The sequence below is a fragment of the Phocoena phocoena genome, chromosome 18 (assembly GCF_963924675.1).
Source record: "Phocoena phocoena chromosome 18, mPhoPho1.1, whole genome shotgun sequence".
Lineage (NCBI taxonomy): Eukaryota > Metazoa > Chordata > Mammalia > Artiodactyla > Phocoenidae > Phocoena > Phocoena phocoena.
Genome location: NC_089236.1, coordinates 22,726,273 through 22,798,361, shown reverse-complemented (window position 1 = coordinate 22,798,361; position 72,089 = coordinate 22,726,273). Strand labels below are relative to the sequence as shown.

General features: G+C 36.7%; 2 protein-coding genes across 3 annotated transcripts; one reads left to right on the top strand and one right to left on the bottom strand.

Moving 5' to 3' along the window:
* Positions 1–18,548: 18,548 nt before the first annotated feature.
* CCDC122 (coiled-coil domain containing 122) lies at positions 18,549–43,308 on the bottom strand. The gene is made up of 5 exons (XM_065896248.1): positions 43,263–43,308; positions 42,634–42,749; positions 33,554–33,952; positions 32,685–32,801; positions 18,549–18,698 (listed from the first exon to the last, which is right to left on the bottom strand). Exons 1-5 carry the CDS (start codon positions 43,306–43,308, stop codon positions 18,549–18,551), a joined length of 828 nt encoding a protein of 275 aa, XP_065752320.1.
* Positions 43,309–54,493: 11,185 nt separating this feature from the next.
* LACC1 (laccase domain containing 1) lies at positions 54,494–62,570 on the top strand. 2 transcript variants are annotated; one of them, XM_065896217.1, is made up of 5 exons: positions 54,494–55,043; positions 55,662–55,840; positions 56,953–57,118; positions 59,911–60,136; positions 62,468–62,570. In XM_065896217.1, exons 1-5 carry the CDS (start codon positions 54,494–54,496, stop codon positions 62,568–62,570), a joined length of 1,224 nt encoding a protein of 407 aa, XP_065752289.1. The 2 variants fall into 2 exon arrangements, with proteins under 2 accessions (XP_065752289.1, XP_065752288.1); XM_065896216.1 differs by lacking the exon at positions 62,468–62,570 and adding an exon at positions 61,289–61,448.
* The last annotated feature ends 9,519 nt before the right edge of the window (positions 62,571–72,089 follow it).

The following is a 72,089-nucleotide window of genomic DNA, read 5'->3' as shown; positions in this document are numbered from 1 at the left end:
TCCAAGGATTCAGTAGTTTTAAAAATCTCTCAGGTGATTTTAATATGAGAATTGAGAACACTTTGCTTTTCTTGTGCTCATGCTAAGAAGTTCCAATTTTGCCTTTCTCCTCAAATTTAAGTCAAAATTCCTGACTTAAGATGTAACTATTAAAAGTTAATATATGCAAATATTGACATTTACAAAAAGTAGGCAGATAGTGATATAGACTTATGAATCCAATTATAATTATATAAATACAATGTATTTGTATTTGGAGTGTTATACTCTACCTTACTTCCATCACCTTATGGAGGTAATGAAAATCCTCAGATATTTTAAAGGTTTTAAGGCTAGGGATTCCCCGAATGTGTTTAAGAACCACCTAATTAATATATGAATTATAATTTGGTGTGAAATGGAAAGCTCTCGTAAAACAAGACCTTGGGAATCTTCACCAATGTTCTCTCTTCCCAAGCATTTCTCCCAACCTTTAATGCTGGAGAAATTAAGGAGTTGAGAGATGTAATTTGCTTTCAGGAGAGGATGGCCTTGAATGGGATTTAGAAGCAATGTGCTGCCCAGTAGATGATGTTGCCAGGTGTCATATCTAAACCGGTTTACTGCCCACTCAGTGCACCGTTTCCAGGATTTAGGTGTTAATTACCTTTGGATACAATAGCACGGGATACTTCTCAGCCCATCACTGTGTTTTGCATGGCTCATCAGTGCCTTGGAGATGTGTGAATGGCTAATAAATATACGCGTGTAATAGGTTTCACTAAAATAGAATGATTCACATTAGGACAAAATGCCCTCCTCCATCCATTTGAAATTGTTTCATTTAATTGTATTCCACACTATTGGACCCCTACTAATTCTGTCAGTAATCAATGGAGATGATGATGGGATAAAATCTGCACGTCTAACATGTATTTTATCAGCAAAAATTAGCTGGTCTGAAATACATAATTAGTTTATAAAATGTGTTTTTGAACACATTTAAAGAATGAGAGTTTTTAATCTGCCAATTTTGCTGAATAGGCATTTATGGGTATACAGGGAACTCTGAGGACAATTATAAAACAACTCATAACCAATTAAAGGATGAGCCTTAGAAGAGTAATATGAACTATTGACCTGAAATTGTTACGAAACCACGTCATCCTTCCAAAAACATATTCTGTTTTGTGAGCTGAAAACAGCCATTTCTGTTTCTGTTCCATCTTCTTTGCTTTTTGTTTCTTTTTAAAGAATTTTAACAGATTTTCTAGGCTTAGGTATTGTTACCTTTCTAAGGATTCAGAGATGTGTAATTAAAAAATCAAAAGATTTGACAAGTCAGAAAGCCAGAGTGAGAAGCAGCATACATAGGTGTGATTCTTGAGAGACCCCCCCCCCCAACCATGCTGCCTCCTTTTTTTAACTGCAGACCCATTATGTACGTTTATTTTCTTTGTTCTCTTTTTCGCATTAGCTAAGCATGTCAAAGTTGACCCAGCAGCACCTGGGTCTTCAGAGATAAAGTGGAATCCAGTGACACAGTAACATCACACATTTTTAAGTATGGAATTTTGTCCTTTTAGAATGGTTATTAATATTGGATAAATGCCCAGGTAATGGATATTTTTGCTAACTATTTTGTAAATTAACAGAGAAGATCAATAGAATAGCAAATTATCAAGACATGATGGTCCCCTGCTGCCACAAGGACAAGCTACAATCTAGAAAGTAGATGGTGAACAGGAGCCAACTTCGTGACAATTAGCAATTAGCAGTGACTTGTGGAAGTTGAGCTACTATTGATCAACTGACAAAAGAAGAAAGAGGGAGGGTGAAGGGGAGGAGACGAGGGGAAGGAAGCTCTTTCTTCACATTGTTCTATTAAAGAAGACTGTTGTTAAATCTTGAATGAGAAACCAGAAGGCACTCCTCATTGGATACCATGACTTACATGGTTACAAACTGATTAGAGAGTAACTCATTCCTCCGCCTCCTATAAGATAACGGCAATTGACAACTCCTTCTCTTCAACCATTCCTAGAAAGTCCAAGAAAATTTACTGCAATGCACAAAAACTTGGCCTACGTTAATAGATGATTAGGGCCATGTGTTACACAATTCCAGGGACAACATTCTAGAGGAGACTTACTGTTTTAGCAGGTATGACTCTCAAACCACAAACATAACTGTGCAAAAAAAAATATCCATTTACTTTCTAAAACTCACCTTAATTTCTGACTCCGGAGTTCCCATTACGCCTGCTTGGAGGAAATTTTAACTTCTGCTTCTTTTGGAAACTTCCTCCATGCTCAAAATGTGCCATTTTTCCGGGATTTTGCACATCACAACGAGTGGACACCGAGAGGAGCCAGGTTTGAGCCAGCTCAAGAGGCTGCCGGTTGAAGTGAAAGGACCCCAGCAGAAGGAGACTGTGGGTGCACCCTAGAGGGCGGGCACTGCAGGGGACAGCAAGAGGTCATTTGGAAGGTATCCCACTAGAGAACAGTGCAGACTAGAGTGCCCTGACTAGGAGATATTTAAATCATCTGCACATACATCTTGGGAGAGAAAGAGAACTAGGAACAGCAAAGCTAAGTAAATAGGCCTTTGCTCTTTGCTCTTTGCTCTCGGCCCTCCTCCTTCACCTTGGGGGTGGGGAGAGGAGGTCATGGTATTGGGAGTTGGAGTTTAGAAGAAGACAGCAGTAGAAGCAGCCTGCACTTCCTAATCCTGGTACCCAAACAAAGGCAGGAGTCAGAATTCAGCTGAGAGAAGAGAAGTCTTATTGTAAGCAGGAAATTAGAGTTACACTTATGCTTACCTAAGATGAGACTGTAGACATGGTTTGAAAATGACCAGAAATGCTATGGGATTTCTTGGAGAGGTTGCCAAGTTGTAGAAAGGATACACCGACCAGGACATGGATGAAGACAGTGGTTTCCTGATGGTGTCCCACTGAATTCACACTCATTGTCTCTTTCCACGTCCTTTGTCCCTCCAGGCTGGCGGCACTCTGATACTTCCACATTGTCCTTCCTCCACAGTCATAGCCAGTGTTGGAAGCCGTTCTGCACTGGGTTCTTCTGCCTCCCCAGATATTTCCTGAAAGCTGCATCTGACTCCTGCCCCAGGACTTCCCTCCTTGCCGAAAGCCTTTTTCTTCCTCCTACTTTTTTCAAACTTGGTTTGCTCCTGCAAACATGTTCTCCTTTATGCATCCTCCATAAGGAGTGTAAGTTCTACTATGGGCTTAGTTTTATTTTTAGAAAGAAAAGCCAGAAAGGATAGGGGCTATTTTTACTTTCTACACCTGAAGTAGTAGAGCACAGAGAGCTATTGGCTTGAATATGGAAAAGAATAAGAGGAAAAATTAGGTGAGAGAAAATACAAATTATATGTCAAAATATTACTCAGCTCCGCTTTGATTTCTGGTGGAATTTAGTAATCCTTGATCTGATTGAATTTTCTACTGGATGCAGAAGACATATGTACTTAAGCTACTCTCAGTATATGTTATTTTATACCTTGGTGCGCTTGCTTCTTCCCCTCTGCTATATGTGGGCTGAGAAGCAGCAACAGTGTGGTGATTGAGATCACCAGGGTTCAAATCCCAGCTAAGCCATGATGTCACTATGGGACCAGGTACAACTTACTTCACCACTCTGTGTCTCAATTTCTCCATATGCAAAATGGGAATGATGGTCATAATAGCATCTACCTCATGGGGAAATTATGAGGATAGAATTCATGTTTATAAAGTGCTTATGAGAAAATAAGAGACATAGCAATGCAAAAGAGGTGCTTGCTGATGATAATTTGCTTGTTCTCTTACATTCCAGAATCTCCATGGGGTGATAAATTTGCTACATGCATAGCATTCCTTAGCCAGATAGTCTTTCTTGAGACCACCCCCAGACTGGGTCATTCTCTCAAGAGTTCCCTGTATTACATCTTCAGAGCACTTACTATCTCTACAATTCAATAAATAACCTCATAATAATTTAACATCTGTCTTCCCTGCTCAGTTATGAGCTCTATAACTAAGTTGACTCCTGAGATCCCTTATAATTCATGCAACTGTCTGGGGCTTTCTGATTTGGAGTCAGCCTGGTATTATATCAGATCTGCTGTAAGTTTGGAGGTTATAGGATATATTCTAGCAGGTTTCGTTCAAGCATTTTAAAAAAAAATTTTTTACTTTCATTTTTTTAATCAAAGTATAGTTGACTCACAATATCGTGTTAGTTTCAAGTGTTAGATTCAGTTATACATAAATATGTATTTTTTCTGATTCTTTTCCATTATAGGTTATTATAAGATATTGAATATAGCTCCCTGTGCTATACAGTAAATCCTTGCTGTTTATCTATTTTATATATAGTGGTGTGTAACTGTTAATCTCATACTCCTAATGTATCCCTCCCCTGCCTCTTTCCCCTTTGGTAACCATAAGTTTGTTTTCTATGTCTGTGAGTCTTTTCCTGTTTTGTAAACATGTTCATTTGTATTATTTTTTAGATTCCACATATAAGTGATATATAAAAATTTTACTTACCAGGGGAAGGATAAAATGGCATCAACCCATTAGCTGCTTTTAGAGCTATAACCAATAAAAACATCTGGACTTAGTTTTTGGCTTTAAGAGAGAAATTAAAAAATTTAAATTGCTACCTCTTCATATTTATTCCACATATTTTAAGACTTTAAAAAGAAAAAAGTATAGGTTCCTTAAAAGCCTTGTGGCATGCTCCAAAATTGTTAGTTTCCATTTTAACTTAGACTAATGGGTTGGTTGGCTGAGGATTGCTTGCGGGAGAGGGACTTAATGATTACAGAGAACACTGATATGTGTAGACTTCATGTTTTGAAAATCATTATGAAGGAATTATTATAAATAATAATATTCATAGAACACCATGTGGAAACGCATACCGTAGTTATGACTTCATAGCCAAAGCAACCTAGAAGAGTTAGATCCAGCAGATAAACCAATAATGTAGACACTCAGAGATGGGGTTCCCTTCTCTCCCTCCATGAAGCAGCCCTCCCAACCCCACCCGGCCTCAGTCTCAGTACATCTGATTCAAACATTCTCCTTTACTCTTTCCCAAGAGTAATTAGACCTGCGTGCTGTGGGCATTCCAGCACATGATGGCTGTAGTTTGAAATATCCAATTTTTTCCTTTCCTTTTCATCCAAATCCTGTCCATCATCCCCAAAATAGCTCATATTGTTCATTCCTCTGAAAATCTGTGAAATATGTTGGTACTTCACTATAATTGCTCTTTCAGTGTCGCTGAACTGATTCATCTGTTTCACGTCTTAACTGGAGGAACAACTGGGTATAAGATAAAGGAGAAAAAAGACTATATATTGCACTTTATATTATGCTGCCGAGAGATGCATTTAGTAGGTGTACAACTAATAAACGATCCAGAACCCTGGAATACTTAATTAAATCAAGTTACATATTTGTGTGGTGCCCTAGCAAATGTCTAGCGTGGGCATTTAGGCTTCCCTAAATATCAGCACTTCACTTGTAATCTGAGATGTTGAATTTAGTTTTAAAATAGACCAACAAGCCACACAAACTACTTCCCAGGTATGTTTTGAGTTCAATATTCTTTTTTACAACTTCTATATTTACCACTATACCACCGAATAGAGAGAACAGACACTTAAAATGATGACCCTATGGTAAAATTCCATAATTTTTTTTAAGAAAGAAAAGGTAAAAAGTCTTTGACCTACTGAGTTTATTTAATCCAATTTCCATCCCACCTTTTGCTGTGTCTCCTCATCCTGGAAACAGAATACTGCTGAATAAACACTGCAAAGTTGAACTTAGTAGGTTCACCATGGATTTACACTAACTGTGGATTTACTCTAATTGGTGTCATTTAGATCATTAAAGCTAATCCCTTTTTTTATGGCTTTATGGCAGTTCACACCATTTTCATTTTCCTCAAATGACTAACTCTACACTACTAACACTACACTGTCACCTTCAGCTGTTTTTCTTACACTCTATCTAATCAAGAATTCCTCTGATTTCCTTTTTCTTTAAATTGTCCTTTTCCTTTATTCAGTCTCTAATTTGTTCATCCTGACTCAGGAGTGCTCTTTCTTTTGAAGGTTACTCCCTTCCTCTCTGCCCTGAAGCCTGTCTCCTCCTGGGCTTCCAGGATGCACTCCACGAATAGCTCCCACTCTCTTGTATCTTCAATGCTGCCTTTTTCATAAGCCCTGCAAGCATGGTCAGATTTCCCAGGCCCTAGGAAATCCTTCTCTTAACCCTTCTAGCTACCCTACAAGTTATCTTGCATTTCTAGCCTTTCATTTACTATCTCATTTCTCAAAAGTGCAGTCAATGTATGTTATCTCAATTTATCCACTTTTTTGTTTGGATGTACTGCATCCCATCAGTCCTCATACTGAAGGCCACAAATTCCAGGCCTAAGGGGTAAGCTTGTGCTTAGATTCTAGAACAAAACTGCTCACAAGGAAGCAACTATCACCCCTTAGATTCAGTTTTGAATCTCTGTAGCAAGTGCTCCCACCTGGAACTAGATTCTGCCTATGTCACTGCTACTAGAACTTACTGAAGCTAACCACCTACCAGCTACATTTTCTGCCTACCGCTAACCCCCATCGCACTCCTTTTTTCTCCCTTCGCGTTTGGACAGATAGATACTGGAACATTAACTTTACTATTGATGAAGCTGATTGGTAAATGTTTCTTTACATGTTTGGCTGAATAGTTTTATTAAATTGAACTTTCTCCTATAACAGCAGCCCAGAATGTGCCCTCTCTGCACTTGATTTGCAGTCTGGCTTACAAGAAGAAGAGTCGGGGGCTAAGCCTTCTTCCAAATCAACAAAAGGTTAAGTCACTCATCTATTGGGACAAGTGGAAGTTCGGAGATTAGCTGAAAACATTCCTACCATAATTTTCCATTCCTGGAGAGTAGATTGGACATTCTCTTCCCTTTATGGAAATATGAGCCATGGGGAATAAATGTTCTACACTATCCATCCTCTGCCTCCTGGCTAGGGCTTCTCCTAACTCCTGCACCAGAAAGCCTATCTAGTCTTGGCCACCGTGCCAACCCTGCTGCTGCCGGAATACACTCACTCCTTAACCTTACACACTGGTTTCTGGCTCAAAAATCAACCATAAGATCTTAACTACTCAATCCAGTGACACCTTCCCGGTCTTAATCTTCTCTCGCTTCTCAGCTCTAAAATTCCGATCACTTCCCATTTGACTGTGGAAAAAGAGGCAAAGATCATGGGGTCATACACTACAGTTTTGTACATTGTTTCTTATACGATTACCATTGTTTCCAATCAGAAGAGAGTTCTCTTAACAACCAGGTCCCTCTACTCTAGGTTTTTATAAAATCAACATTCATGTTAAAATGACTTCCTACTGATATAGTAGAGGAATAGGAGATCAGAGGTTAGGTTTGAGTCCAAATTCTGACACATACTAGTTATATGACTTTAACTTTCAACTGCTTCAGTAATTTCAATGATAAATTGAGAATTCTGTGAACTAATTAATACTGATTGTATTAATAGTAGTTAATATGTATGGGATATTTTATTCTAATCACTGAGGACTTTATCTGCATTATCTTATTTAATCTACAACTCCATGAAGTAAATCATGATTATTCCCATTCTACAGATTTTAAAATAGAGACTTAATGAATGTAAGAAACTTGCCCCAAATCACACCACCAATGAGTGATAGTTTGGAATGAATCTAGTGAAACAGGTATTAGAACTCAAGTTTATATAACTCTAAAGTTAAAGCTCTTCACTGTGTTTTTCTTCTTTCCCTACACTTACTGTATGCAAAGACCTCCTATGGTGTATTGTACAGAAAATGAAGTCATAGATAGCATTGTCATCATCGTCATCATGACTGTCATCATTACTATTACACAAAGGATTACATTCTAACTTGGCCAGTGGTCTTTGTGTAGTCGTTTCTCAATTTAGTTTATTATCATGTATTTGCTAAAAAGGGGTCTACTCTCTCTTTTTCTCTGAAAACCTTATAGTGTTATTCATGTACTAGAAGAAAACATGGGCATGTTCCTTTACGAGTTAGGTACAGGGAAAACTTTCCTGTGACACAAAATACAGAAGCAATAAAGAAAAACACTGATAAATTTAACTACATAAAAATAAAGCAACTTTGCATGGCAAAAGAAGTACTATAAACAAAGTAAAAAGACAAATGACAAACTGGAATAAATATGTGCTACTTGTATCACAAACAAAAGATTATTCTGGCATCAAGATAGATGTATTAACCAATGAAATAGAATACAGAGCCCCCAAATAAACCACCCCATATATGGTCAAATGATTTTTGACACGGGTGCCAAGACCATCCAATGGGGAGAGGACAGTCTTTTCAACAAATAGTGCTAGAAAACTGGATGTCCACACGGAAAGGAATGAAGTTGGACTCTTACCTTTTGTCATACACAAAATTAACACAAAATGGATTAAAGACCTAAATGTAAGAACCCAAACAATAAAACTCTTAGAAAAAAACATAGAAGAAAATTTTCATGACATTGGACTTGGCAGGAATTTTTTGGATATGATACCAAAAGCACAGTCAAAAAGAAAAAACAAATAAACTGGATTTCATCAAAATTAAAATTTTCTGCACATCAAAGGACGCAATCAACAGAATGAAGAGGAAATCCATGGAGTGGGGAAAATATTTGTAAATAAAATATTTGATAAAGGATTAATATCTATAATATATCAAGAACTTCTACAGCTCAACAACAACAAAAATAAAAACAACCGAATTTAAAAATGGACAAAGGACTTGAGTAGACATTTCTCCAAAGAAGATATACAAATGGCCAATAAGCACATGAAATAATTCTCTACATCACTAAGGAAACATGGGCTCAAAACCAAAGTGAGGTATCACTTTATATCCATAAGGATGGTTATTATAAAAATAAAATAAGTATTGGCGAAGATGTTGAGAAACTGGAATGCTTGTACATCGCTAGTATGCTAACATAATCTCTCAGGTTTGGGGAGTGAGTTCAACATGAGTGATCAACATGATATGGCTACCATAAAAGCCTTTGTAAACTTAGGTTGCATTAACAGAAAACTGAGTCCCAAGTATGGAATGAAATAAGACTCTTCTACAGGTGGTTGATCAGACTAATACCTTAAGTGTTGTTTTCTGTTCTGCATCTTTCATAGGACAATACCAAGGCAGAACACATCCAGAGGGATGTGACTAGGATGTGGAGGGATATGAACTAAAGTCACGTGAGTTGTTATAAACTGGGAATATTTAGCTCAGAGAAAACAGTTCTTGGGCTGGACATGGGCTATGTATTTCCGGCACTTTGAAACAGAGTTCATAGTCACTTTAAAAATATATATAATTAAAATATACTGTTCCTAATGTTTCACAATCTACTTTTCCTCTTAATTCATTCAACAAATTTATACTCTAAGTAATATGCATATTAATAAACTCTTTTTACTAATTATTTTTAATAAGGTATATTTGGCTTTTCTTTTTAACATCTTTATTGGAGTATAATTGCTTTACAATGGTGTGTTAGTTTCTGCTTTATAACAAAGTGAATCAGTTATAGATATACGTATGTTCCCATATCTCTTCCCTCTTGTATCTCCCTCCCTCCCACCCCTCTAGGTGGTCACACAGCACCAAGCTGATCTCCCTGTGCTATGCGGCTGCTTCCCACTAGACCTACTAGAGAATGGACTTGAGGATATGGGGAGGGGGAAGGGTAAGCTGTGACAAAGTGAGAGAGTGGCATGGACATATATACACTACCAAACGTAAAATAGATGGCTTTTCATTTTTTTATTCACTCCACTCCAGGGCCCACCATATTAAATAGTGCTGCAATTTTTATTCGGATTCAAAGAATGCTTACTATTTCAAGAACTTGGTATACTTTGAACTTATTTGCCTAAATTGTGATGCATTAGCAATTACAATAGTTAATATCACAGAATACACGTTTTCCCTTTGGTATATGGGATGTTAAACTGTGTTACAATGGTCATTTATTTATCAGCTACTCAGTGCTTTTTCTCACATGGCCCTGGTTAAAGCAGCCATAATTATACTAAACTATATCTGAAACTAAAGCATTTGGGAAACATCCTAACAAAAGCTCAAAACTCCCTTTCTACCTGAAAATTAACACTCTCCAAGGCCTAATAAGCATGGTTAAGGATACTTCTGATGCCAAAACTCTGAAAAGCACTTAAAACCCCTGTGCCATCAGCTAATGGAATATTGCCATTCTAGGGGAAGAAAGTAAAGAATATTTGAAAATGATTAAAAGGGAGGGCATTTTTAGTGGTGTAAAGAATAATATAATAATAGACATAGGAAGTTGGTTTCCTGAAAATGATTTTGCTACAGATGTAATAAGGAAAGATATAAAGTGTGTCATTGGGAAAAATTATATTAGAATTATACTTAAACTCCACAATTACACATAAACCATATAGAAACAATAAAAACAAAGTGAAATTGCCCCAAATTATCCTGAATAGTCATTACATTTATGAATATACAATATTCAATAGAATATTACAATATTCTATTCAGAGGAATGTTATAGTTTCCATTTTTAATAAATATTTTCTTTCTATTTCCATACAGTCCTCCCTGTTTAGTTGTATTTTCATGAAGCTTTCACAGCTTTCTTCTTTAAAAGATGGAACATTTTACATAATTTTTCAATATATAAAACTCTTTTAAAAGCATGGTTCAAACTGTTTATAATTGAAGAACACAAGAACATATTGCTTGTGGCTTGTTAAACATGTTTACTTTCATTAGAGTTACATAAAAGTTTCATTTCATTTTCTAGAAAAGCATTTAAAGAAAAGTTTTGGTCTTTATAAATATTCACATATTTTGGTTTAAAATCATAAAGGTAAATTTTGGAAGTAATTTTCATGTTCTTTTTTAAATAATAAATGAATTGTCTGTTATTTGGTATCACCCTATGTCAATCAAATGATCCCATGCCAGACTATCCATAATTAAGCCCAATATATAAAAGTGTAAAGTTATTTTAACCTATTTTAAACAAGGAACTCTACATAAGTTCTCTAAATTGTACGCCAATATTTATTTTGATTCAGAAATCATGGTATATATTTCTTAGTACTTCTAAACTACAGCATTGCAGAGAAACTGAGGCATTTTAAATGTAGTTCAGCTTTATAGTAGCTGTAACTGTTGAACTTGGTTCTGAGGCTGTGTTATTGTTGATTCCTGAATGTAGGAGAGAGAACTTGAAGCAAATTTGTGAAAATACATGCCTACAGAAGACCTAGAATTTTGTTTTGGCTGGTGGAAAGGGTTTATTGTTAAATCGAACAGAAAAAAAATGGAAAAAAAGGCAGTGTTTACTGTTTAGTCCTGAAATGGATTTTGTGTCTTTGGAAAGTTTTTCTTTTTTCTTTTTTTCCCAGAAGAGGCATGTCATGCTCAGTTTTTACTCAAAGAAGATAACTCAAGAAATAGTATTAATAATAAGATTAGAGGTAGGAGAGACTGACGACAGGGATGTTGGGAAATATTGACAAGAAGAGCAACGGTTATCTTATTCACTAATTCATTCAACATACACCAGAGCACCTATTATGTATGCTAGGTATCTGCTTGCTGATGGCAATGCAAAAGGGAATAAAATAGAAACTTTCAGAGTCTGAAGAGTGAAAACAATCATGAGAAAATAATTGCTTTGCAGCCCACCTCAAATGTCACCTCTTCTTTTAAACTCTTCCACCCTCGTCTGGAATTAACTGCACCTTATTTTGTGTTTCCACAGGGTTTCGTTTATGCTTCTATTACAGGATGTTTTATGTTGTATTTGAACCTATTATATACATGTCTCTCTTGCCAACTAAATTAATCTCCTGAATGGAAAGAACCATGACATATTTATTTTTGCAATTACCTAACAAAGAAGGTAGAACGTGAAATTTATTTCTTTGCCATCATCAGCTCACTGTGTTGGGCTTTAACGCATACCAGTCAGCTTCTTTTTTAGACTGTTACAAAATGAAAGTGGATATTCAAATTTTGTTCCTATTGCTGGGCCCTACTTCCATAAGTGTAGGACATTTTGCAGAATTTTAACTTATTTATATATCAGCTTGAAGTTTTGAGGACTAGCAACACTAATGTTTACAAGTGTTTGGAGGCCAAGAGCAAGGAGTCTTAATAAATTTAGCCTAGGTTAAAACCATTTTCACAACACTAATAATTTTTTTATAACTGTTACCAATTTTATATTTTTCGATGCTGTTAATGTAAAAAATCACAAAGATATTATGAAATACCCTTAGCAACACTTTTAAAGTGACTGTAAATTTTCTGAAACCATGATGACAGATGCTATGATTTTGATTTTTTACAATGTTCTGTCTTCTAGATCCACATTTCTTTGTAATATTCTGAGTTAATTACTCTTGATCTGCAACAGACTGTTACTCTAGGGTTTTGAGTTGTAGGTGGAATAATGAATGATTAAAAGGGAGAACTGCTAATTTAAAAAAATGGAAAAGATAGGAAAGGATGGTTTAAAAGAACCAGGATGATTATACGAGGCCATCGGATCTGGGGATGTGCACACATGATTTTTTCCTGTCTCTGTCTTTGTCATTTAGTTGGAATGAGAGCAACCAAAATGTTTTCCTTAAATATCACCCTTTTTTTCTGGTTGCGTGAGTCTTTTAATAAGCCTGTCTAAAAATCACAGGACCTCAGCACAGTTGAAAAAATTTTAAATTAAAAAATTGTTAAATTCAAAATCAAGATTTATTTAATAAATTTATAGTATGCAGCAACATGGTAGTTCCTAAGAATAGTAATATGAAAAAAAGTTTAATACAAAATAGTGACTGATTTATTATACTTGAAGGCTCATAGTGTACTTGTACTGTTGTACTAAATAAATGGAATAAAGTTTGTGTCTTTTGGCTTGCGTTTTTAACTTAAAGCAAATAAAAACATCATAATTACACTAAGTGGGATAGTAATTAGATTTCAAAGGTGCTAAGTTTCTTGCTTTTTTTTTTTTTTTTTTTTTTCCTGTTGCTGCTGCTGCTGGAAGCAGAATTGATCTGGAATGAGGAACCGGAGTAGAGTAAGTCATATCTTGAAAATAGAGATTTCAATGTGTAATTATTTTTGCAAGGTGAGTTGGTTTGGGATTCCCAGAAGCAGACTCCGAGCAAGTGATTTATTAGTGAAGTCCTCCCAGGAGAAATTGGTGAGGGAAGCAAGACTGGAAAGAAAAAGAAAGCCAAGCAAGGCTGTAATAGCAGGTAAAGTCCTTTTGAGGGTAGCAGGATTCCCACAGACAGTGTTGGTGAGAGCTAGTGGAGGTAAAAGCATAGCTCACCTGGGAGAGGGGTGCTCAAAAAGGATAAAAAAGAGATCTGAGAGGGTCTGGGCAGAGCACTGACTGTGTCAGTGTTTCTGAGAAAGTTTATCTCTGGGATGCAGTTCAAAATAAAGATGGAGTCTCTTGCATAAGACAGTTATAAATGAAGAGATTGTTTTCAATGTTCGGGATCTAAATTTAGGCAAGTGAATTAAACTTTGGAGTTACACCAAAAATGCGAATTGGAGTCTGAAGATGATACAACTGGGGCTCTGCAGAGACTGAGAAAAGGAAAGCTCTGAAGAGGAAGTGGTATTTTTTGCTGGAAAGAAATGGAAGAAAAATGAGAGAATTAGACTAATTATTAGGAAACTGTGCCTGAGTAAATTACATTGACAGATTAATTGAGATTGAAAGGCTTAGAAGATGAATAATCTAAATTAGTGAAAGATTAGAGAAAGAATGGACTCTTCTGAGAATTGAGTGTTTTATACAAATTTGTATGAACCACAAATTAAAATAATATCAACATTATCTAATTTCCCAGCCAAGTCAATATTACATCCAAGGGACGGAGGTGTCCTCAAAACGGTCTCCCTCTAAGGAATGACAGACACTTGACAATGGCTGTACACAGTCTCTGTGGGAAAGGTGGATGAGGAGAAAACTGTGTAATACTTTCAGCCAAGTATATGTGCTGACATCTGGCTGGCTAACTGGGCATGAATTAGTTAACACTAGTCATTGAAGACAAAACAACTCATTTTTGCAGGATTGTTATATTTTTCCCATATCACATAAAGAAGCACTATGGAATCAAGGAGAAATAGTCTTGAAAGCACCTTGAGGAAGCTTCTCCAATACAAGCACGAGGATAACAAATTTCTATTCTATGTAAAATAATGTCATGGGGAGTAATAAGTAATACATAATAGATAAGGTGGACGATATGTCTTGACTTAAACGTTTTGGACAAAAAAGAAATTTGAAGGTCTATCTTAGACTGGCAGTGTGTTATCATTGCCTCTAAATTACCTTGTGCTATGTGGCTGAGCAACACTGGCAAATATCTGTAATTTAAGGGTTTTATTCTAATTCTGACATGATTGTAATGCCAGAGAGCTTTTTGAGTAAGAAGCCTTTTAAAACTATTTATCACATGAACTCTGGTTTCGCTTTTGGAATACATCATCTCATTAATTAAAAGATTGAAGTTTCATTATTTCATGTCTGTCTTTACAGGGTTATGTAAACAGCAACTCTGTCATTACTAAATCATATGCTATTTTAATTTTTCTAAAAATGTAGACCTCATAGCCATCACTGAGATAGAACATTACAGAAGAGAAAAAGCAATTTGGAGCATCCCATTCTTAGATATGTATTGAATAAATCTATTCTGTTATTAGTATCTGTTTCAATTTATTTTTCCTGGTTTTGGTCATAGTTCAGTAACATTCAGGAGAAAGTGCTATATGGTAGCTTATGTGATATAGAAGACCCATTACTTATACTGCCAAATTTATCAGGAAAGTAAAAGAACAAAAACCAAAAACCAAACCCTTCCCTTAGAAATACATTATAAATTCAAGTAAACAAATATAGCATAGGTTATTTATGACAGGCACACAACTTTTAGCTACTGATCATTAGCTTTACTAATCATTATCTTAGTTAATGAAAAATAAAATATTGAAAATATGAGCAACTAGTAAATCAAATAGTTTTTAGTTGAAAAACCATAAGTTCTTCTTAGTCTACTGACTCTCCCCACCAAAAAATAGTCCTAAATTTCCACAGTATTGATATAGGCCTTAATGATTTGTATGGATGAACAAGGGATTCCATGTTCAATGCAAGACGATACAGGAACTTCGAGTATTAATTGTAATCACCTATGTGAACTTTACAAGGTTCCAAAGCAATTTTTATAAGCAGAATTTCACTTTCCTTAGCCCAAATGTTTTACTAATACTGACTTTCATGTACTGATGTTATAAAGAGTGAAGTAAGTCAGAAAGAGAAAAACAAATACCATATGCTAACACATATATACAGAATCTAAAAAAAAAAAAAGATGAACCTAGGGGCAGGACAGGAATAAAGACACAGTTGTAGAGAATGGACTTGAGGACACGGGGAGGGGGAAGGGTAAGCTGGGACGAAGTGAGAGAGTAGCATTGACATATATACACTACCAAATGTAAAATAGATAGCTAGTGGGAAGCAGCCGCATAGCACAGGGAGATCAGCTCCGTGCTTTGTGACCACCTAGAGGGGTGGGATAGGGAGGGCGGGAGGGAGACGCAAGAGGGAGGGGATACGGGGATATATGTATACGTATAGCTGGTTCATTTTGTTATACAGCAGAAACTAACACAACGCTGTAAAGCAATTATACTCCAATAAAGATGTTTAAAAAATAACAAATTTTTAAAGCAGTTGTAGGTTTATAACAAAATTGAGAGAAAGTCACAGAGGTTTCCCATATACTCCCTGGTCCAACACATGCACAGCCTTCCCATTCATTAACGTTACTCACCATAATGGTACATCTTTTTAAACCAAGGATGAACCTACACTGACACATCATAATCACCCAAAGTCCACAGTTTACCTTAGGATTCACCCTTGGTACTGTACAGTCTATGCATTTGGACAAATGTATAATGACATATATCCATCATTACAGCATCATACAAAATATTTTCACTGCCCTAAAAAAATCCCCTGTGCTCCACCTATTCATCTCTCCTCCAACCCCCCACCCTCAGCAACCCTGGCAACCACCGATATTTTTACTGCTTCCATAGTTTTTCTTTTTCCAGAATGTCATATAGTTAGACTTATGTAACTTTTTCAGATTGGCTTCTCTCACTTAGAAATATACATTGAAGTTTCCTCGTATCTTTTCATAGCTTAAAAACATTTCTTTTTTAAGCACTAAATAATATTCCATTGTCTGGATATACCACAGTTTATTTATCCATTCACCTACCAAAGGTCATCTTGGTTGCTTCCAAGTTTTGACAATTATGAAAAAAGCTGCTATAACCATCTGTGTTTTTGTGTGGACATCAGTTTTCTACTCCTTTGGATAAATACCAAGGAGTGTGACTGCAGGACCATATGTTAAGGGTATGCTTAGTTTTGTAAGAAACTACCAAACTATCTTCTAAAATGGTTGTACCATTTTGCAGTTCTGTTTTCTTGGATAAATTATGAAATTTATTTCTATTTCACCTTTTAAAAGCCAGAACATAACAAATCTCACTTTCTGGAAAGTCGTCTTATTAGAAATACATGAAGTGCACTTAATACAAGGAACTCAGTTTCTTGGTATCACCAGTGAGACCACCATCATCAGGTCCCGCAAATGAAGGTTTTGTCAAATTTTCCTCTAAACTTAGACTGAGATGAACTTCTTCCTCAATGGTTGTACCATTTTGCATTTCTGTTGCTCCACATTCTCATCAGCATTTGGTATTGTCAGTGTTACAGATTTTGGCCATGCTAACAGGTGTGTAGTGGTATCTCATTGTTTTAATTCTCATTTCCTTGATGACATATCATGTGGAGCATATTTTCATATGCTTATTTGCCATCTGTGTATCTTCTTTGGTGAGGTGTCTATTAGGCCTTTGGCCCATTTTTTTAATCTGGTTATTTGTTTTCTTATTGTTGAGTTTTAAGAGTTTATTTTATATTTTGAATAACAGTTCTTTATCAGGTTTGCCTTTTGCAAATATTTTCTTTCAGTCTATAGCTTGTCTTATCATTCTCTTGACAGTATCTATTACAGAGCAGACATTTTTAATTTTAATGAAGTCTAGCTTATCAATTATTTCTTTCATGGGTTGTGCCTTCAGTGTTGTATCTAAGAAAGACATCACCATACTGACGGTTAGCTAGGCTTTCTCCTATGTTATCTTCTAGCAGTTTTATAATTTTGCATTTTGCATTTACGTCTGTGATCTACTAACTCTAACCCTAATCCTAATCCTAAAAATTAGAAGAAAGAATGAAAATAACCTAGTTCTGAGTCATGGGCCAATGCTGATTGTGTTACAGCATAAGCCACTTGAAGTGTTAGCCATAATAAGCCATGCAAATTCCTAATAGGACTACTAATATTAGGCAAACAAGATTATCAGGTTTTATGTCAGCTATACTCTTACTGAATCTTATGCACATAGAAAGGTGAGGAGAAAATGGACCTAAGATACCTCTTTGATGTTACTGCTTTGAACTCATTAAATCCTAAAAGTGAATATTTAAAAACCATATCTTCAATAATTGATGTTTTGTTTCTGCTTCTAAAAATTTAACGCAATGGAGCCACAAGAAGGAGCGCTTTTATTCTAAAAGGCACAAGTTTGTTGCTGTGGACATAGTATATGACTTTCAATGAGAAAAATAATGTTAGTCTACATTGGTTAACATTAAGAGCTGGTATGTTTGCCTTACATGATGTTATAAATTCAATTTAGCTATAGAATAGTAAGAAAGAACATACAGACAGAAAAGTGAACAAAAAATTGCATACATTGCAACACTCTAAAAATATGTTATCCAACAGCAAAGAAAAATGATTGTTACCTTCTAGAGAAAAACTAAGTAAATATCTGAAGCCTTGAACACATAACAACCTTATTATAAATGTCAACATTTATGGACTGCTTTGAAGCCAGGGGTAAAAATCAGGTAGTTTGAAACAGACAACCATTTAAAATATCTTAACAATTTAAACCACTGTAAATTCAAATGCTTCTTTTCTTCTAAATTTTTGCTTCATGTGCTAGTGAAGGCAACATGTTTATAAACAGGCATTCATGAGTACAATATATCTTATACACTCAAAATATTCATACAGAGTCTTTCACTATTCTTCTGTGAGCCTTCCTATTGTCTCTCTATTGCTATCAATTATCGGCTTGGAAGGCATTTCAGCAAACAGATGACTGATTCAAAGAAAAGAAAACATATCCGTCATTAAGAGAGCCCTCTGATAGTGGATGTCATTTGTTAAGACCCAAAGGATATTCTCACCTTTCTATCCCATAATTTTTGTGGCATAGTCTGTGCTCAGCATTACCCTATACTACATTACCCTTGGCCATGTTAATCTTTCGTTCCAATGCATTTTCTCAGTTCAGCTGCAGTTTTTTGCAGCTGTTGAATGTTCCATTGCCATTGTCTTCTATCTGACTGAAGCTTGTTCACCTGACAGTGCAAACGCTTAAGAATTGCACCGTATCTCTTATGTTGTACCTATTAAAAGAAGAGCACATGTCAATGGGCCTTGAGAAGGAAAACTAGTAAACAGCCATAAAGGATATTTTGACTACTCTAAAGAGGAAAGCACTTGATTAAAAATTACTCACTGTAAATAATAATGATAATAAAAATAAACAGTAATTATAAGTATTCAACACATTACATGCTAGATACTGTGATGAGAGCTTTTTACATGTAATTAAATTCTCATAACACCTTATGATGTAAATATTATTATCCCCACTTTTGTATAAACTGAAGATCAAAGAGTTTAAGTAATGCACTCAAGGTTTCACAGCTAGCAAGTGATGGTGTTTGGGATTTGAACACAAGGGAAGCATCTGCGATGGAGGGCCTTCTACTTAACAAAGCAGGTTCTGGTTAAGAGTAATGGTTTCATTTCCTATATCTAGTGGTTCACTGAAACATAGACCTATTGATCTAAAAGATCCAGGAGATCATGTAGGCCATTTCCCTGCCATTAAGTAGATCAGTATTTATGCTGAGACAGACAAGGCTACAGTGGAGGGCAGTGAGGCCCAGTGGAAAGTGCATGGGTTAAGGCTGAATAATATTTCATTGTGTGTATACACCACAGTTTGTTTATCCATTCATCCATTGATGGACACTTGGGTTGTTCCTATTTTTGGCTATTGTGACCAACACTGCTATGAATATGGATATAAATATATCTTTGAGACTCTGCTTTCAATTCTTTTAGGTATATACCCAGAAGTAGAATTGCTGGATCATACAGTAATTCTATTTTTAATTTTTTGCTGAACTGCCATGCCGTTTTCTACTCTGGCTGCACGAGTTTACATTCTCACCAGCATGTGGGAGGGTTCCAATTCTTCACACACTGAAAGTATTTGGTATTACCTGTCTTTTTGATCACAATCATAGCCATCTTAGTGGGTGTGAAGTGGTACTCCCAGTGAGTGTGACGGTGGTATTGTAGTAAAACACCCACTTTAAAATGAACTGATCAGTGGGGCTGGGAAAGTTACTTCTTCATTCTCATGTCTATTTAAGGGAGAGCTCTAGTCAGTCAGGAAGGTGATTCTAGGTCAATACAAAGAAGAATCAATTTGTCAAAACACCAATTCGTCAAAATAACCAATTTGCCAAAATAAGTTTATAGCTTAAGATGGCTGTAGGGAGACAAGACTCTGGGTTTCTGGGGCCTTAAGACTCTGCCCCCGACCTGTCTCCCCTTCTCTCTGTAACTCAGCTTTCCTTTTTACTGGGACCCTCAGTACAGTTTCCCCTCTCTCTTTCCCAGCTTCTCCCTTAACTTGGAGCTTCTTCACCTTTATTATGCCATGGCTCATTTTGATAGTATATGAGGACTATGGACTTCTTCTTAGAATGCTTTTTAAATGCATAAAATAAAACATACAGGAATACAAAAGAAACCAATTATATGGAAACACAGTTCTGCAGAGCATCAGGGGAACTAGGACAGAAACACTGTAAGCATTCCAAAATACTGGTATAAAAACAAAGTGAAAACTTGTCAAGTAACACTTCACATAAATTGCTATAAACTTTAAACATCCTTTTAAGTTTTCAGTTTTGTTAATTCTTCAAAGTCAGATAGTTCATTCAAATTGGTGAACTAGGCCTCCTGATATATTGGCAAAACAGAAAATGACTTTAAAAGAATTATAAATAAACTGGTAAACAGAAACATCATATTAGATAAGGAAACTATATTCAAAAGAAGATTTTTAATATATCAAGTATATTCAAAGGGATATATATCAACTTATATGTATATATGTAATACATATCACTGCATATATTAATATGTAATAAATACATCCATTGATATATCCAATAGCATACATTCATAAGGAGAATATAGTCACTGAATATGCTTATATACATGTTCATAGAATATGCTAATAGAAATCAAAAAACTGGAACAAAATTTTGGTTACTCCATAAATCATATTAGCCTGCTTCTAAAATTATTCTTCAGCAGTGAAGCTGTGAAACTAACACACCATAGATCAGAGTAGAGACATGCAAAGTCCCCTTAGTGGGACTCTAGATCACCAGCCTCAGCTAGATATCACAGGAGGTATTAATATAAACTAAAGAAAGAATATATCATCAGAAGGGATTATGTGAAGAACGTAGCACAAAAATAGGCAAGTGAAGGAGGCATGTGTTGGTAGTTCCCATCCAGTGACTGTCTGATAAGAATAACACTGTTACGGAGATTGGCTCCTTGAGTGTCCAGAGCCAGAGGTTAAGAACACTCCAACTCAAATGACTGACTTGATTTCTATGCTCAGTAACCAGCTTTATGATAATTTGGTTTCCAGTGTAGTTTCCTTACAGGGAGAAGAAGCACTGATGACTGATAGGTTTTCTGATTTCCTTGAGAGTTTTATTATTGTAAACCAATAAACTGGCATTTGAGTTTTATACATCAGGTTCTTGTGAACTCTACTAGCACTTCTCCATGTCTACGCAACCCTGGGATATTTAAAAGGTTAATTTTCTAAGCCCACAAGGCTAAAAGGAGGTTTTGGCCAAGAAATGACTTCGTAAAGATGAAGGTCACATTGTGAGCCTTCTTGAAGGCCAGCCAATTGTTCAGCCTCTATTGGTATAATTCTGCCTTTGGTATGTGTCAATATTCAAACTTGAATACCATTACACAGCTAAGGATGTAGTGGTTCTGGAGAGAATACAGCTTTTTTTGCCTCTAAGAAATGGAGGGGTTACTATTCTTATTTAGTTATTGCTACCCTCAAGGCAGAAATAAGAATAATAATGAAGCAGGGGTGGTGCTCAGAAAACACAGTGGCAAAAAGACTGGCCTCTTCATTCCCTTCACTCTAGACATACTTCACTTCTAGAATCTGAGTCCAAGTACGTTCTCATCTTAAGACTTCTGCACTTATTTTTTCCTTTGCCTGGAAAGCTATTCCTCAGATCTACATGACTAGCTCCTTCACTTCTTTACATTGTGTTTTGAAAGTTAAACCAACTCTGCATTCCTGAGATAAACTTTGCCTGGTCATGAGTTACTAACCTTTTTATACATACCAGCAGATGTCAATTTGAAAATATTTTGCATCTACGTTCCTGAGGAACATTGGTCTGTAATTACTTTTCTGGTAATGTTCCTGTTCATTCTTTGTGTCAGGGTTATGCTGGCCTCCTAAAATAAGCTGGGAAGAGTTCCACCCTCCATTTTCTGAAAAAATTTGTATAGGCTGGGTATTATTTCTTCCTTAAATGTGTGATAGAATCTACCAGTGAAGCCATGTCAGTCTGAAGCTTTCCTTGTGGGGAGGGTTTTAATTATGAGTTCAATTTCATTGATTCCTACTTTACACCATTTATATAGCTTAATATTAAATGGATCATAGGTCTAAACATAAAAGTAATTTCTTCCTGTTACTGATGGTATATGCGCTTTTCAAGGAATTTGTCCATTTCATCTAAGTTGTTAAATTTATTGTTCTTTATAATAGGCCTTTATCATCCTTTTAAGTCTATAGGATCTAAAGTAGTGTCCCCACGATCCTCATTTTTTGATCAGTATTGTTATGGTTTATCAATTTTATTAGTCTTTTCAACTTTTGGCTTTGCTGATTTTCTCTGATTTTCCATTTTCTATTTCACTGATTTCTACTATTTATTATGTCATTTCTTCCTATTTGCTATGGGCTGAATTTATTCTTATTTTCTAGTCTCTTAAGATGGAAGCTTAGATAATTGCTTTTAAACCTTTTTTCTCTTCTAATATGCACACTTAAAGCTGTAAATTTTCCTCTAAATACTGCTCTAGCTATACCCTATGGTTTTTTACATGCTGTGTTTTCATTATCATTCAATTTCAAATATTTTGTAATAATTCTCATGATTTCTTCTTTTTTTGTGATTTCTTCTTTGACTCATGGATTATTTATAATTGTGATACTCAATTTCAAAATGTTTATGTATTTTCTAGCTTTCTTATTGTTACTGATTTTTAATTAAATTCTGCTGTTATCAAAGAATATCAAATTCTTTGAAATTTATCATCCAGTGTACTGTCTATCTTGGTGAATGTTCCATGTGCATTTGAAAATAAAGTACAATCAACAGTTATTAGGTGGAGTATTTTATATATGGTAATTAGGTTTAGTTGGTAGATAAGTTGTTCAAATTTTCTATATGCTTGCTTACTGATTTTGTGTATTGTTCTATCAACTACTCAAAAAAGTTGTTAAGCTCTCCAATATGATTGTAGATTTGTATCTTTTTCTTTTTAATTTTGTCAGTTTTTGCTTATGTATTTTGAAGCTTTATGATTAGGTAAATACACATTTAGTATTATTATTTGTTTCTGGTGAATTGAATGGCCCTCTTCAACTTTGATGGTAGTCCATATCTTAAAATCTACTTGATATTAATACAGCCATGACCAGCTTTCTTAAGACTGATGTCTTCATAGCTTATCTTTTTCTATCTTTCAACCTGTCTGTGTCTTTATATTCAAAGTGCATCTCTTGTGAAAAAGTTATGTTTGCAAATTGTTTTTTCAATCCAATCTGGTCATTTTTACCTTTTAATTGGAATGTTTAGTCCATTTACATTTGATGTAACCACTGATATGTTTGGGTTTAAGTCTACCATTTCAATATTTGTGTTCCATTAGTCTATTTTGCCTTTTTTATTTATTTCTTTTCTGTCTATACTCAGAGTGGATCACAGACCTAAATATAGAATGCAAAACTATAGAACTCCTAGACGATAACACAGGAGAAAGCCTAGATGACCCTGGGTTTGGTGATGTCTTTTTACATACAACACTGAAGGCACAATCCATGAAAGAAATGATTGATAAGCTGGACCTCATAAAAATTAAACTTTCTGCTCTGTAAAAGACACTGTCAAAAAAATAAGACAAGCCACAGACTGGGAGAAAATATTTGCAAAAGACACATCTGATAAAGAACAGTTATTCAAAATATACAACAAACTCTTAAAATGCAACAATAAGAAAACAAATAACCAGATTAAAAAATAGGCCAGAAACCTGAACAGACACCACACCAGAGAAGATATACAAATGGCAAATAAGCATATGAAAACATGCTCCACATGAAATGTCATCAGGGAAATGAGAATTAAAACAATGAGATACCACTACACACCTATTAGAATGACCAAAATCTGCAACACTCACAACACCAAATGCTGGTGAGGATGTGGAGCAAGAGGAACTCTCTCATTCATTGCTGGTGGGAATGCAAAATGGTCCAGCCACTTTGGAAGACAGCTTGGTGGTTTCTTACAAAACTAAACATACTCTACCACATGATCCAGCAATCACACCCTTTGGCATTTACCCAAAGGAGTTGAAAACTGATATCCACACAAAAATACAGATGTTTATAGCAGCTTTATTTGTAATTGCCAAAACTTGGAAGCAATCAAGATGTCCCTCAGTAGGTGAAAGAATAAACTGTTGTATATCCAGACAACAGAATATTATTTAGCACTAAAAAGATAAATAAATAAAACAAAAGATGAGCTATCAAGCCATGAAATGTTACAAGGAACCTTAAATGCATATTAATAAGTGGAAGAAGCCAATCTGAAAAGGCCACAAACTGTATGATACTAACTATATGATATTCTGGAAAAGGTAAAACCATGGAGACAGTAAAAAGATCTGTGGCTGACAGAGGTTGGGGGAGGGAGGGATGAATACATAGAGCACAGAGGATTTTTTGGACAGTGAAACTCTTCTTTTTTTTTAATTAGTTATTTTATACATATTAGTGTATATATGTCAATCCCAATCTCCCAATTCATCCCACCACCACCACTCCCCTGAAACTCTTCTGTATGATATTATAATGGTGGATACATGTCATTATACATCTGTCAAAATTCATAGAAGGTACACCACCAAGAGTAAACCCTAATGTAAACTATGAACTCTGGGTGATAATGATGTGTCAACACAGGTTTATCAGTTGTAACAAATGTACCACCCTGGTGGGAGCTGTTGATAGCTTGGGAGGCTGCCAGGGGGCAGGTAGTATGAGGGAACACTCTGTACCTTCTGCTCAATTTTGCTGTGAACCTAAAACTGCTCTAAAACAATAAAGTCTATTAAAAAAATCAATAACCATCACTGTTCTTGTATATTTAATGTGTCTTTTTTTCTGGCTGCGTTTAAGATTTTTTTCTTTGTATTTGGTTTTCACTAGCTTGACTATAATTTCCTTAGATACAGTTTTCTCTGTATTTATCCTGCTTTGGGTTTGGTAAATTTCTTGAATCTATGAGTTATTCTTTTAGTCAAGTTTGGAAAATTGTTGGCAGTATTTCTTAATATTTCTGTTCCCTTTTCTCTCTCTCTTCTCACCTCCTGAAACTCTAATTACCCATATGTCACATTGCTTAACATGGTCTCACAAGTCACTGAGGCTCTATGTATTTTCTTCAGTATTTTTCTTTTTCTCTGTATGCTTGCTTTGATGACTTCTACTGATCTGTCTTCAAGTTTAAGAAAGATCTTGCTTCTGTTGTGTCTAACCTGCTATCAATTACACCCAATAAATTTTTTCAACTTTTTCTTCAGTTCTGATTTCCACTTGGTTCTTTTATATGATTAATATTCTTTCTCTTTACCCATTACTGTGTATCCATCTTTCACGTAGAACAGGAGTCCCCAACCCCGGGGCCGTGGACCAGTACTGGTCTGCGGCCTGTTAGGAACCAGGCCGCACAGCAGGAGGTGAGCAGTAGGTGAGTGAGCAGTGCTTCATCTGCAGCTCCCCATCTCTCCTCATCACTCGCGTTACTGCCTGAACCATTGCTCTACTCCCCCCATCCCTGTCCGTGGAAAAATTGTCTGCCACGAAACTGGTCCCTGGTGCCAAAAAGGTTGGGGACCGCTGCTGTAGAATATTTAACATATTTAATCATAATTTTCCATCCCTGCCGAACAACTGCTGAGTCAACTGTGACTTGATTAATTATTCAACTGTTTTTCTTGATTAATTATTCTCTTAATTATTGGTAATACTTCTCTATTTGTTTACATGTGTAAGAATGCTTTTAATTAACTGAACAGTGTACATATATTATAAACTCTGGATTATGTTACTTTATTCTGAAAAGTTTTGAATTTTGTTCTAACAGTCAGTTAAGTTACTGGTGGATCATCTTGAACTTGTGAGACTTTATTTTATACTTTTGCTAGAGAGTGTCCATTTCAGTTTTGTTCTTAGATCTAGGCCTTGTCTTTAGTCTAGTTTTGTGTTAGTTCTTAGTTCTGAGCATGGTCTTTACTCCTAAAGTGTGGCAGTAGTAGCAGTGGGCAGATGCTAAAATCTCAGGTCAGTTCTTCAGCACTGTAGCTGTTTTTCCCCACTGTGATCCTTGAAATTTTACCTCCGTCCCCAATGTAACTGCAGTTCAAGTTAAAGCCAAGGATTTGAAGGGAGATAATACAGAAGTTTGGGGCTCCAAATAAGGCCAAATTTAATATTTACTCAATCAACCTCATGATGAGGGGTAGGAATCCCTAAAACAGTATAAAATGATTTCAAATGTAAGTTATTATTATTATTTGTGGTGATAATTATTAAGAGAACATATTAAATATTAGCAAGATCACGGAACTTATCAGTAATTCTACTTCTTGATACAAAGGGTGTGTGTACTATGTTCACTACAACACTACTTTTAATAGTGAAACGCTGGAAATAACTTAATGTCTATCAGTTGTGGCATGCTTATATAATTTAAGGCATAGTCATACTGTGAGGTATTTTGCAGCAGTTCAAAAGAATAATGTAGGCCCATAGGTACTAATATGAAAAAATACTATTTATTTATTAAGTTATTAAGTAAAGTAGTTGCAAAATTGTATGTATGGTACTTTATGTAATCTTCCCCTGTGCATAGATGTGTGTTCATGTGTGTGTGTACATGCACATGTGTATATATACATATATACATACATACTCATGCTTACCCAAGTGCACACACCAAACAGCGGTTGCCATTAGGAAGAGGTGAGTGTGATAAGAGAGCAATGTAATGGGAGGCAGTGGTCAAAGGAACTTTAGCCTTCCCTCTAAAATTTTAATCTTTTCCAAGGAGAATATATTTCCACAGAAGTGAAAACCATTTTTTAAAAAGATTGGGAGTAGAGTCCAAAAGACATGGACTCATATTCTGTTCTGTTCCTTATCACTAGCTATATAACCTTGTACAAGTTATTTAAATTTTCTGAAATTCTGTAAAATATGCTACTGTGAGAATTTAAATGGGATAGCCTACACAAAGTGCTTGAAAAATACCAGGCACTCAATAAACAGCAATAGATTTAATAATACTGAACATTTCTTCTTGTACCTTTTGTAAGACAGAATAATTTGTTACCATGTCATCTAGCTATCTGAATCATTCTTACCCTGCCTTTAGTTTACCTTTTACCTTTGCTTCTTTGGGTTTTTCATGTAGGACCGGCTTTCTAGTTGTGTAATCATTTCTGTGGCTGACCTCAGTAAATGAATGGATTAGTTAATTGTGTAACCTGCATGTTGCATTGTAACAAGTGAAACGTATTTTGTTCCTGATCCCTAGTAGCTCCAAAAGCACTCTGAATTTTTCCCTGTCCTTTAACTTTGGAGCTCAAATTGAACAAAATTTAGGCAAGGGTAACCGTTAATAAATCTTAAAATGCTTTACACAATACCTGTTTATCACAAAATGTTACTTGCAGCACTCATCATTTGCTAAAAACTTCTTAACTGCTCTAGTTTCCCTTCCCTGAAAACACTTGGATTTGGCAAATAACATGTTTTTTAAAAATGATTCCTGCTTAATGCTTTGTGTTTGTTTGCTTTGTATTTTGCTTCCCCACTTTTCTTCATCAGTGACTCATAACTTATCTTTATTTTCCTCTCTTTAGTTCCTTTCTTCTAAAATACATATAAGGACAGACAACAGACAGGGAAAAAAGGCTTTTTGGGATAATTATTTGGAAATACTTCTTTCATTCAGACATGGCCTAAAATTACCAAAAACATTCATTTGACTAAAAAAAAAACATGTAAAATTCAAAAACCATTTTCAGTTTTTCTTAATCAAAAAATGTAAAAAGCAACATTAATATCAAGATTAAACATGCAAAGCACAAAATATTGAAAGAATTAAACATTAGAACAAAAGAATGCTGTAATCCAGGCAAAAGATGACCATGAACTGTACCAAGACCATGGCTAAAAACATCCAGAAGGAATAGAAAAAAAAAAAAAGACTCAAAAAAGAAATAAGTAATAAAAATCTTCTGGTACTTAAATTTATACTCTTAAAAAACTAGTTGTTTTGAGAAAGAAGTTACTTGTGTCAATGATAAATTCTCATCAAGCAATAAATAAAGTTGTTGGGGAAAAAATGCAGTGCTCTCAAGACAATGCTGTGGCTGTGGTATTTGTCCTTCAGTGTTATAGTTTATTACAGATAATCTCTAATTTCTTAGATTTTCATTTTTTCAACCATAACATTGTGATAGAATTGAGGACTACTTTTTAATGCATTAGAGTTAATAAAACTAAAATTAAAAAGCCTAAAAGGATCTTTAGTAACCCTATTATGAAAGCTTAAAAAAGAGTTTATTAAATTTCACGATAAGAAATATACTGATGAAAACATTAAAAACTGGTCTCAAGCTCAATGACATTCCATCTAAATCTATCATTAGTAGACATTTACATCACCCTTTACCACTAAAAATACCTATGTACACTTCTGCTTCTGTCAAAATAAAGTAGATGCATTTCATATACCTATTCCTCATGCTAAGTACAACTAAAATCCCTGGACATTGTATGTATTATTAGCATAAGAAGCTTCTGAAAGGTGGAGAGAAGGCAGACTGGCTGGAGACCTTAGGATCCTAGGAACGACTTGGTAATGAGCTCCCTGGGTTTTCATTTTGCCTCATATATCCCAGACTGGATATGGGGAAGACAGCAAGCTGGAAATGCCAATAGGTACAGACAAAAACAAAACAAAACAAAACAAAAAACTCCAAGAAAAGCCTGTTATCTAGCCAAAGGACCAGGAAAAAGGCAGACTATGCAAGACTGAAAACTCTTAGGTAGTAACTACTCAAGTCAAACACCACAGAAAAAGCTATGGCCCCACCACCACCCACACTAGCAAAGCCTACACTTTCACCTTTGCTGGGCTATTACAAGGTGCCCTGGTCCTCCTGCTGGGGCGGTGTCAGAGAAGGCTGACTGGGGAGCCAGGACTTTTCATTCCCTCTGGAAAGTAACAAACCACATGCTCTGGTGTGAGTGGAGCCCATCTGGGAAGGCTGGACTTCTACTCCCATCTAGTGGTAACAAGGCATTCTTCCCCCTCCTCACTGGGAGAATGTCAGAGGAGACCTAGTGGAGAGTCAGGGCTTTTACCACCGCTCAGTAGTAGCAAGGCCACATCTACACGGGAGCAGTAAAGAGGTGCTCCTGCCCTTTCCCAGCCACGGGCTTATCAACAGAAGCCTAGTGGGCAGCCAGAACTCCCACTTTTGACTAGCAGTAACAAGAAGCCCTTCTTCCCTCCATGAGTGTCCATGGAGACTCTGAACTTCCAGTACTACCTGGAAGCAACAGTGACCCAGAGTCTTAAAACATAATACCCAACATGTCCAGATCTCAATAGAAAATCTCTCATCAAAGCAAGACCCAGGAAGACCTCAAAGTGAGTAAGAAATAACAATCAAACATGTGCCAACCCCAAGAAAATGCAGAAGTTAGCATTATCTGATGAGCATTTTAAAGCCCATCATCATAAAAATGCTTCAATGAGCAATTATGAATTGCCTGAAACAAATGAATATTATAAAAAGTCTCAGCAAAGGAAAAAAGGATACAAAGAACCAAATGGAAAAAACACAGTAACTGAAATAAAAAATTTCATGGGATGGTTCAATAGCAGAATGGAGGGGATAAAGGAAAGAATCAGTGAATGGAAGATAGAACTCTAAGGATTACTCAATCTGAAAAACTGAGAGACAAAAGACTGAAAAAAAGAAATGAAGAGAGCCTCAGGGACCTGTAGGGCTATATCACAAAAAGACCTATGATTTGTGTCATCAGAGTCCTGGAAGGATAGGAGAAGAGAGGGCAGAACTGCAAAAGTATTCAAATAAATCAGAGCTGAAAACTTCTCAAATTTGGCAAAAGACATAAGCCTACAGAATCAAGAAGCTGAGAATTTTCCAGATAGTATAAATCCAAAGAAATTAGTTCCAAAACATATAACAGTAAAACTTCTGAAAACTAAAGACAGGAAAGCTTGAAAGCAGCAAGAAACAAATACCTTATCTGTAGAGAGAAAAACAATTCAAATGACAGCGGATTATCTGTTAGAAATCATAGAGACGAGAAAGAAGTGGCACAGCATTTTTCAACTGAAAAGAACTGTCAACCCAGAATTCTATATCCACCAAAATATCTTTCAGAGATGAAAGGGAAATGAAGACATTCTCAGATGAAAAAAAAGAAAAAACCCAGAGACTGCCACCAGCCGACTTCTCCTAAAAGAATGAATTTAGAAATTTTCTAAAGAGAAAGGAAATGATAAAAGAGGAAATCTTAGAACATCAGGAAGGAAGAAAGAATATGGTGGAGTAAAAATATGGGTAAATACAATAGACACATGGAGAGGGCACAGCTAAACGGTATGGGGTTTCTTTTGAGGTGATGAAAATTTCTAAAATTGACTATGGTAATGGTTACAAATTATCTGTATTCATACTAAAACCCATTGAATTATGCAGTTTAAATGGGTGAATTGTATGGTATGTGAATTATATCTCAATAAAGCTGTTTTCAAAATCAGCATAGTGGTAGCCTGAGGAAAAGGGACAAGAGAACTTTCTGGGCATGATGCAAAAGTTTTATATCTTGATCTAGGTCATGGTAACCCAGGTGTATGTATAACTTGCCAAAATTAATCAAGCTAAACCCTTATAGTGTACCTACTCTTATGACAATTATACCTTAATAAAAATTACTAAGAATCTCAAATTTCTCTCCAAAATGCTTTTACCAATTTATACTCATACCAATAGCATTCTAGAATTCAGGTGCTCCACATCTTACAAATTGTAATATTGATAACTGACAGGCTAAATATGGGGCCTTATTGTGGTTTGAATTATCAACCCCTTATTGTTAGCGAGGTTGTTCATCATTTCCATTGGGTTTTTTTTTTGATATTCATGTTTTGAAAGGTAAGACTTTTCATACCATTTTACCAATGTTCTATGGCTTGTTTGAAATTTTCTTATCTCTTAGTCACTTATGTATGTTACAAATACCCTCTCTCAAAATGAGTCTTGTCTTCTTTATTGTTATGCTGCATCTCAATAATCTAGAAATTTATGATATAGTCAAAAGTAACATTTAATCATGTAGTTTGCGTATATGTCTGTGTGTCTTTTAAAATAAATACTTCTGTAACACAAATGGCAAAGTTTGTCTCCTATATTGTCTTCAATCCTCATGGAAGCATGTGCATGCATGTGTTAAGAGGTAGGAATCTAATTTTATTTCAGAATTGTCTTTATTTTTTCATATGGCTAACTTATTTTTGTTTGTACCATTTATGATGGATTATTTCTGGATTCTTTTTTTCTGTTTAATCATTTTTTTCTATTTCTATGCCACTTATATACTGTCTTACTATTATAGTTTTATAATAAATCTTGATATCTAGAAGGGTAAAAAAAAATACCCATCTATTTAGATTGCTAGTAAAATATAAGATAAAATCATGGTGTTTCTTGAAGAGAATGTTTTGTAAAGGTGAGGGTTTTTGTCTTCAGATTCCTCAGGTTTTTTTTATTGTGTCAAATTAGACACAAACAAGTTGAAAATATACATCTTTTTATTTTCCAAAGTAATTTTTAAGGGTGAAAATTATTTTTTTGCCCTTAACAACGTACACTTTTCCATTTTTGTTCTGCCCTCATCTAAACAACAATGACTATAGAGGTCTGCCAGTGGCACCTCAAATTTAGTTTCACTTTTAATTTTACACATCAGTTTGTTGTTTTTAATTGGACAGTTGAAAATTACAAATAGGAAGTCAGAGGAGTTTAGAATACCAATACTTCCATTGTCTTTACTTTACTTTGAAGAGTCTTTAATTTCTGTCTAGGAGTGGTCATATTTTTGACTGGATAGCTTCTACTTTCTTTTATTTTAATGTTTATAGCAACTTTATTCATAATGGCCTAAACCTGGAAGCAAGAAAGATGTCCTCTAGCAGGTGAATGGATAAACAGTGGTACATCTAGAGAATGGAATTATCACTCAGCTCACTATCAAGACATGAAAACACATGGAAGGATTTTTTTTTTTTTTTTTTTTTGCGGTACGCGGGCCTCTCACTGCTGTGGCCTCTCTCGTTGCGGAGCACAGGCTCTGGACACGCAGGCTCAGTGGCCATGGCTCACCGGCATGTGGGATCTTCCCGGACCGGGGCACAAACTCATGTCTCCTGTATTGGCAGGCGGACTCTCAACCACTGCACCACCAGGGAAGCCCCCACATGGAAGCATTTTAAATGCATATTGCTAGGTGAAAGAAGCCAATCTGAAAAGGCCACATACAGTATTAGCCTCTGCTTTCTAGCCATTAACTGGGTACAAAATTGGTGGAATGCGACCTGGAAGAATTCTAGGCCAGATTTAAATAAGAGTGAGTACTTGCTTTCTTTGAATGTATTAATATATTTGAATATTTTTGAATGAGGGAGTCTCTATACTTATCTATTAATGGTTTAGACTTATCAACTGCTTTTTGTAGCTCTTTTTTGTTCTCTAGCTATTTTGGGAATTGAGAGTAAACTATGGAAATTATGACTATAGTAAAAGTTTAAAAAATGATCCCATAAAACACTGAAATCCAGATAATTAAGACTTACCTCTATTTCTTTTCTTAAGTTTTCATGTGTCTTTTTTTCTTCCTCAAGAAAACAAGTTTTTTCAATGATGGATTCTTTTACAGTTATAATTTTATCCTTTAGGTTTGTAATGTCTTCCTGTATGTTTATAGAATTTAAAATATACACATCAAACAATGAATGGTCAATATAAATCCAAGATTTTCAGTGTTTCTATAATTTAAGAAAACTAGCCATCACATTTAATTTTGATAAATAGGATTAGAATATTACTTCTATAGGTACGAGGAACAAAGAATGGTTGTTCAAACAAGCAAACCTTAGATTTGAAAATACAGACCAAATGAAAATAAGACATAAAGGAAAGTGGTAGTCACAGGGGCAATTGCCCAGCTACAATATAAAGGATATTTTTTAATTCTTTAGCAAGAAATAATAGATATTTTAAGTTTTTATCTCTCAACAACATCTTCAAAGACTATTAAGAAAAAGATGCTTAGGGTACAATTATTAATTCATATTGTTTGTATAATAGCATTAAGCACACTAAATTGATTTTAATTGGTCTGTATCCATTAGCCTGGAAGCTAGAGTTTCAACATCTTTGTGAGTCACACTTTCTGTAACAAATGGATTAATTGTTCACAGTGATTTTGTTTGACTATATATTTTTATTAATCTATAAGGGATTTGGGGATGTTTCCTTCATGCATTTGCACATATGGCATAGTTGTTACATAACTCATGCACTTATACAAGTTTTCAAATTTGTGAATCGAGTTAGAGCACCCATGGGTATTTTATTAAGTTAATGATAAGTTTATCACTTAGTAAGTGTACTTGCAATAAAAGGAATAATAGAAAACATTTTAATAAGTGATATTTCAAACCTGTACTTGTTTCATCAGGTTTCCTTCTGGAATTTGGAGATCCTGCATAAGTTCCTCTTTCATTGTCTTTAGTTTTTTAACAAGGTCTCGTTTCTCATTGAGTTCAGTCATGAATGACCATTTGCTCTCTACCTCTCTCAAACTATCTTTATGTGCTTTTATTTTTGCATAGTATTCATTATATCTTATCATTTGTTCCTCAAAATCTTCTTGTGCTGCCTCTATGTCAAATTTAAGCTTCACATTTTCTGTATGTAAGGATTTGATTTGATTTTCCAGGTTTCCACACTGAAGTTTGGTAGTCTGTATGGCAGCATCTTGCTGATAAATTTGCCTTTCTGTTTCTTTAGTTTCTGCAGAGACAGATGCTATTTGTGTTTTAAGCTCATGAAGTTCATTCTGTAAGATATTTCAACATTATTATTATTAGTTCATGATATTCAACATGAAAGAAAAGTCATTGTTTTGATCCATAGTGTGTGTAGAAAAATCACTTAACATAAAAAATATATATTTATCAGATACAGAAAAATTGATGCATAACCGGAGACATGTAATATAGTAACAAAATTATTTTATAATCAGAGGGAGCCCAGGGTTATATATTTCTTATTTTTTAATGTTCATCTAATTCTAAATATTAAAATTTTATCCTTTGTCTTAATATTTTATATGTAAAAGATACTTTACAATCATTTTACCAATATATTTGTGGGCAATCAGAAGTACAAACTAAAGAAAAACTGTATGATAAAAATGATAAAACCCTGAATTGAAAACACAAAAGATCTAGGTTCTAGTGTCCTTACTACTATTTACTAGTTGGGGTGATCATACATAACAAACTTAATTACCCTATTCAAACCTCACTGTCTTCACTTGTAAGATGAGTTTAAAGGTATATTTAGCTTTGCCTCTCTGAGGGATTTGGCATTTCTAACCAGCACCTCCTTTTTAAAACCTCCCAGCATTCTTCTCTTCTTCACCTCAGATATCTCTGAGCATTGCTTTTCAATCTCGATGGTTCCTTCAAATACAGGTTTTCCTCAGGATGCAGTCATCATAACTTCCTCCTCTCATTCTGTATATACTCCTTGGGTAATCTTATCCACACTTAGATCTTGAGATACATATATGCTAATGATTCACAGAATGTAAGTGGCTGTTAAGTCCTATACCCAGCTGCCACTGGCCATCTCAAATTCATCGTGTCCAAAAATCAGACTAATCCTCCCCTCCCCGATCCCAACCTGCTCTCCCTTGTATCAGTCACTTATTGTCAGAATCACAAAACCTCCGTGACATATAACTAGTGTTTATTGCTCATGTGATAAGAAGCAACTGGGCTTGGCTAGGTGGTTCTGTTGACTTTGGTTGGATTTCCTCAAATGTCTGGAAGTTGGCTGGCTGTAAGATGATTTAGGTTGGCTTCAACTGGGCCAACCGGGGTGCCTTGGCTTTGCTTCACATGTATCTTATCCTCCAGTGGCCCAGGACAGGCATGTCCTACTCATGATGATAGCAGATGCAGAAGAATGGAAGCCCAATTATGGAACAACTTTTTCAAACTTCTGTTTGAATAACATCCTAGCTGGTCACATGATCAAATCTCAGTGGAGGGGTAGAAAGTATGTCCACCCATTATGGGAGGGCATTATAATGATAAATGGCAAAGGGTGTATACACGAGGATGAAGATTTGGGACTAAAAATGCAAATTACCACACCCCTATGTTCCCAAACTTAGTTAATGGTATTCCTTTGGGAGCCATATTTAATTCCTCCCTTCTCTCTCTTTTTTTTTTTTTTTTGTGGTACGCGGGCCTCTCACCGTTGTGTTCTCTCCCGTTGCGGAGCACAGGCTCCGGACGCACAGGCTCAGTGGCCGTGGCTCACGGGCCCAGCCGCTCCACGGCATGTGGGATCCTCCCAGACTGGGGCACGAACTCGTGTCCCCTGCATCAGCAGGCGGACTCTCACCACTGCGCCACCAGGGAAGCCCCTCTTTTCTCTTTATATTTAACTATTCATCAAATTCTGTAGATCCTCCCACCAATAAAACTGTAGGCCTTTATCCTTTTTCTTCTATCCAGTATGGTCATCCTCTTTAAATGAATCTATAATCTGGGGAGGGAAGCACTTCACTAGAAAGGCAGACCCAGCCTATCCTTTTCTTGGCAGAGACAAGAGAGGGAAGTACACTGAAAAATACAGCGTGCTGATGAACTTCAACCTTTATCTCCAGCTCTAATATTTAAAATGACCACTTGACAGTTCTATTTGGATATGTAATAGATGTCTCAACTACACAGGTTCAGGAAAGAACTTTTAATTTGCACACCCAACATGTTCCTCTTCCAGCTTTCCTGATTTCAATAAACTGTACCACTTTCCACCTGGACACTTAAAAACCTAGTAGTCATTCTTGATTTTTCCCTTTACCTTAACCCCCACAACCTATTTACCAACAAATCTTGATGGTTGGGCCTCCAAAATATATAAAATCCCAGCTCACTTCTGACCAGTCTTTGTAGCATAGTCCAGCTTCCAACTGGTCTCCTGTTTCCATGCTTCCTCCTCTCCCCCAACTAGACTCCATTTTTCAGGCAGAAGAATCCTTTAAAAACATAAATCATATCATGCTACTTCCCTGCTCAAGATCCTCCAGTGGTTTTCCATTGCACTAATAATAAAATTCAAATTCTGTAATATGGCTTTTAAGGCCATACATGCTCTAATCCCTATCCACTTTGCCATCCCTCTCGTGTACTACTCTCCCCACTTCCAGCTTCCTTTTGTTTATGAAATACACCTAGTTCCTTCTCTCCTAAGGGCATTTGAAATTGTTCCCTGAACCTTAGAATTCTCTATCCCTAGCTATTACCTGCTGGGGTCTTTGTCTTTCACAATTCAGCTTTATTACTACTCCTCACAACAGCCTTCCCTGAATCAAAATATAAATTAACTATCCACTTTCCTCCCCCGTTATTCTCTACACATCATCCTATTGTATTTCCTTTGTAACACCTCAATCAATGGAATTACTTTATATCTTTATTGCTTGCCTGCCCTAACTAGAAAGTAAACTCCATGGGTGCAGTAAACTTGTCTAACTTCTTTACCACCATCTTCCCTGTAGTTAAAATAGTACCTGGCACAAAGTAGGTGCTCTATAAATATTTAAAAAATGAGTGAATGAGTGATGTACATGGAATGGTCAGGAAAGGGACACATGACCTGTCAACTAGATCAGGCTGTTGACCCTATTGATCAATATGGGGAGATGGCATTTACACTAATTTGGTCATCATCTCTTCTCTTTCTTAGACTAACATAACTAATAGACTGTTGACTTTTCTCCCTGGCTTTATTCAATTCCTCCTCCGATCCACTTCTACTCTTTCACTAGAATTTTATGTCTTCTTGTTGTTGTTGTGTCTCCCCCTCATCCTGCTTCTCTTCCTCTTCCTCCTCCTCCCTCTCCTTACTTCTTTCCTTCCTCTTTCTCATCTCCCTCCCCCTTCTCGTTCCTTTCTTTGTTAATAGATTTATTGAAATATAATTGATATAAACTGCACATATTTAAACTTTACAATTTAATAAGTTTTGACTTAATTTTATGATCGTGAGACTGTCACAATTAAGACAGTGAACTTATCCACTACCCACATGTCCAAATATCAGACATGTCCAAAAAAGTTTCCTCCTGATCCCTTGTGATCTATCCTTCCCTCCTCAGCTCTCTGTTTCCAGGCAAACATTCATCTGCTCTGTCACCAAAAATTAGTTTGCATTTTCAAGAATTTTATCTGAAAAGAATCATACAATATATACAATCTTAGTCTCACTCCTTTCACTCAGCCTTAGAGACTCATCCATGTTGTTAGATATATCAGTAGCTCTTTCTTTTTATTGCTGAGCAGTATTTCTTGTACGAATATACCACACTTTGTTTACTCATTCATCTGGCAGACATCTGTGTTGTTCCTGGTTTTCCAGTGGGCATACACTTTTATTTCTCTTGGGTAAATGAATAGCTAGAAATTGAATGTATGGGTTATACGGTAGAAATATTTTAAACTTTTAACAAACTGTAAACTATTTTCTCAAATGGTACATCACTTACATTCCAAAATAATTGGGTCTGAGAATTCCAGTTCTTTTATATCTGCACCAGCACTTGGTATGGTCAGTCGTTTTAAATTTACCCATTCTAGTGGGTATAGAATGAAATCTCATTATGATTTCAATTTGCATTTCTTTAATAATTGATGATACTGAGTATCTTTTCATGTGCTTGTCTTTTGCAATATCTTTTTGCATGAAATGAGCATTGAAATCTTTTGCCCATTTTTAAGCTGGGTTGTTTGCCTTCCTGAATTGTTAGAGTGCTTTATATAGTATAAATAAATTCAAGTACATTGTCAGGTATGTTTTCAAGTATTTTCTCCCAGTCTATGACAACCCAAATGCCCACAGGGCCCCAGCAGGTATACCTCACATTCATTTTCATAACAGTGCCTTTTGAACAGAAATAAAAACGTTTTTTAATGAAGTCCAATTTAAAAAATTTTTGTGTACTATTTAAGAAATCTTTGCCAAACCCAGCATCACTAAGTTTTTCTCATATATTTTCTTCTAGATGCTTTGTACTTTCAATTCTTGTATTTAGGCCTATGATCCATTTTTAGTTAATTTTCATATACAGTATGAGGTGGAAATTGAAGTTCACTTTTAGCATGTAGCTGTCCTCCACCACTTGTTGAAAGATTATCATTTCTCTAATGAAGTGCCTTGGCACCCGTCTTAATCAGTTTGGGCTTCTATAAAACAAACAAAAAAACAAATAAAAGAACGGAAAAACACCATAGACTGGGTGGCATAAACAACCGACTTGATTTCTTACAACTCTGGAGGCTAGAAAGTCCAAGATCGAGGTGCAGCAGATTTGGTTACTGGTGAGAGGCCTATTCCTGGCTTGCAGACAAACTCCTTTTTGCTGTGTCCTCATATGGCAGAGAGAGAGGGAGGGGGAGGGGAGGGGGAGGGGAGGGGAGGGGCAGGGGAGGGGGAGGGGAGGGGCAGGGGCAGGGGAGGGGGAGGGGAGGGGCAGGGGCAGGGGAGGGGGAGGGGAGGGGGAGGGGAGGGGAGGGGGAGGGGAGGGGAGGGGAGGGGCAGGGGGAGAGGGAGAGGGAGAGGGAGAGGGAGGGGGAGGGGAGGGGCAGGGGGAGAGGGAGAGGGAGAGGGAGGGGCAGGGGGAGAGGGAGAGGGAGAGGGAGGGGGAGGGGAGGGGCAGGGGGAGAGGGAGAGGGAGAGGGAGGGGGAGGGAGAAAAGCTCTGGGGTCTCTTTTTCTTCCTATAATCCCATCATAGGGCCCCCACCCTCACAACCTCATCTAAACCTATGTACCTCCTAAAAGCCTCACCTCCAAATACCATCACATTGGAAGGAACACAAACATTCTGTCCATGAGAGCACCTCTGAAATCAATTGTTATGTGTGGGGCTATTTCTGGATACTGCTCTGTTCTGTTCCATGGATCTATATGTCTGTCTCTATGCCATGTTACACTGTCCTGATTACTGTACTCTATAATAAATCTCAAAGTCAGGTAATATTATGGGAGTTCCCTGGTGGCCTAGTGGTTAGGATTCTGGGCTCTCACTACCGAGGGCCCGGGTTCAATCCCTGATTGGGGATCTGAGATCCTGCGAGCTGTGTGGCGCGGCCAAAAAAAAAAAAAAAAGTAATAGTAGTACTTCCAACATTGTTCTTCACAGTTGTTTTGGCTACTATAGGTTCTTTGCGTTTCCATAGGACTTTTAGAATCAGCCTGTCAATTTCTCTAAAAAATGCCTGCTGGGATTTTGATTGGAGCTGTTTTTAAACAATAGATAAAAGAGAAAGAACTCACATGTTAACAATACTGAAACTTATGATTCATGAAAATGGTATATCTCTCTATTTTGGTCCTTAATTTCTCTCAGCAGTGTTTCACAGTTTTCAGTATATAGGTCTTACATATTGTATTAGTTTGCTGGCGCTGCCATAACAAAATACCATAGACTTAGTGGCTAAGACAACAGAAATTTATTTCTCACAGTTCTGTAGGCTGGAAAGGGTGTCAGCATAGTCAGGTTCTGGTGAGAACTCTTCCTGGCTTGTAGAGGTCCACCTTCTCACTGTGTCCTCACATGGCAGAAAGAAAGCTCTCTGGAGTCTATTTTTATAAGGGCACTAATCCTACCACCAGGACCCCATTCTCATGACCTCATCTAAGCTTAATTACCTCCCAAAGACCTCACCTCCAAATACAATCACATTGGTGATTAAGGCTTCAACATATGAATTTTGGGGAGATACAAACATTCAGTCTATAACACAAAAACTTTCATCAAATTTACCCCTAAGTATTTCATAGTTTTGATGTTACTGTAAATGATAATGCTTTAAAAATTTTAAGTTCTGATAGTTTCTTTCAATATATGTAAATACAACTGATTTTTATAATTAATCTTATCTTGCAACCTTTCTAAACTCCCTTATTAGTCCTAATAGCTTTTTAAAATAATAGATTCCTTAGGATTTTCCAGAAATAATCATGCTATCTGTGAATAAAAACAGTTTTACTCCCTCCTTTCCAATCTGGATGCCTTTTATTTCTTTTTCTTGCAAGGAGTGGCTTGAATTATCAGTACCGTAGAATGAATAGAAGTGATGAGAAGACACATGCTTGCCTTATCCCTGATCTTAGGAGAGAAACATTCAGTCTCTCCCTATTAGGTATGCTGTTGGCTGTAGGATTTATGTAGATGCCCTTTTCTAGTTGGCTGGAGCTCTCTTCTATTCCTAATTTGCTGGAAGTTTTTTATCTTAAATTGATGTTGGATTATAACAAGTATCTTTCATGCATCTAGAATTCTCTTTCTAAAACGTAAATTTAATCATTCACTCTTTTGCTTGAAGTCCATCAAAACCCTCCCATCACCTCTAGAATAAAGTTCAAGTTTTTTATCATGCTATACATCTCTTGTTGCTTCTCAAAACACAGTCTATGTTATTCCACTATCAAACTACTTATAGTTCTATGAATGTACCAATTTTATTTCAGGACTCTGTGAATTTTTTCAGGTTCTTTTTGTCTGGAATATCATCCTCCTCACCCCCTAACCCTCAAACCTATCCCAGACACCTAATCATTCAAGTGAACTCCAGATATTTTTTAAAACTCAACCGATCACTCCTCTTTCAGTGTTAAATCTGTGTTTGCGCTTCTACTGTTGACACCACTTCCCTGCATGTAATTATTTGTTTACTTATTTGTCTCCCTCTTTAATAGACGGTGAGTAGTGTAAAAGTGAGGACTGTATTCAGCAAAATGCTTAATAGAAATTAGGCCCTCAACATAAGTGAAATAACATCTGTAAAACTCTTTGAAGATTGACAATTTTTATAGAAAATTTCTTTATAGAAATCTGACATTATTATCTTTGTATTATATCCTATTGTCAACATGTATTCTTTTCTGAAAGTGACTAATGCAATGCAAATACTTATACGAAATCTATATTACCAAAAAGGTATAATTATTATCATCATATCTCTGTTGATGCACTAATACCTAAAGCCATTATCAAAATCTGGTCCCATACTGCCTACCAGGGCCCCAGCAAGGATATCTTACATAATGTTTACAAGTATTATTTCATTTAATTGTCATGAAAACCTTACAGGCAGGTCTTATTATTATCACCATTTTACAAATGAGAAAACAGAAGCATGGAGAGATTAAACCATGGAACCGGAAGTAGCAAATCTCTTCTTTTAAACTAGGCAGTTCAGCTCTAGAGCAGCAGTCCCCAACCTTTTTGGCACCAGGGACAGGTTTCATGGAAGACAGTTTTTCCTTGGCCTAGGGTGGGGGACTGGGGGGGAGATGGTTTCGGGATGAATCAAGTGCATCACATTTATTGTGCACTTTATTTCTATTATTATTACATTGTGATATATAATGAAAGAATTAGACAATTCACCATAATGCAGAATCAGTGGGAGCCCTGAGCTTGTTGTCACTTGTCACTCACTGATAGGGTTTTGATATGAATCTGCAAGCAATTGATGTATTATGGTCTCTGTGCAGTCAAACCTCTCTGCTAACGATAACCTGTATTTACAGATGCTCCCCAGCGCCTCAGCTCCACCTCAGATCATCAGGCATTAGATTCTCATGAGGAGCGCATAACCTAGCTCCCTCGCATGCGCAGTTCACGGTAGGGTTCGCGCTCCTATGGGAATCTAATGCCACCACTCATCTGACAGGAGGCAGAGAGGTAATGTGAGCAATGGGGAGCGGCTGTAAATACAGATGAAGCTTTGCTCGTTCATCTGCTGCTCACCTCCTGCTGTGTGGCCCAGTTCCTAACAGGCCACAGATCGGTACCTGTCCGTGGCCCAGGGGCTGGGGACCCCTGCTCTAGAGCATATTCTTTTCATTTCTATGTTATATTTAATAAAAAAAAACCTTTAAAACTTAAATACACTGTTTTAATTTTTGCTCCTTTAGCTATATTAACAGAGAACAGTTATGTCTCATTACGCTGAATACAAAAACAAGTATGGCTTCCAGATGCCTGTGGTGGAATTATGAACATATTTTGAAATTTAAGGAACACAGAAATGTTCCTTACCTACCTGAAATGTTCACTGGCAACTTGTAATTCATAAGAACACAGGCTTAAAAACTTAACCTTCTTTCAATTCAGAATTTTAGGAAAAACTATCAAATAGAGTGAATTTAAAATAATTCTATGTGACATATTTTTTATGCTTATTTATAGTCACAGTGACATTGTTGAATGTTTGCACACTGGATGTGTAAAATGTTCCATGAACCTGGAATACTCATGTAGACTTTACTTAGGGATACCCGAATAATTTAGAAGGTGTAAATATGAAAAACAGACATTTTAAGTTGCCTCCTCAGAGTTATTAAGTTATGCTTAATAACTTTCCTGTTACAAATTTAATATAACTTTGAAGAACATAAAGACTCATTTAAAAGACTGTGTGAAATAGGTTACCTGCAAATTGAACAGAACTTTTTTGTTTTTTTCTATTTCTGATGTTTGTGATAGTTGTTGCTGTGCAACTTGCTTGATAGCATCAGTTAATGAAGATGTGTCTTGTTTAGCCAGAGCTAGACAAAATAAAGTACATAATAAAAATCTAAATGCAAACATTCTAAGAAACATGTTTCTTCACTCAGTCATGAAAATTGTTACGTTTTCTCAAAAATAAACTAAATTTAGGGTTGGTACTCTTCCTTTTTGACTATAAACAAAACCAAAATCAAAGGCCATAAAAACAGACAATTCAAAGTCACCTACTACAATATTATACCTGTTACTTTATGGAACAGTATAAATATTTTGATTGGCCTAAAAATTTTTATCTAGACCATTTGCACATATACTACAGTTATAGTGGTACCATAACCATTTCTCAATTGCAGTTGATGAATTTTCATTATAGGCCTGCATTTTCAGGTTGTTATACTTTTTCTAAACATTCTATAAGTTTCCTCCCGGTAAACTTCAACAGCTGCCCTCTATTCTAATTTGCTACTAATTTTAACACAATTATCCTAGCATACTACTTTTTTGTAACCGCTCATCTTTTAGTTATATATTTCTGAAGATAGCTTCATTACCTTCTTCAGGAACTCCTTGACTCTTCCTTTCTTCATTGCCTGACATTCTTGTGTCTCTTTTCCCCTTTTTAGTTCACCTTCTTTACTCCTACAAAATAACCAGTGTAGATAATCTTTCACTTTTCTTTTTTTTTTCCATCATGTATGAGTGATCCTGAAAGTAAATTAACTGTCAAATATCTCACAAGGATGACAATGACATGCGTCATCAGCTCCAAGAATTAAAATACAATGACTGAGTGAGAGATTTGGGGGAAAAGTAGAACTGTCCTTCCATCTTGGTTGTCCTGCTTTTCAGCTGTTACGACCCTGGGAAGTTTCTTAATTTCTTTGCTCATCAGTGTCCTCATCTGTAAAACCTCATAGGGCTGTTGTAATAATTAATGTATGTAACATGCTTAGCACAGTAAATGACATAGAGTGAGTAACTAATTATTCTGGATTAGTAGCTAGTACCTCTAGAACCATTATGAAATGGATTCTAAAACTATAACCAGAATCTGTGAAAAACAGTGCCAAGCTGAATTAGCAACTTCTGTCATGGGTGTAGGATGCAGGCAATATGGCACTCCTGTGTAAGGCCAGGGTAAGCCTTACGCAAGTTTAAAATCACCATTCAATCTCTTCTATACGTAGGAGAAACGGATGAGATGAAGGGGTAGATTGTTTTCTCCCCTGAAAGGTGGAGAGAAAGAGTTCTTTCCTGTACCAGTGCAACAAATGAATGCTGAGTTGGCAGAGTTAAAGGCACTACCAGTCTTTGGAAAAAGAGTATCTGATTGTGCCCGTCCATTCCTATACAAAAGAAATCATACAATTTTGCATGATTAATAAAAGGAATGTAGTGTTCCTGCTTAACATTTGAACATATGGATTTTTCTTTTTAGATGACATCCTTTTTAACACATCTTCTCCCCAAAACCACCTAGTTTCTCTGAAGTTCATGCCATCATGAGCTTCAGATGAGTAAAGTAAGAAAAAGTAAAAAGTAAAGTAAGCTTTACTCTTCCTTATTATCAGTTGACTTCTAAATCTCTACCCTTCACTCCTAGATTACAGTATCTGACTTACTGTGTCTCTATTACTACTTTTTAAAATATTTCTTTGGAATTTCAACATCCATACAGGTGGTACTTTTAATACCCTGACTTCTCTGTTCTTTGATGTTTTTCCTTATCCGTCCTCCGCAGCCACCCACAGAGTATCACTACACCTCATCCATAATCTCAGATTCAAACGCTTAGTTTTCAGCTCATCCCTCCTAGTATTTTGACTGTAAGAGCTCTTCAACCACATTGACTCTTCTACCTTTTCAGGGTCCCTTAGCCTTTCATGTACTCACGTCACTTACCCAGTTTAGATTCCTTTGCATTCAACCTCACTTTTTTTGTGCCACTCTCTCCCTGTCCTACTTCCCTGGAAAAATTCCAACCAGTTGCTTTGCTTACATACTAGTAGCTGAATATGCCTCAAGAAAAGCACACACCTGTGCTGTGGTCTCACTTAAAATTCAAGACACTTTATGTCAAGTGGGCCCTTGATGCTAGGCCCCTAGGATTCATCAAGTTTCATGGATGATTATTTCATTCCCTCTTCTCTGTCTTCAAACCTCCCACATCTCTTTCCCCCTCCTCTTTCAGTTGATAACCCGTCTTCTTATTTAACTGAGATAGTAGGAAAATATCAGAGAGGGTGGTAAATCACCCCATCTACCAGTCTTCCTGGACCTATACCTATATACTAGTCTATTCTTTTCTTGCAGTGAATAAAGTGTACTTGCTCTGACCTAGGGCCAATCCTCTCCTTCTGTACCCCTTCCTCTCCTACTCAAGGACATTGCTCCTTCAAACGTCCCATCAACAGAATTTCCTCCTTTATTTGGTCAAACATACTATCCTGGACGGCCTATCGTATAATCATCAACAACAATAACCACTTTTGCTTGACACTTTAATCTCTTTCAGCTATTGACCCCTTTCTTTGCTCTCCTTTACAGCCAAGATCCTTGCTGTCTACTTCCTCTCCACCTATTCTTCTTGAGCCCCCCAGAATTAATCGTTTACAACTCTAAAGTTCTTATCAAGGTATCTATGACATCCACATTGCCACTTCAATGGCAAGTTTGATCCTCATCTTCCTTAACATATCCATGTCATTGACACATTTGGTCATGCCCTCCTCCTCGAAACAACATACTTCTTGGTTTCCTTTGCCCGCTCCTCCTCACCTTTCTCATTTACGTTAGAGTGCCCTAGCACTCAGTCCTCAGGCCTCTTCTTTTCTCTAAACTTACTCTGCAGGTAATGCCATCCAGGTCTATGGCTTTAAACTCCCTTATAGGCTCACAACTCCCAAATTCATATCCCTAACCTGACATCCCTCTTGAGCTCCAGACTCATACACAATTTCCTACCTGATATTTCCACTTGAATTTCTTATAGGCATTTCAACTTACTATGTTCCAAACCGAACTCTTTATGTCTCTGTCCACTCCATCACTACCCCTAAACCTGCTCCTTCATGGTCTTCTCCATCCCAGTAAATTATAAGTTCATTTTTCTTATTCACACTCAAAACTCTAGAACATTGTCAGGGAGGTATCTAGAAGGGTATAGAGCCCAAGGCAATTTAATCAGCCTTGCCCAAGATAATCATAAATGAGAGCTCATTGATGATGTTCCATAGACCCTTTGGGAAATCATTTGAGATATTCCCCAAGTATGTGGCCCAAGACTGCTGCCCCAATTGTTTTACCCAAGAGACAAATCAGAATCTTGACTCTTTTCTTTCTCTTACATGCTGCATGCAATTCTTTTGGCAAAACTCACTGGTTCCACCTTTAAATTATATTGGAATCCAACGCTCCTTACCTCTTCCAAATACTATCTTAGCTAAGAAAGCTTCCCTGATAATCCCTCTAAAACATGACCTTCATCCCCCATTTCCTTACCCTGCCTCATTTTTCTTAACAGCATTTATCAATTTTATCATTTTTCTTTTTTATTTCCTTTTGCTAATGTAAGCTCCATGAGGGAAGAGACCTAGAACAGTGCCTGGAACATAACAGGTGTCTAACTATAGTCTATCTCCACTTCAATTGACCCTGTTCTACTGATAGAATAATGCTTCTGAAACACTTCTGATCACATCAAATAGCAACCAATCTTTCAACTCCACCTTAGATGCATCTTCTTTAAGAAGTTTTTCTTGATCTTTCTGGGTAGATATGATCTCTCTCTCTCTTTTTAGTACAATTGTTTCTATATCTCTATTATACCAAGATAGATAACAGTCTAGGTCTCAGGGTAAGATAGGGCTAATCTTGAAGCTAGGTTATGCCACTTACTAGTTTATTAGGTAAATTCTTTCCAACCTCAGCCTCAGATTCCTTGTCAATAATAGTACCTTCCTCATTAGATTTTTGTGAGGATGAAGTGAAATAATGAATATAAAGCATTTAGCAAATTCCTGCCACTCAACAATTTCTATTCCTACTGTTTACATTACTTTATACTATATTTCCCTATTAGACTATAAGCTCCAGGAAGTCTTACTCATTTTTGTATTCTTTAAAGTATTTGATGAAGAAACCAAAAAAAAAATTAAGAAAATTAGATTTATACAATAAAAAATAAAGTAACTGGTACTTCTTGATATCTATTTCTGAAGCAGCATAAATTGAAGAACTCTTGGGTGATACTTATTTAAACCAGCTATTCATGAAAGGATATCTGGTCTAAAATTGAGGAAGTTTTCATTTTTTCTGGATCTCTACTGTAGAATGGACAAAAAATAAAAATGAAAACAAACTACTGCCATCTACTGATAATTCATTACAATTGCATAAATCAATAAAAACAAGAGTTTAGAGACTAGACAGTATTAATTATTCTTTCATTCAAACCATGTATGTCGGTACATATTATATACAAAGCATTGTGGGAAATATAAATATGAATTAAGTGACTGACTAAAAAAACATACCTTATAATACCTATAGTATTTGAGAGTAAATATCCAAATATTACTTATAAAAAATCATTTAGGGGCTTCCCTGGTGGCGCAGTGGTTGAGAGTCCGCCTGCCGATGCAGGGGACGTGGGTTCGTGCCCCGGTCCGGGAAGATCCCACATGCCGCGGAGCGGCTAGGCCCGTGAGCGATGGCCGCTGAGCCTGTGCGTCCGGAGCCTGTGCTCCGCAATGGGAGCGGCCACAACAGTGAGAGAGGCCCGCGTACCGCCAAAAAAAAAAAAAAAAAAAAAAAAATCATTTAGGCAAAACACTCAACTAAAAAAGTAGCTTTACAGAAAACAATGCAATGGAAATACTATAAACCACCATGTTCTATATTAACTATAGCCAACATTTACTAATTACCATAAGTACTTTCACACAGATGATCTGTTTTAGCCTTCAGAGCAACCCTATAAGCTAGACATGATTTTTACCTGTATTTTGTAAATGAGGAGACTAAGACTTCGAGAAATAAGGAAATTCACCAAAGGTCATACATCCAAGCAGGAAGGATGAAACGTGAAGCAACTAGGATCCAAATTAACATCTATTAGGTATTTAGCATGTACTGAAGCATCGTGATGAGCATGACTTTTGTGCACCATCTCGTCTGAATCCGAGGCGAGTGCCTGTAATTGGCCCTTGGGAGGAGATTTTAAAAAGGCCATGGCTTGAGTTTTTGGAAACTTATCGTCTGGTACGTCCCTTCAAGTTAATGAGCAAAATAAAGCAAGGCTGTCAAACTCCCCTCGGGTTTTGAGAGCTTCAGGCTTAAAAGAATCAAGACGAGGCAGCTGTCCATGTGCGCCCATGTCACATAAGCACCATTTTTCATCCCGAATGGAAAAAGCTGCTATGTGGACCTGCCAAGCAGTTTAAGTAGTTAAGTTTATAATTACCTCCTACCCCCTTTAGAACATACATTTGATTAGAAAACAAGGAAAGAAAAATTACTTAGTTAATTTTCACATAAGTGTGAAATTGCTTTTGTTTTTGTTTTCCAAGTGGGAGGGGGAGTTTAATAACTGAAGCTGATGTTTAACTGGGGAAGCTAAAAAAACTGACCTGGGGAAGAGAGAAAAGTTTTCCTGGAATTGAGAGTTTAAAATTATGTCTATATTTGTCATAAGCATGATGGAATCAGTTCTGGATGGTTCAATTCCAACAATAAATTAAAGAGGAATCATGGGGAAAATGTAACAAACTGCACAAATGAGTAAGAATCAATAGTACATACTTCAGGTAAAAAAGAGGACAAGTCTTTTCAACCACATGTTTTCAAGAGAAGTTACATCATCAGAGTCATCCAAAAAGAATAAATTAATTGAATCATTAAAAATGTATTGCATACCTATTATATACCAGAGTCTTAGAATCTGCTGAAACTAGGGACTTTTCTCTTCCCTGGCTAGGTAATGAGATTAAAGTTTCAGGATGCTGAAAACAGAAAGAAACCAGAGGATTGGTACTGTTCCTTAACTTTCTTTCAAAGGCAAGTTAGAGAACATTCAGATATTACTCATTGATAGCTTTAAGCCGAAGGTGGGATTTCTCTGAATGTACAGACAGTACTGGACTACAAAAACATCTCGTTTTGGGGTGTAGACATACAAGGGTTGGTCTGCAGCTCAAATCTAAGTTTTAAGGGATGCCCAGGCAACTGTTTGAAAAAGAAATTATAGGTCTTTGGTGAAATCCAGTCATAACCTCCCTGCTTGTCTCATTCAGGACAGTAAGGGGAAAAGTCTTTTATTTTTACTCTGTAAACAAGTAAACATGAGTTCTAAACCAAAAGGAGCTCGTAGCAGGTTGAACTGTGGCCCCTCAGACAGATGTCTGTGTCCTCACCCCCAGAAACTGTGAATATGAGCTTATTTGGAAAAAGGATGTTTGCAGGTGTAATTAAGTTAAAGACCTCGAGACGAGATCATCCTGGATTTAGGGTGGGCCCTAAATTCAGTGACAGGTGAGACGCTGAGCATGCAAACAAACAGTGACTAGGCCATAGATAAAAACAGGACTCTGACCCACAACCTGCAGCAACCAACCCAGGAAACCATCCATCAACTACAGTAACCAGCTAGCCTGCCATCTGAAGTCAGACCACTATCTCTAATAACAATTCAGGAGCCAAACACTAACCCCTGTAACAAATGGCCCCAAAATGGCCAGTGCTTGATTAATAAATAACAGCTTCCCTAGTTTTTGTCCCTACTTCCAACTTAGGACCAACCAGAGAAAGCCAAATATGCACCCCTAACCAATCACACAGGATGCGCAACTTCTAGTGAGCCCACCTACAGCTTCCCCAGGCCAACAGCCTGCAATCAGGGCATACTTGAAGATTTCCCCTTTTTCCACTATAAGCTTTCCCACCCCTCTGCCTGCCTTTGAGTCTCTGCCAAAACACAAGTAATGTGGCTGACTCCCTTATTCCAGCAAGCTCTGAATAAATAGCCTTTGCTTACTCTATGATTGGCCTTTTCTTTACTTCCACTCAGGTGTCTTTATGTGAGAAAGGTACAGGGAGATTTGAGACTCAGACACACAGGAAAGTAGACCATGTGAGGACACAGGCATAGAGCCCCAAGTCATGCACCCCAACGCAAGGAACACATGGAGCCAACATAAGCTGGAAGAGGCAAGGAAAGCTTTGAAGGCAGCACGGTCCTGACACACCTTGATTTAAGACTTCTGCCTCCATAACTATAACACAACACATTTTTGTTGTTTTAAGCCATCCAGTTTGTGGTCATTTGTTATGGAAAACTTAGGAAACTAACATAATCTTTTAACAAGGAAATTTGCATGTTACATGTCCTTTTCTGGAAGGACTCATAAACCCTAGTGTGAATGGTTTAAAGACAAGTGCTCCCAATTTTATTCTAATTGTTCTCATGATAAGAATTTACATGGTGATTAAGAATGCCTGGGGATTTTCCCAAAGGTTCCCCTCAACAGCCAGGCACTCTCTCTGCCCCCAAAATGCTTTAAGTCTCTATGGGGGAAATAGATGCAAAGTCAAATAATGAAAATGTAGAGGAACAGTAGGTGTTCTCTTAGTCTACTTACACTTAACCTCTAACCAATTGACTCATTTTGTTTCCTTTTAAATCATAAGCTGCTAATTCCCACATCACGCTGAATGCGCATGCTGGATGCTAAAGGGTTACAAAGCTAGTCTCCAGTGAGTCTGCCCACTTCTGCTCCTACCAGTGGAACTGTACAGCTGACAATGTCACTTGTGTTTGTTCCTGTACCTGTTTATGCCAGTTGTACTTGTCACTGTGCTTTCATAATTTAATTAAATATTATGTAAACCAATGAAATAGTGTGGAAATAAAGTTTGTTGTTTCTTTAAAAGCTATGTTTAATATTTTGGAAAGACCCAATTAAGGTGAGTTGTTTGAATGTGTGAGATAACTATAAATGATTATAAAGAAGAAATCTGCACTCAGCTTCACAAGTGCCTCTAGGTTATTTTCCTCTTAAGGGAACCGAATCTTGGGAAAGCTTAGCTGACGGTTGAGAAGTGTAGTTTATAGAAGAGATATGACGCAGAACTCTAATCAGGAGGCCATGTACAAAGAAAAGGCCTTGGACCTTCTCAACAGATTGGCAAACAAGCATATAGTTGTTTTAGGTTAAAAAATGTTTAAGGTATTATGGTATACTTTTTCATCACTCTCTGGTTTAACTGACTTTCCTTTGAAACAGTTTTATTTAGATATAATTTATATACTACCATGTTCATCTTTATGAGGTGTACAATTTAATGTTTAATTGACTTTTTCAATGTACTGCTTGGTTATGGATACAGATTGCATCTATGAGAGAGCTTCTCCTATACAAACAAAATGCTAAAAGAAGCAGTTAATTCTGCTTAGCAAGGGGATGGGGATTCAAGGTGATGTTTGAGCTTGAAGGGGCTTGAACAAGTAACAGCTAAAAAAAGCATATAAAGAGAAGAGTGTTCTAAGCAGAAGGGATAGCTTACGCTAAGGATGAAATCATATGGTGTTCCAAGGAACAGCCTTTAGTTTGAGTGGCTTGGGAATAGGGAAGTTGTTTTTTCAAATCTAATTACGCATCTGAATCATCTGTAGAGATTAAAACAAAACAAAAAGCAAAGCAAAACAGGCCGAGACTTGACTCCCCGTGAGATGTGACTTCCCGAGTTTCTGATTCAAATGTTTATCTGGAGGTGGTGGAGGGGGAAGCTCCCTGGATTTATATTTTTTTAAAGTTCTACTTGTAGTTCTGAGGTGTAGCCAGGATTGAGAGCCACTGGAGTGGGGGGAATGGGGATGAGGTAAGAGAGTGCTAGGAGATGAGGCCGCAGCCCAGTACCAGATGATGAAAGGAAATGGTATATAAATACAATATAACAGCAAACTTTCTCTTCCCTGACAGCTTCCCTATTCTGAAATATTTCTTTTTTTACCTTTTTTACTGTTACCGTTGCACGACAGAAAATGAATTCCCACCATTGTCTATAAAAAGAGATAAATGTTTTCACCCAGCTTTGTAACTGAAGACCTCTATTTTGCTCACAGTAATATTGAACATAAAGCAAGCTCAGAGCCGAGCGCATCAGGTGCACCACACAGCACTCAGTGCTCTTAATAAATGTCCAGCAAAAATGATGAAAGTACAATTTTTGACAGAAACATCTGCCAGACACTGAACAGTGGGTTCCTATTCTGGGCTGGGGATGCCATAGAATAGCAGCACCTGCCCACTTCAGGTGCTCTTCTAAACTCCCAGATGGCTGAGATTCTTTCTCTCAGGGACAGGTTCTTCAGCACTTATCGTCTGAGCGACTGTCAGAAGAAACGGACCCCCTCCTTCTGTCATAACCAGTTCCACAGGAAGCATCCTTTCTCCTACTCTTTGAAGGTTGGAGATATTTCCCCTTGGCCAGAGCGTCTGCCTTCCATATACGTAGGAGCTGTTCAATATTTTTAAATAAATGAATGCTATGCTCTTTCAGGGCAGAGAAAGGATGCTAATTTACATCTTTGTCACAACTCTAAGGGTCAGTGCCTTCTAATTTTCTACTCCTGGCGCGTAGTTTTCAAAGGGCACCTAGGACCTCCGTTTATCCACACACGTGCAGAAGCTGTAAAGTTTAGTCAGCAAGTTAGGCAGGATCAGCAAAAAGGCAAAGGAGGGGTTCAGCCAACTCGTTTCTGGAAACAACTAAAGCAAAACCGCTAAAAAAAATTTAAAAAGTCTACCTCGGGAGGCACGTTACTTGAACTTGGATGGGACAGAGTGCCAAGTGCTAACGCGAGGAGGTTCTCAGGCCTGGGCTCTGGGGAGGAAACCGAGTGTCCCGACAGCTCTGCCGGGACGGCGACTCGTTGAGGCACGACTGGCAGCGCGGACGCCGGGAAAGGGCTTCCTCGCCCCCGCGCAGGGGGAGGAGGTCATCGACCCGAGGCCGCTCGGCCGCGCGCCCAGTCAGGAGGCCCGCCCCGTTCCCTCGCGCCCCGCCCACCCCGCCCAGCCACCGGCCCGCGGACCCGCCTGGCTCCGGTCACTCGGTCGGTCGGCTGCTTCGGTTCCCGTTCCTCCTCCTGGCGCCGGGCGCGGGCTGGCGCCCTCCTGACCCGGAACTGCTGACGGTTCCCCGCGGTCTGGCGCGTCCGACCCGAGGGTCGCTACCCGGGTCGCTCCCGCTTCCCCGCACCCAGCCCCCCGGCCCGGCCTCCGCGGCTGTCAGGGGGCTGCCGGGCGGGGGCTCCGGCAGTCCGCGGTCAGGCGGGTGAGGCGGGACAGGCGCCGCCCGCCCAGCGCCCGGGGACACGCTCGCGGCCTCCTGGTCTCGTTCAGGCGGAGGACTTGGGGGCGGCAGACGCCTCAGAGCTCGCCGCCCACCGAGTGTGCAGGGGAAGGCGACGCGCGACGGACGAGGACGGAGAACGGCCTCGGGTGTGCGTCCGGCCGTCGGAAAATCTCGAAGGGGCGGGAGGAGTCCGGCAGGTGAGGATCGGCGCCCCACCGGAACGAGCGCGGACCGGGCGGGTGGCAGAGGCGTCGTGGGGCTTTTCACGGTGCAGAGCGAGGGGGTTAGGAGTGGCGGCAGGAGAAAACCATCCGGGGCACAGGGGGTCACCGAAGGGGTCACCAAAGAGAGACCGGCAGCCTGGGGTGGGGGAGGGCAGAGGCTGGGGGGAGAAGATCTGTGCGCGGGGAGTGAAGAGGAGAGCAGGTGGGACGCACACCTGATCCAAATTGCCGTTGCTTATGAGATAATTGCCATACCTGAGCCCTGCGTGAATCCTGGAGTCTGCTTTTATCTCCTTAAAAACGCATTTTAAAAAAATTGAAGTATAGTTGATTTACAATATTAGTTTCAGGTGTACAACATAGTGAGTCAATATTTTTATAGATTTTATGCCGTTTAAAGTTATTATCAAATATTGGCTATATTCTCTGTGCTGTACAATATATCCTTGTAGCTTATTTATTTTATACATAGTAGTTTGTACCTCTTAATCTCCGACCCCTATGTTGCCCCTCCCTCCTTCCCTCTCCCCGCTGGTAACCACTAGTTTGTCCTCTGTATCTGTGAGTCTGCTTCTGAAAAACAACAATAACAAAATGCAATTTTTCTGAAGGAAAAAAAAAGCAATTAAGAATTTAAAATTTTTTAATTTTTAGGTGCAGCTCCTTTTAACCTGTTGAGCTCGAGACCCAGGTATTTCATATGAAGGGATGTAAATTAGCAAACCAGTGATATCCGGATTAATGATATATCAATAAGTTGACACCGTGTAATTAAAATACAGGACTTTGTCTAAGTCAACAAGTAATTCCCTGCTTAAAGTTTGCTACCTGCACCATTGTAAAGCAATTATACTCCAATAAAGATATTTTTAAAAAATTGCTACGTGAAAATAAAACAAAACAAAAACTGTTGTTCTGCTGGAAAGATGTAAAGTACTTTCACAAAATGAATTAAGAGATGGCTTTGCTTTTCATTGTCCTGGTTCTGACAGATAGTGCACTAGCTTTTCTGGGAGGAGTCTAGATTCACTATTTTGGTTACATTTTTAAGTCAATGCAATTCTTTTTACCCATCCACAAGTTTCTATTGTAACTATAAGGAGATTGATATAACTTTGTATTCTTACTTAGGCTAATTTTTCTTTACAGGCGATTTTGGGGGGGCACAAAAACCTTTGAAGAACTTTGTACAGTGTTGAAGGATGGCAGAAGCAGTGTTGATAGATCTCTTTGGTTTGAAATTAAACTCTCAGAAAAACTGTCATCAGACATTACTAATGACATTGAATGCTGTCCGAAACCACCATGGTGCCAAGGCCAAGTTCCTTTGCATAATGTGTTGCAGTAACATCAGCTGTGACCATGATAATTGTGAATTAGAAACAAGCAATGGATTATCTGCTTTCCTGAGAGAATTTGAGACTGTTAGCAATCCCAGCATGGCTGCCTCATTGTATACCATTAAACAAAAAATTGATGAAAAAAATTTGAGCAGCATTAAGGTAATTGTGCCTGTGCACCGGAAGACATTAATGAAGGCTTTTATTGGTCAACTCTTCACTGATGTTTACAATTTTGAGTTTGAAGATTTACAGATGACTTTGAGGGGAGGTCTTTTGAAACAGCCTACTGAAATAAACATAATCACAGCTCAAGAACTAGAGGCAATCCAGAATGAAATAGAAACATATTTGAGAAGTTTGCCAACACTGAAAGGAGAATTAACCATTATCACATCTCCTTTGATCCCAGGTACGTTAAACACTATCTGTTGATTTTACTGGATGTGAAAAACCAGTCTTTCTTTACAGGTTGTTCACCTCTTTTTGCTTCTTTCTTTTGTAGACTGTTGTGAATTTATGTGTTCATTAGCATCAGTTACAACATGGGAGTGTCATGCATTGCCTTGTAGTGTCAGGGGTGTCAAGGGATAGCCACCCTAAGTAAATAATTTCTCTTTATTGCAAATTCAGCTTTAAGACAAATCCCCCAGCCTTCCTTTTAAATGAGATTTATGACCGTAAGCATTTCCTACTCAGAAATTCTGAAACCTTAACTCATTGGTGCTTTCACAGAAGAATGAAGTTTACTGTGAGCTATATGCTATTGGGATAACAAGACAAATGGGACAAAAGATACCCTTTGAAGAGCAATAATCCCACAGAAAAGGTAAAACAAACTCAAAGCATTATAAGAAGAATAGGTGGAGAATAAGAATAGGTGGAGGTATAAAGAGCTGTAGAAATTAGAAGGCAGATAAACTAATGCAGGATGAGGTGATTAGGGAAAGTCTTAATGAGAGACTGGGTTTGTAATGCTTATAGTCTTTTGTGTGTCATGTTTTTAATCTTCATTGTTTATCTTCAACAGATATTTTCATACATGGATTTACTACAAGAACAGGTGGGATATCTTACATACCAACTCTTAGCTCATTCAATCTCTTCAGTAGTTCCAAACGGAGAGATCCCAAGGCTGTTGTTCAAGAAAATCTGCGTAGGCTGGGGAATGCAGCAGGATTTAACGTGAAGAAATTTTACCGAATAAAGGTACAATTTTGTTTCCTATTTTGGAAGATGTAAAGTATATTCTTATTTATTTATTTATTGCTGTGTTGGGTCTTCGTTGCTGCATGTGGGCTTTCTCTAGTTGCGACGAGCAAGGGCTACTCTTCCTTGCGGTGCGTGGGCTTCTCATTGTGGTGGCTTCTCTTGTTGCGGAGCACAGGCTGTAGGTGTGCAGGCTTCTATAGTTGTGGTGCGTGGCTCAGTAGTTGTGGCTTGCAGGCTCTAGAACGCAGGCTCAGTAGTTGTGGCGCATGGGCTTAGTTGCTCCGTGGCATGTGGGATCTTCCCGGACCAGGGATCAAACCCGTGTCTTCTGCATTGGTAAGTGGATTCCTAACCGTGGCGCCACCGGGGAAGTCCCTAAAGTATATTCTTGACTCTGCTAATGACTACGTGGACTTTAAATAAGTTATTTAACTTTTGCATCTAGTGTTTTATCTAAGATTTAGGATAATGTTTGTGATTTTTTTCTTAGAGCTGTATACCATAACCTAAAGATCAATTCTATGACGATATATATATATATTTCATCTGGAGCTCCTCACATCTAAAAGTACAGTGAATTCTCAGAGTATAGTACCACTGCCCTTTTTGATTTAGAAGGAAGATTCCTGGTTGGTGAGAGAGAAGAGCCATTATTAATCAACACTAGGAGGAACTCGGGTACAACTGATGAGATAATTGTTTCTTACAGAATTCTAGCGTTACTTGACTCCAGGAAAAGTAAAAATATCATTGATTTGGAAATTTAATTTCTTTCAGTAAATTAGTACTTTGTGGAAAGTACTGCAATTAGAGATTTACCCATCTCTAGTGGGAGGTATTCATGATGGATGGACTATTTTGAATTTTTTTAAATGTTTGTTAAATGTAAAAGTCTGCTTTCCTTTGAGGAAAATATGCAGAGATTATCATATCATAAAGTTAAATAAGTAAGTTTGTTATTTTATCATATATGGACCTGATATATTTAGTGAATGCTTGTAACCTTAAACTGGTTATATAATTTTGTACAAGATGCATACTTTAAGAAAAGCTTATGGTATGAGAAACTCTATCTTCAAAACATTTTTTTCTCACATCTTTGGTATTAGACTGATCATGCCAATGACGTCTGGATTATGGGAAGGAAGGAGCCTGAATCTTACGATGGAATCACCACAAATCAAAGAGGAGTCACAATAGCGGCTCTTGGTGCTGACTGTATACCAATAGTTTTTGCCGATCCTGTCAGAAAAGCATGTGGGGTTGCTCACTCTGGTAAGTGTACTTAATTAAACATCTAGGATTTTACCAATTTTTTTGGTACAGGAAAAGTTATAATTTCTTTCTGATGGATATTACAAATAGTTAATTACTACCCATGGTGATAAGTGTAAAGATAGGGAAGAGCTAGCAGACTCTTAGGACAGGAGCAGATAAAAGGAGTCCCTAAGTCAAATTATATGAATCAGAGTATAATTCCCAAAGAAAGCAGTACTTAGGCTGATTCCTGGGAGATTTATAGGATTTGGTTAGGTGCCAGTGTTTCTCAGCAGGGGTGCTATTAATATTTGGGGCAAGATAGTCTTACACTAACTGCAGACCAAGTTTACTTGGCTTTTTGAAATTCTTCATGCCAGTAGCACTCAGAGTTGTAAGAACCAAAAAAAAAAAAAAAACCTCCATGCTTTTCAAAACACTCCCAGGGAGTTGTACTGCCTCTAGTTCAGAACCCTTGAAGTCCAGGTAATAGGGAATAGGAAGTTGAGACATGTTGGGTCACAGAAGGTGTTTATGAAAATGCAGCAGCATGTGTAAAGGTGTGGAGGTAAGAAAAAGCAAGATATGTTTGGAAAACCGCATTTAGTTTAATATGCTGTAGTCTAGTGGCTCTAACTATTCTCTAAAGATAAGAACAAAGAATTTTTAGGTTCTGTTAATGGAATTTTGTTTTCTGGTGATTTTTAAAAAAAATACTGTTTAGACTATCCAGTGGTTATGAGTCTATGTAAAATGAAGAATGATCTTTTAGATTTTCTTCTGCTTGTAAATCAACGATTACTTTGCATTTTAGACTATAGATAAATAAGAAAGTGGTGCATTTTTCTTTTGATCTAGCTAAAGTAATGAATGACTAGAAGTCAGTGACATTGTCAAAAGTTACTTAAAATTTGAGTTTTAGTTCCTGGATATAAAACGGGAATATTATTTGCTACTTCCTGGGTTTTGAAACATTAAATTCAAAAATATCAAAGATAAAAGAAAGTCTTGAAAAGGAACAAAGTTAGATGTCTCACATGTCTCGATTTCAAAACTTGTTATAAAGCTACAGTAATCAAAACAGTATGTATGGTGCTAGTATAAAGACAGATGTATAGAGCAATGGAATAGAATAGACATCCCAGAAATAAACCCTTGTATATATGGTCAAATGATTTTTCACAAGGTACCTAGACTATACAATGGGGAAAGGACAGTTTCTTTAACAAATGGTACTGGGAAAACTGGATAGTCATATGCAAAAAAATAATGTTAGACCCTTATGTCATATATAAAAATTAACTCAAAATGGATCAAAGATCTAAATGTAAGGGCTAAAACTCTAAAACTCATAGAAGAAAGTGTAATCGTAAATCCTTGTGATCTTGGATTAAGCAATGGTTTCTTAGATATGTTGCCAAAAGCACAAGCAACAGAAGTAAAAATAGATAAATTGGATTTTGTCAAAACTTCTGTGCATCAAAGGACACAGTAAACAAAGTGAAAAGTCAACCCAACCGATTGAGAGTAAATATTTGCAATTCATATATGTACTAAGGAGTTAATATTCAGAATATATAAAGAACACCTACAGTTCAACAACAACAACAAAAACCAACTTGATTGAAAAATGGGTAAAGGACTTCAATAGAACATTGAAAAATGGGTAAAGGACTTCAATAGAACATTCTCCAAAGATGATATGCAAATGTCCAACAAGCACGTGAAAAGATGCCCAACATCACTAATAATTTGGGAAAAGCAAATCAAAACCACAGGATATCACCTCACACCCATTAGGATGGATAATATTATAAAAAAAAGTGTTGGTGAAGAGAAATGGAAACCATAATGCACTATTGGTGGGAGTATAAAATGGTGCAGCTCCTATAGAAAACAGTATTATGGTTCCTCAAAAATTTTTAAATAGAATTATCATATTACCCGGCAATTCCACTTCTGAATATATATCCAGAAGAATTGAAAGCAGGATGTTGGCAGGATATTTGCACACCCATCCTCATAGCAGAATTATTCACAATAGCTAAGAGGTGAAAGTAACCCAAGTGTCTATCCACGATTGAATGGATAAGCAAAATTCATACAATGGAATATTATCCAGCCTTAAAAAGGAAGGAAATCCTGACCCATGCTACAACATTGAATGAATCTTGAGAATATTATGCTAAGTGAAATAAGCCAGTCACAAAAAGACAAATACTATATGGTTCCATTTATAGGAGGTACCTAGCGTAGTCAAATTCATAGGAACAGAAAGAAGACGGGTGGTTGCCAGAGACTGGGGAAGGTGGAAAGGCCAAGTTCTTGTTTAATGGGCATAGAGTTTTAGTTTGCAAAATGAGAAAGTTCTGGAGATTGGTTGCACAACAATGTGAATAGACTTAACGTTACTGAAGAGTACACTTGTAAACAGTTAAAATGGTAAATTTTATGTTATGTGTTTTTTCCCACGATTTTTAAAAGTGTGCATAAAAAGTGAAGGAGAGAAGACTAAGAAGATATAATTCCAGTGGAAACAAAGTATAGAACATTTTAAAAAGGAAGTGGAAGGGACCTCCCATTAAATGTCTCTTCTGTGTCAGGTGCTTTGTATAATATACCTCATTTAAAACCCAGTATTTTAATTAATTAGTTGATTATTTGGCTTAATTAATTTTGTGATTCATTTACTATTTCTGGACTTCGAAAATACATAAACTGACTCTGTTCATTTTTAACTTAGATATAAATTATGATGAAATTTTCTTATGTTTTAACTTTGCTTATCTCTTTTTCTTCTTGTTTACTAGGTTGGAGAGGTACTTTGTTAGGTGTTGCTATGGCTACAGTGAATGCTATGATAGCAGAATATGGCTGTAGTTTGGAAGACATTATTGTTGTACTGGGGCCTTCAGTAGGACCTTGCTGTTTTACTCTTCCAAGGGAATCAGCAAAGGCATTTCATAATCTTGATCCCGGATGTGTACGGCTCTTTGGCTCACCAAATCCCTATGTTGACATCCGTAAAGCCACGAGGTATGCTTGATTTCAGTCCAGAACTGCAAGTTAGATTATTGCTTATTGCTTCTAAAATGAAGATAATTTTAGAAAACAATTAGTAACTCCAAGAAAAATTCAGGTGGCAGGTATTTAAGTAGCTGACATATACACTTACACAAAAACTAATTTTAAATATGAAATCTTTTCTCATTTAAGTTTGAATAACAGCAGTCTTTTGATCTGGTATCTCTTATTGATTTAAAAGTGAAGGAAGAAACAGCTGGCATTTAATTTTAAGAGATGTACTTAAACTTCATATAGAAAAGTTGGCACTTTTTATAGAAAAGAATGGCACTTCACAGACATTCCTCAGCTAAATTCTCCTAAATATAATAAACTATCAGGAAACTGATATTTTAAAATTATTCTTATTCTCTAATTAACTGGAGGAATATATTTTTCAGCAAAAATACTAGATAATATAAACACATAGATACTTTCAAGTTTTTTATGGTCCCTTGCATTTTTGAATTTATGAAATTTTGCTATTAATAGATAATAAAAATTATTTGTCATTTCTACAAAGGAAAATTGATGTCTGATTTGAATCGTGTTTCTTTTCCAGTCAGCAAAACCTTACCCAGATTCTGCCTCATTTAGTACATAAGTAGAAAGGATTGAAATTGATTCTTAAATGTGACCTGTGAAATAAGTGTCACTAATTTATAGTCATATTTCATACCATGAAGTGTTTAAGGAGAAGCAAGTTTTCTGTGAAAAATCTGGTTAATAGAAGGAAAGGAGGCGGGAGAGCCAGATGACTACAAAGCACGCTCTGTCTGAATCAATTGAATCTTGTCTTCAAGATTCTTCTTAAATTAGTACTTGATTTTGCTTATAAAAGTTTCTTCTTAAATAATTACTTGATTTTGCTTATAGAATCCTATACCCAGATCATGTCTGCAGGACAATATGGAGGTTATACAGTTCACATATGAACTTAGATGATTAATGGTGGTGAAATCTACCATTTCCTGACTTGTCCTTGTTCTGTAACTGAATAACAATTTGCATTGTTCCAAGCAGATCTTTCCCAGAATTCTTTTACACCAATATCCATACTTTTTCCATATTGCTTTGGCTGTTGGTAAAGTAAACTTTCTGTCTTTTGAAAAATCTTTATCTAAGGATTCTTCTAGAACAGGGAGGAATTCTACCACAGAATATTCAGGACCAGAACCAAGATCTCAACCTCTGTACCTCCTGTCATCCTGACAAGTTTTTCTCCCATGTCCGAGATGGCCTTAACTTTGGTACACAGATTGGCTTCATATCAATTAGAGAATGAGGTATAGTAGCTTCTCTCTCCCTGCTCCCTCTCCCTTCTCCTCCCTCTTTGCACCTTTCCCTCCCCTCATTTTAAAAAATAATTAATTATATTTAACTTTACTTATTTATTCCTATAGGAAGAATTAATTCTCTACTTTTTAGTGAAGCAATAGTAGTAGGACAGTTAATTTTCTGTGACATACTCTAATATAAAGAGCAGCTACTTCTTTTCCTAGTTAATGAAGAATATATTATAAGTATATATAAAAGTATAAAAATAAAATAATTTTTTCATTAAAAAATCATGTATGCCATTTAACTCTCCTATGTACTTGACATCTGTATATTTTCTTTTTTTTGACATCTGTATATTTTCTATCATAACATCTTTATATTTTTCTTTTTTAAATTTTAATTTTTGAGAAGAAATCTTTACATAAAAATTCGAAATTCTATAATGATAATACGTTTGTATTATCGTATGTAACAGACCAGCCTGGTTTTACAACCAAATTTCCAGCTGATTATCTATAGTAGGAGTTGGTCAGTTTTCTTTAAAGGGCTAGATAGTACATATTTTAGGCTTTGTGCAACATGTAGTCTCTGCTCAGCTATTCAACTCTGCTTTTGTAGAGCAAAAGCAGACAGGAGCAGGAAGGAATGAGTATGTCCAGCTTCAGTAAAACTTTATTTACAAGATAAAGATTTGGTCCACAGGGTATAGTTTGCTGACACTTGAGCTATAATCATAGAGCAAGATTTAGTGTAATTTCATTAAATTAGTATTTCTTAGAGATGGATTTTTTTTTTTAGTTATACAAAAAATATTTTGTGACAGTGATTTGGCACTGACCCTTTAGCATATACCTGATTTTCTTTAAGGTTACTTTTAATTGAATTAATACTGTTTTTAGGCTTTACAATGTCTTTAACTCTTTAATATACAAAAGGCTTTGATAGATTTAGTGATTCTTACATTGATATTTTAATAGCACTACTAATGGCCTCCTCATATTTGATTTCTATGTATTTTTACAGATACTTGACTGGATTTTTGCATAACTATTTCCTGCTTCCTTCCAAACCAACTGTAAGAGAGAAATTTAGCTGTTTGACATACTTAAAACCAAAAGGATTATAATGAATAATTCATCTTTCAGATATATTTTCATTATTATCCAAAGCCAAATGATTTCATTGATTCTAACAATAACTGACACAAAATTAATATGATGTATTGGGTTGGCCAAAAGATTTGCTCAGTTAATGAATACGTTGTTCAATAATGTTCTTGGTGAAAATGAAAAATGTGTCTTTTATTTTTACTTAAACCCAAATGAACTTTTTGGCCAACCCAATAGTTTATATGTTACACAGATAAGGATTATTCTTAAAGTTTGTACTCTGTATTTGTTATGTAAATCAGGAGTAGGTCTATTCAGTTTAGTATTTATTGGGTAGCCTCTATTTGTCAAGTGCTGTGTGAATCATAGGTGAAATCAAGATGAGTAATACTTTTTCCCTTTGAGTCTAATGCAGTGGAAGAGATAAACACTTCTAACATTTTAATTTTAATAGCCAAAGAGTACAGGAGAAGGGAGGATTAATTCTATGTGAAAGGCAGAATAGAGAAGGTATTACAGAGAAAATGACTTACCACATGCACCCGAAAGATGATGTATAGGCTTTTGACAAATAAAGAACAACCATAACAGGTAGAGGGAATACCATAAACTAGGGCATGAAGCTGTGCGTGTATAACATGTTCTGCAAAGAGAAAGGTGTGGGCAGGAGTTACTGGAAAAACAGGTTAGAAACAGATTAGTTCAGGTTTTGAATGCTGTGTCAGAGAGTTTGGAGTTTATTTTCCAGGCAAAGAGTAGGCATAGAAAGTAGGAGAGTGTTTTTATGTCCTTGGCATTATATTTAACAGGATGGATTTAACTTGTGAGAGACTAAAGCAGAGAGATTAGTTAAGAGGCAGTCACGATACTTTTAAAAAGAAATAATGAAACCTGAATGCAGTGGAAATTAAAACAGAGGCAAGAGTAGATGAATTAGCGAGACATTTCAGAGATGGAATCTGCAGATCCTGTTCCTAGATCATGGAGGTAAGAGATGAGGAAGAGTGGAGAAGTCCCTGATGCCTCCACAGTCTCTGCTTGGCTGACTACCTAGAGTGGCAGCAAAGATGGGGAGGAGGTTTGGGGCAAGGGAGAGGGATGATGAGATTGACACACAGACTGAAGTACATCCAGATGGAAATTATGTGGTCAACAATTAGAAACAGAGACCAAGAACCTGGGAGGGAGTTGCGAAAAAGACAGCAATTTGGGAGTTGGCTATGCAGAGGCAATGCCCGAGTCTGCTGGAATAGGCTGGATCATCTCCATAGAAACATAGAGTGAGAAGAAGGGAGGTCCAAGGATGAAACGTCATGCCACACTTGCATTTGGAGAGCCAGAAGCTGAACCAGTCAAAAAGATTGATCCTAGAAGAAAAAAATGTATAGTTATTTTGGAGAAAGAAGCCAGCATAGATATGAGAGGAAAAGAAATCTTCAGGGAGTTCCCTTGTGGCCTAGTGGTTAGGATTTGGTGCTTTCACTATGGAGGCCCAGATTTGATCCCTGGTCAGCATCCTGCATGCTGTTCAGCGTGGCCAAAATACAAAAATAAATAAGTAAGTAAGTTAAAAAAAAAAAAAAAGAAATCTTCAGAGAGAAAATGAGAAGAAACCAATGGGTTAACCATGTTGAAGCTGTTCTATAGGTCATGGTGGAGGAATCAGATTTCAGTTGCTTGAGGACGAGGATGCACCAGTGTCAACCCTTCTTCGCTAGTCTTTATTGGAGAAAATAAAGCACCGAGGGCTGTATTTTGAAGCATGGTGTGTGTGTGGGTGTGTGTGTGTGTATTTGGGAGGGGGGATGAGTAGTCTTAAGTGTATTTGTAGGCTGAAGAGAGGAGTTAGGCTGTTTTCACTTGGGAAAAATGGTATGTATGGTACATACTTTTAATGTGAATTGTCACATTGTACCTTAAAAAGATTTCTTATTTCATACATGTATTTCTTACCTGAATATGCAGAAAATTACATTTGTTTGGTACTTATAAAGGACTTTCAAGTCCATTACCTCATTTTACCTCTACAGGTACCCTGAAGTATATGTCAGGTGCTATTCCTTTTATTCAGATGAGAAAACTGAGCCTCGTTCAGGTAGAGGCTAAAATCACATAATTTGTGATAAAGTAAGATTTGAACCCACATCTTGTGACTCCAAATATCATTTCAGATTTTACAGTTCATCAGAGCTATCTAAATTAAATTTTTGCAACTTTTTGTTAATATCACGTATTCATCCACTCAGTCAAAATTTTGTTGAGGTGCTAGGGTAGGTTAAAAATTATAGTTATGGCCCTTAAGATATTTTAATATCCAGTGAAAGTGACATTCAATAAAGCAACAATTTTAATACTGTGATATGTGTTGTAAGGTTGTTTAATTCTTTTATGTAACTCATAGCTCAGTGTGAAACTTATATATAATACCTCATTTCTTCCAATTTAGGGAAGGCATTAAATACAAATCATAGGACAAACTCATGCAATCAAACTCATGTAAAATACTCTTGTTTCATGATAACAATAAGATTAAGAAATAATTCCATTGAGAAAGATGGATAATTTTCCAGTTCTTCACTGTATATTATTTTGTTGAATGCAGAGTGTTAGGCAGCCATGTTTTACTTTATGTATCAAAATACTCCAAAACCAAATAAAAATTATGTTCGATTATCTATGATTTTGCATTATCTGTGTCAAAGCATAGAATGAAAAGTTGTCTCCTTGCTGTTTTACTGAGTGAAAAGTATTGATTTAGTAACTCAAAAACAATGTTGGTTGTTAAATAGTCATATCTTATTGCCTCTACAAGATCTCTCTCATTTTTAAGCATTTGTATATAGGTTTCTGGGACTTTCAGGGTGTAACTACAATGATGACTTTTAATAAGTTTTGTTCTGTTTTCAATCTAAGCACTACTACTAACTGCACATAGAAAATATAAGTTGTCGTTTTAGTAAGACGATGAATTAAGTTTGTAAATCAGAGTTCATGACATGATTTTTTAGAGGTGCTAATTAGCAAACTAAAATTTATCTAATTGTAATTTTAAATTCTGAAGAGTAGCATAGTGATTAAATATGCTACACTCCATTGCTTTATAAAGCAAAGGAAAACATGGTCTTTCCACTAGGAGGTAGTATTTCTACAAGTAGCTCTGCTCTGTTTCTTGGCATAAAGTTGAACCAATCTTAATCTCTGTATTTATTTGTACAAAACACATATATAGCTCTTACTTTAGATGCAACTTATAGTTCAAGTAGGTAAAAACATTTAGGGATCCTCACCTACCTGGGTCTCACTTCTACAGAATCTCCAGTAACTGCTCTTCTGTAAATAGATTGGGGGGTGGGAGGGATTCAAAGAAGCTTATTCTGTGTCACGTGACAAAAACATAAATGATACCCATGGATTCAGAAGCTGGAAATAAGAGGACAGTGACATATGAACTCATTTTATATCTCAAAGTAGGATTTGTTTTCACTCAGTTGTCCTAAAGTTGTACTTCCGATGTATCCATCCTTTTATGTGAACTCTTAGAGAGTGCCACCAATCTTAGACATGGATCTGTGTGTGTGTGCTAAATGGTAAACAAGAAGTATGTGCCATGTATGGTGCATAGCCTCTTTGCCCCAGCTAATGTAAAGTCACACAAAATACATTGGATGCAGTGGAACCATAGATTTCCCTCTAAAAATTTTGTAAATTGGGCAGTAAAGAATGGAAGCATGGTCCTTATGCTCACTGTATGTGTTTATGGGAGCTCTGGTCCAGAGCACGTCCATTTCCATTGTAGGCAGTGTTTTTAAACTTTACTTGTGATTTCAAAGATGAGGCAACTGCTGTAAGTAATGCATTGTTCTGTGTGAGGTCATTGCTTAATGAAGGAAAAAAGAAATCTGCCAGTACTGCTTTTTCCGGGTTAATGCATTTGGTTTGGACTCACAATGATCACATGTCAGTTGTGTGGAGACAAACTTCTCATACTCTCCGTAGACGCATTTTCTTCGTAGAGAAAGAAATGCTTACATCACGCTCCCTATGTCTGTGCCAATTGCCTGAGGTGAGCTATGTCCTTTCTGTATCTGGAGCAGGCTTTTTCTTTTATGTAGTTCTCAAAAGACTGGGGTGTCCAGTTACTGTATCTTATTAAACAATTAAAATTTCTAGCAGATTCAGTAGCTCAAAATACCACATTCCTTTCTAACAACAACAAAAAGGGTACTCTCATTCCATGAGAAACATCTGTAGAAAATAGAACTGTTCATGGTGACAATTGAGTTTTGAATTTTTATTTTCCTTTATTTTCTTCTTATTTATTTTTGCATCATACATTGCTACAGTTTACATCTTACCAGTGCTTCCCTATTATTTCACTTTCCTTAAGTACTTGTTTTAGCCTGAATCTAATCAAGCTCTAGAGCTAATTATCAATGTGTAAGAAATATGGGGGAGGGAGGATTAAGTTAAAGGATACCACAAATTTGGGATGGTAAAAAAGTGATCCACTTTTTGAAACTGGTCAAGAATTTTAAAAAGTGGGAGATACAGCTGAAACCAATATGTCAACTATACTTCAATAAAATTTTTTTAAAATAAATGGCTATATCATTTTACCAAAGAAAAGATGGGAGGGGGACTGTTCTGGATTAAAATAAATTTATTAGACCTAACAGTCCCATGAAATGAGTGGGCCTAGTTTGGATTCCAGTGAGAAGAAATAAACTATAGAACATATTTTTGAGACAATTGGGAAAAATTGGAATATGATCTAGGTATTAAATGATGCCAGGAATTATTAGTTTTTCTAGAGGTTAATGATATTGAAGTTCTGTAAAAAATATCTATGTTGATCTGTATTGAACTGTGTAGGAGTAAACTGATGTGTTACATGCCAGTTGCTACCAAATGTTTCAATAATAATGATAGTAATAAGGATATGATGCAAACATGGCAAAATCTTGAATTGTTAAACCCGAGCGATGGTTTTCTGGGGGTTCATTGTACTGTTTTCTCTACTTTCGTGAATGTTTGAAATTTAGCCATAATTTTTAAAAAATTTAAACTTCTTGCACTGCTAGTAATATTTAAAGTAACATTTTTGTTTAGAAAAAGTATGTACACATTTCAATTTTCTTTATTAAAGCAGAAGATGAACATTGTCAACTCATTCTTTTATATGCATGGTGTGGGGAGTGGAGAGGAGAAAGCAAACATATCTGACCGTTGGATTCTTGTTTGAATGAAGAATATGAGAATTATATGCCATTTATATTAACACAGGAGGTCTATAATTCACAAAATAGGAAACAATAAGGAGCCACACTTTTCTGCTAAATAACTATCCTAAAATAAGAAGCTTACTTTTACATTTTCTATTAAGTGGAATCTGGTTGGTATGATGATTCCTTTAATGAAAAACTACATGGAACTTCCATCCTCTGGCATAAGAATAGTCTAGAATAGAATAAAAGTGTATGGCTTAATAGCAGTTTATGGTAAAAGTTAGTGTTTTTCAATGAGAGTTAATGGGACTGCCAAAAAACCTCATGGGATCCCAGGTTGCCATATAGAAATATACTTCTAGAATGAGCAAAGCAATGTTTCTATTCTGTTCTAAATTGATTAGACCATACTTGGGGTATTGTAGTACATTTTGGGAAGTACCCCTTAAACCAGTTCAGAGAAAAGCAATACTAATGGTGAGGGGGCCCAAAGCCAGATTATGGGAGGGATGGGTCAAAGGGACTAGAAATGATTCGCTTGGAGAAAAGAAGTCTCAGTGGAATTTAAACAACACAACATAGATATTTGAAGTACAGAATGCCGACGGAATAGAAAAAAATAGAACAAATTAGTGGAAATTATAGGAAGACTGATTTTGGATTAGTATGAGTGTTGAGAAAGGCTATCTGCCATGGGCCTTAAGTACTCCAGCAAGGCCCTGTTTGCTCTTTTTTTCCAGGACATTTATCAGGGTTGTGTTTGCAGCAAGCAATCTTGAGGGATAGGTTAAGATACCATTTTGGAGAAAAGGCAGACTTGCTTACCACTTATTATAAAAGTGAATTCCCCAAGCTCAGTGTTCTTAACCTAGGACAAAAACCTACTGTGTGCATACAATACACCTGAGCCCCTCTTTGGTGCCCCCATGGGACGTGGAGGGAAGGGAACTAAGATAAGATGTTTATCCTACTTGTTAACTATGAATAATGAAATCTTTTGTCTCTAACTCAGTCATCTCACATCTTCTGCCAATACTGGTGATAGACTAATTTATTAGCCCATAAGTAGGATTAAATCGATAAATCCCAGATCCAACAAAGGAGAAGCACATTAGTTCGTGGGTTCCCTATTGAGAGGTGTTCAAAAGTGAATGGATAAACCTCTATTTAGGATACTGCATAAACATAGCAAAAACCAAAGCCCCAGACTAGTTTTCCTTAGACATTCAATGTCATGCCAATTGCATAAATTTTATTTTTCTTTTTAGGAAAGACAGTATATAAATTTAGACTTGTCTGTAGAATACCAGAAGAGTTACTCCAAGAGAATATTGCTATGCCCCTCCAAGTTGAACCACTAGGAAATCCCTATATAAACATGGCCTCAATACGTATTTAAATGACCCAACTTCACCCATTGTCTCTGTGTATCCCTAATCTCATATTTTTTATTTGCCTTCAGATGAAGGGAGACTCAAAATTATTATGCCAAAGATGTAATTCATCTCTGATTTCATGTCAAAGCTTTTAGCACCCTGGGGAGTCAAGACTGGAATCTCGAATCTCTGCCTTGACAGCCCTCTTTCTGCCATATGACGAGTTAAGTATCTCCTACTTGTCCTATTGGAAATTCATGAACATAAGTTTTATTAGCGTTAATGAAACTTTAGTATCTAATGTGGTGGTAAGCACACTCAATATTTTTCTTTCATTGCTGAAAGCCTTTCATAATATTTACCAGAATACTTTGAAAAATGTGTATTAAAATCTAGCCTGGCTTTCTGAATGAGTGGTGTGATTCAGGTTTGGATCACATATGATATCACTGAACATAAAGTTTTAACACTAGCATCACGGTGATAACCTCTCACAGTCTTCCTTTGTCTTTTCCTTTGCATATGATTTGTGCATCATGTACATTCATCCACTGGGTGGCAATGTGTACTCAAGAATGTTTACTGTTTCTAGTTCCCTCAGACTAACTGAAATTAAGGCATCAAACTTTTATTTGGAAAATTGTCATTGTATCAAATCTTAAGAAACAATATTGCCTGAATTCAAGCTCCTACCTACAGAGATTTTAATAATGTTAATACTTCCTACCATTTACTCTTAACCACATTCTTCTCCCAATATGTTCACAGGCCACACATTTGCAAAATAGATGATCTCTCGTGCTCTTCTCAATCCATGCCATTTTATAATTATTCATACCTCACTCCTTAAACACACACATGCCCCTTCTATATTCCCCTAAACTATTTTCTGACCCCAACACTCTTAGTTCCCCGCCTCTCATTTCTGTGGCTCTTGCCTGACAGTGAATTTTTCCCCTTTTCCATTTTGTTTCTTAAATACCACATCTCCTTCACGGTGAAATCAAGAGACACATCATTAAGCTCCTATGTAACATAGTATACATGCTCTCTGGTTCTGTACTACATCCTAGATAAGGAGAGCAGATTCAGGAGATTCATTTAGTCTTGGGAAGTCCAGTAGTTCCCTTTCACTTGACTTAATTGTCCAAAATGCAGAATAATACTAATTAACTAGCTCTGTGTAAGATTTATCTTCAAGTTAAGAGAGGGAAAAACTTCCAAATTAAATTGTATATCAAGTGTGATTACAACATGAGAAAACCCACAAAACTTTATATATTTTTTAAAAATTGAAAACAAAATAGTAGTAATAGTAGTTGCATTAGATGGTGAGATTATGAAAACTTTTGTTTCCCCTTTCTGCTTTTCTGTATTTTTCCATATTTTCTATTTTTTCTATGTATTTTAATGAACTATACTTTTTTCAAAAGAAAAACATATCTAACTGTGCCTAAACCATATTTTATCTTTCTCTTTCCTGGATTGAAAACCTCCATTTTCTTTCACATATCCTTGGCTGTCTAATTTTCCAAAAGGTACTTAATAATACTTTGACGTTTCCTTGAATCTCCACATGGTGCTGAGTGTGATGGGAGGTTTGGCTCGTGCTTTCTTTTTTTAAAAACAATCTTTATTTTAGCATAGTTTTTAGACTTACAGAGAATTGTAAAAACCCCACTTTTCCCTATTACTAACATCTTACATTAGTTTGGTACATTTGTTGCAATTAATGAACCAATATTGATACAATATTGTTAACTGAAGTTCATACCTTATTCAGATTGCCTTTGTTTTCGAGTCCTTTTTTCTGTTCCAGGATCCTATCCAGGACACCACATTACATTTAGCCATCATATCTCCTTAAGCTCCTCTTGGGTGTGACAGTTTCTCAAGCTTTCCTTATTTTTTCATGACCTCAGCAGCTTTGAGGAATACTCGTTAGGTATTTTGTAGAAAGCCCCTCAACTGGGATTTCTCTGATGTGTTTCTATTGAATAGACTTGAATTATGGATATTGGGGAAGAAGACTGCAGAGGTGAAGTCATGTCAAGGGTAAGTACTAATCAGCATGACTTAGCACCATTGATCACCTTGCTGAGGTAGTGTTTGTCAGGTTTCTCCATGATAAAGTCACTCTTTCATTCCTCCTTTCCATGCTTTATATTCTTTGGTGGTGTGTACACAGCTATACTTAGTAGGGAATTATGTTCCACCTCTGTGAAGGGAGAGTATCTACATAAATAATTTGAAAATTTTCTGCACAGATTTATCTACTCTCCTCCCTTTATTATTTATTCAATAATTTATTTATATCCAAAGGAAACAAAAACACTAATTTGAAAACATACATGCACCCCAGTGTCCATAGCAGCACTATTCACAATAGCCAAGATATGGAAGCAACCTAAATGTCCATCCATGAATGGATAAAGGAGATGTGGTACATATATACAATGGAATACTTTATCCATGAATGGATAAAGGAGATGTGGTGCATATATACAATGGAATACTACTCAGCCATAAAAAGAATGAAATAATGTCATTAGCAGCAATATAGGTGGATTTAGAGATTATCATACTAAGTGAAGTAAGGCAAAGACAAATATCATATGATATCAGTCATATGTAGAATCTAAAAAATAAAGTGAACGAATGAATATAACAAAAGAGACAGACTCACAGATAAAGAGAACAAACTAGTGGTTACTGGTGGGGAGAGGGAAGGGGGGAGGGGCAAGATAGGGGTAGGGGATTAAGAGGTACAAACTACTATGTATAAAATAAATAAGCTACAGGTTATATTGTACAACAGGGAATATAGTCAATATTTTATAATAACTTTAAATGGAGTATAATCTGTAAAAATTTTGAATCACTATGGTGTACACTTGAAACTAAAATATTGTAAATCAACTAAATATTTCAATTA

Coding starts and splice junctions, on each gene's coding strand:
- CCDC122 (XM_065896248.1), bottom strand. CDS start 43,308: ATGTCAGGCAATGAAGAAAGGAAGAGTCAAGGAGTTCCTGAAGAAG. Junction 42,750..43,262: donor TCAAGGAGTTCCTGAAGAAG/GTAATGAAGCTA, acceptor TATTTTGTCTAG/CTCTGGCTAAACAAGACACA. Junction 18,699..32,684: donor ACTTAAGAAAAGAAATAGAG/GTAAGTCTTAAT, acceptor TTCTTTTAATAG/GTACAACATAAGAGATACGG.
- LACC1 (XM_065896216.1), top strand. CDS start 54,494: ATGGCAGAAGCAGTGTTGATAGATCTCTTTGGTTTGAAATTAAACTCT. Junction 55,841..56,952: donor AGAAATTTTACCGAATAAAG/GTACAATTTTGT, acceptor CTTTGGTATTAG/ACTGATCATGCCAATGACGT. Junction 57,119..59,910: donor ATGTGGGGTTGCTCACTCTG/GTAAGTGTACTT, acceptor CTTGTTTACTAG/GTTGGAGAGGTACTTTGTTA.